Raw genomic sequence first — 51,704 nt, 5'->3', positions numbered from 1 at the left:
TTTGAGGCTGGATTCTTGTCCTTTATTTCTTTTTCTCCAAGCTTTTTCACACCTAAATTTCCTCCCCACCTGCATCTCTGCTGCCTCAGCACCTTCCCATCCCACTGAGGCTTTGGGAATGATCCTTGCCCTCAGCACTACCACATTCCTGTCTGCCTGCAGATTTTCCAATCAGGCATATTCAGGAATCAAATGGATGTGCGCTCCCCTCCTTCCCAGGGAATGCCTGAAAAGCCAAGGGATAACAGGGGGAAGAGCCTCCCTGCCCATCCCACACTGCCTAAACAGGGCAGGCTGGGGAGGAAGGGCAGGGCCAAAGAAAAGGCTGGATCAAGCAGCAAATTACCAGCAAGAAAATAGGTTCAAAACCAAGGAAATCAATCCACAAGTCCAGTTTAGGGTCAGTCTGTCGGTTGGAGTCCAGAGCAGCTGCAGCTGACCCAGAGACCAGTCCTGACATAGCTGAGACTAGGACTGAGACCCCTGGGTTGAGCTTAAAAAGAGCTCCTGGGCCATGGGTGGGGGGAATTGGGGTCCCAGGTGGGGTTGGTGAGGAGCATTCAGGTTTATTAATGCCCTCAGGGTCGTTACAACATCCCTCTGCTTATATGCTGGAGCTCTGCAAAGGGATTTGTCTTATGAAAGGGATTTTTCCCTTTTCTTTTACTGTCAGGCTATTCAAAATGAGGATTATCTTGAGCTCTGTAATTTTCTGCTTACGGTAGGGATAAGACCTCAGCAGTGAGCTGGTGCTACCCCAGGATGCTCCAAGGGTTCCTCTGGTATCTTGGCACAGCCCCTGCACCCTGGGCTGCATCCTCAGGGGGCTGCTCCTGAGAAGTAGCAGCTCCAGGACTGTGATTGGGATGGTTCAGGGGATCCCTGCAGCTGTGGCATCTTGGAGGTCCCTCTGCACCCCTTTTGCCAGGGTGACAATCCATGCTGGCATCAGCCTGCTGCTGAGTGCAACGTGATGAGAGGCTGAGACCTGAGCCGCGCCGATGTGACGCAGAGATGGGCGATGGCACCCAGACTTTCCTTGTATCGGATGCTCCCACTTTCCGTCCTGTTCCCAAGCAGGGCCACCTTGCATGAAAGAAAATATGGAGAGGGCAGGTGGAGGACAGGGGCTCAGGTTACTGCTCCTCTCCAGCTGCCCTGATCTCTGTTAGGAATATGTTTCTGGGGTTTTTTCCCCATTTTCCCAGGTTTGTCTGGGCTCCGTGCTGTGTCCAGCAGCCCTCTGCATTCTTGCCACCACCAGCTCTCCTCTTGGCTGCTCTGCCAAGCAGCTCTTCCAAGATCACACCTCCTGTGGGGTTGGGACCAGGCAAGAGGGTCCCACAGGGATTTGGAAGTCCTCTGGCATGGGGTTGGGATGGCACGGGAATGCTCAGAGAGAAACTGTAATGGGAAAGGGGAAGCAGAAACCACTCCCTGGGTGTGGGTCCTGCTGCAACCACAGTGGCTGCTCAAGAAGGACAGACGGACAATACTCAGTGTGTAATTCCCTTACTCTTATTTTTGCATCGCTCCTGCCTTTCCCATTTGCTTCTTCTTCATTTTAAAAAGGACTCCTCATTCTCTTTTCCAGCTTTTGTTTCCCTGACCCCCCATGGTTGGAGCTGTCTGTGCCTTTGTCCCCCATCCCTGCTTTTCCTCTCCCACCCCACTGAGCTCATTTCAGCTATTCCTTGGCTTGGAGTAACCCATCCACTCTGTTGTCCTCCAACAAATAAGCTGACAGGCTAATGAATAGCTTCAGATGGTAATTAGCAACGGAGTTGCTAATAATGAATTTCATTTACATTTTAAGCGCTGCAGAGGGAAAATAAGCCCCTGTCATTAATGCTCTCCCTGCTCCCAGCACAGCCTTGGCCTTGGGGGGAATGCACCCTCTGGAAGCCTTTCTGTGATTGCACCTCTCCAGCCTCCATTTCGGAGGCTGTGATAGGCAGAGTTCATTAAGCAGCAATTAGTGATGGAAGGGGAGAGAAGCTGCTGCTGCTTCCATCATTCGATGGTGGGAAAGCACCACGATGCCATGGAAAATGGGCCACAGGAGGCAGGAGCTGGTTCTGGGCCAGGAAAGAAGGGCTGGATGCTTCAGCCAGCACCAGGGACTCACGTGGCTTGCCCAGAGCCCTGGAGCTGTCAGCCCTCCGTGTCCATGTAACCCTCCCAGGCTACCTAGAAAACGACCCTGAGGGGTTTCTCAGTCCCTAAAATCCTTCCCCATTATTTCCTCAGGGGTTTAGCACATTTTGAAGGCAGGGCTTTCCCAGGGTTTAATTCTTCCCTGCCTGCCCAAGGAAGGAACCAAGTGCCATCTGCATAGATTCCATGAATTGTTGTCAAATGGAAAGATGGAGAAATGTCATTGTTTTGTCTCATAGCAGTGAGGAATTCATGGTGGGAGCACAGGGAATAGGTTTGCTCACTACTGCAGAGCACCAGAAGGGAGTTGGGAATGCTCAAAGCCTGGATCTGGTGCTGGGGGTGAGCCTGGGAGCGTTGCCTGCCCTGCCTCAGTTTCCCTCTGTGTGCCCAAGGAGCCTCAGGGAGGGTTAGATGGATTGGGAATCAATGCTCTGCATCTACAGGGGTTTTCAGAACACTGCTTGTGCATGGAGGATCCCATCCCATCCCTTCCCATCCCATCCCACAGACCCACCCAGACCCCAATCCAGTGTTTGGATTGGGGGGGTGTCCAAAATCCACCCCCATTTAGGCAGTGTGATCCACAGAAAGCTGCTTTGGGGACCACAGGGATGTAGCATCCTCCCTGGATAGGAGGTGACAGCCACATCCTGCCTTCACCTCTAAGGACATGGGAGATAGATTTATTTATTTATTTATTTATTTATGTATTTTTTCAAGCCCTGCTAGGAGTGAAACCAATCCAGGGGCCTCCAGAGGCCGATAAGATTTGACTGCAAGTCAATACTCACATGTCTTTCCACTGTGCAATGATCCCCCGGCCAGCGGGGCGGGAGGGGACAGGCAGGTGTCAGGGGCAGGCAGAGGGCCAGCCTGGGGCAGGGACATCGCCTCTGCTCCGGGAAGGGATTGGGGGCAGGAAGGGGACATCTCCTGGCATGCAACAGGGATTTTCGGGATTTGTTACCAGTACATGTAATGGTGAGCCCAGAGTGGGCAGCTCCACATTGGGAGGTGAATGAGGGACAGGGATGGGGAAGGAGGAGGAGCAGCGGAGAGGGAGAGAAATTGCCCGTGAAAACCAGCTCTGCCACGACATCTGCTCCTCAGAGCTTTGGGAATTGAGAGGTTTCCCTGCCGGCAGAGCTGGGGCTGAGGCTGCAGGGTGCTGGGGGGAGCAGAGCCCTGGCACACTCGATTCACACTCAATGCCATCTGCCAGGCTTTCTCCTGGCTGTGGGTTCCAGTGGCTTCTCTCATGGCTAATAAGGGTCAAGCTCAGACTCCAAAGTACTTCCCAAAGTACCTGCTGCATCTTTGTGCCATCCCTGGACACAGCGTGGCTGGGATTCCGCATCCCTCTGGGAATGCTGCAGGGCAGGCTGGCAGAGTGACATTTGCAGTTAGCAGAGGGTGTCCTTGAGAGGAGCGAGCGCCGAGAGAAGGGACCAGGTTCTCTTTAAGGGGGCAGGACTTTGGGAACATTATGAAGGCAAGAGTGAGCTTCTCCCTCTGCCTTCCACCCTCCCCTCCTTCCCTTCTCTGTTCCGGGACAGAGAGCCAGGTTCCCTGCCCTTCCCTTTGCCTGGCAGGGATGAAGGCAGGAGCTGGGTGCTGGGATGGGCGGCTGAGCAGGGGAGGAGGAGGAGGAGGAGGAGGGGAGGAAGGGGAGGGAGAGGGGGAGGATCTGCTAATTACACAGAACAGCTCTGGGGGCTGCTGAAGTCCAGAATGAAGCAAAGAGCAGCAGAAGCGAGTGCTGCAGTGGGAGCGGAGGAGCCCAAGCATCACCGAGAGCTGGAGCCGGCTGTTTTCCCTGCTGGGAACAACTGGGAGCACCCAGGGGATCCTGCAGCCCTGTCTCCCGCAGGAAACAGCCTCTGGCACTGCCACCGAGCCCACTGCCAGCCCCTGGAGAGCCGAGGAGAAGGGGCTGGTGGTTGCAGCACGCAGGGCTGGGCTGGAGGGCAGCGAGGTCAGCCCTGCTATGGTCGTGGGGGGCTAGGAGCCTGTGTGCATCCACCGGGAAGAGGTGAAGGATGGCTGCCGAAGGAGGGAGAGCCAAGCCCCTTGCCCAGTCCAGGATGGAGAACTTCCGAAAGGTGAGGACCTCGGAGGAGGAGATGCCATTACCCTTCCCAGACCTGCCCCCGGACGTGGTGGAGATGAAAGTGAAGGAGGGCAGCAAGATCAGGAACCTGATGAACTTCGCCATGGCCCAGATGGAGCTGAAGGGCAGGCGGCAGATCGTGTTCAGCGGCTGCGGCAGGGCGGTCACCAAGACCATCACCTGCGTGGAGATCATGAAGCGCAAGCTGGGAGGGCTCCACCAGGTCACCAAGGTACGCTACAAAACCGTGCTGGAGGTCTGGGAGAGCCAGGACCCGCCACCCCACGGCCCCGCACAGAACCTGACTGTCCACAAGAACGTCCCCTCCATCTGCATCCTGCTCTCCCGGGACCCCCTGGATCCCAACCAGACGGGATATCAGCCCCCCGAGCCCCGGCACGAGGCAGGAGAAGACACATTGGGGTCCTCCAGCAAGGGGCTGAAGCGGCCGCTGCCGCCTCCCTGCGAGGAGCTGCTGCCCAAGAAGCTGCAGGTACAGGTGTCTGACAGCCCCAGGGGCACGGGGACCACTGCTGGCCAGCAGGACCCCTGACCCCAGTGCCTCCCACCCCACCTGCCAGGTATGGAGGCAGGAATATCCACTCATTCCGGGGTCACTGGTGGGCTGCAGGCTCCCCCTGACCTGTCCCCACTTGCTGCTCCTTGACCCCTGTGGATGGGGGTCCCCAGATTTAGCATGAGGGTTGAACCCACCATGTCTTGGTTATGGATTGAAGCAGGTGAACATGTGGGGGGGAGCTGGTGACCTCTAATTCAGCCACCCAGGGACACTGTGACCACCAGCCACATCCTGCAGTGACTCCCAGGGAGCCAGAGCAGCCGAAGGGTGCCTGGACCACCACCACCACCGCTCCCCACTGCAAAGCCTCATCCATCAGGAGACATGGGTTTGCCCCAAGCTTGTTGGAATAAAACCTTCATTATCAAACCTGCTGCTGAGGAGCTGTTGGAGTTATTAAGGCCAGGCTCAGCATCCTGTGAGACTGTGATTCATCCCAAAAAAAACCAAGCACAGGGGTGCTCCCTCCCTGCACCCTCAGAGCCAAGCACTGCACTGCACTGTGCTGCCTGCCTGTGGGACAGCACAAGGAAATAAAACAACCCACATCAGATACTCTGGTCTGGAGTGGGGGGAAACCACGCTGTGGGGAGCTGGGGGCAGTGGAAGTGTTGGGTGGGGGGTTATTGTGAGTGGATGCAGTGCCCAGCACAGGATGAGGAGGTTTTGGGGTCATGCCTTGGCTGCCGAAGGCTTTGGCGCAAAATCCCTGCTACTTCCAGGGGGTAAAGAGAAATGAATTGAAAATAAAAGCTCTTTAGAAATAGTTGAGATATGTCTATGGGAAAATGGGGGGATCATCTTGGCTGCTGGCTGTGGCATGGATCAGCACAGTGAAGGCTGCTGCCAGCTCACAACAAGGGGATCCCAGCCAAACTCTGTCCCTTGGAAGAATGGGACTGGGGTCTCCTGTGCTGGCATAGCAGCACCTGGCAAAGCCCCAATTTCAGTGGGGACAGGGGAGATTTGGGGGACAGGTTATGGGATGCCAAGCCCTGATCCACCTGGTTCCCTCTGCCCAGTGCCCAGCAGCACTGCAGGATGAATTAATCGGTATTAAGAGCAAACCCTTCCCAAAATCCACGTGTGAGGGATTCTCTGGCTGCAGCTGCCTTATCTCCCTGCCTCACTCCTGCTCTACAGGGACAGCCAGCGTTCTCTCTTTGTCAAGGGCTTGCTTGGCTGGGAGCGGGAATGAAAGGAGAGGAGGAGGAAGAGGAGGAAGCAGGGTCTGTTTTGTGAGGCAGTGACCTTGTTATCTCCCTCAGCAGGCAGCTGCTCCTCGGGCCAGAGGCTCGTGCTTATCTGTCCTTCTGCAGATTGATTCCCTTCACTCAAACATTAATTTCCAACGGTTTTTTAATGTTAATGAACATTTTTTGGTGGGTTTGGGGATGGTAAAGCTTTGGGCTCTGTACCAGCCAGTTCTTCCCAGTTCCTTTCTCCAGTACAGACCCCATTCAAGATCAACCCTCCACCCCACACAGTAGCACCGGGTACAGGCACCTACCCCAAATGAATCCAAAATCACTAATAAAATTAATTTTAAACCCTGTAATTAATAAATCCCTCTGTAAACACCCTGATCAGAGCCTGAAGACTGTGAGAGCCACACAGTTAAACACTAACAGCCCTTCACCTCCATTGCTGCCACCTCACATTTCTCTGAGCAAGGGAAAAAAAGAATAAAACCCACTTATTTCTCCTTATTTTGTTAATTCGCAAGATGTTTTTAATGGATTTCAGAGGCAGTTAGTTTCCAATCACAGAGACAGCACTGGGGATATTACCCTCATTGCTTTGCTGGCTGATGGCTTCCAGCATAAGAAAATAATAAAAAATTACTGAAAAAAAAATAAAACCGGGGGACATGGTGAGTAGAATAATCACAATGGTTTTGTGCAGCACTGCTAAGGCACAGCCCAAGGGCCGAGTTTTGGTGCGATTTCGTGCCCAGGCCGGCGCGATGGTGGCTGAGGGGAGCAGCCCACGGTGAGGGGACAGGACACTCTCAGAGAACTGGAGCTGGCAGATGAGCCGGTCTGAGCTCATTTCCCTCACAGGGATCGAGTGCGGCGGCTGTCCATTGACAGGGACGGGGATGCTACGCGGGCTCGGCTAAATGGGGACAGCAGCAGCCCGAACCCCTCATAAACGAGCTCAAACACTCTCGAAAACTGCCTCGGCGACCTGAGAGAGACCCCCCATGGCCGCTCCCCTCACGCACAAAATGGCGGCCGGCCCCGCCCCAAGATGGCGGCGGCCCCGCCCCACCGCGCCTCCTGCCCGTCCCCGCCGCGCCCCCAGCCCGTCCCCGCGGCCTCCCGCCCTTCCACGCTCCCGCTCCGTCCCCGCCGCGCCGCCGTACCCGCCTCAGCGGCCCCCCCCGGCCCTCACCTCCGTCCCTCCTTCCCGGTGGGGTGCGGGAGCCAGCGGCGCGCGCTCCCGGTTGCCGGTGCTGTCTCCTCCCTTCACAGCCCGCCGCCATGCTGGCCGCCAGCGCCTCTCTCCTCCGCCGCTGCGCCGTCTCCGGCCTCCGCGCCGCCGTCCGCCGGCCCGCTGGCCCAGCAGGTGAGCGGCCGCGCTCGTCTCCGTCCTTCCCGCCGCGGTTGGCGGCCGGGTTCCCGGTGTGGCGGGGAGCGAGGCCGCGCGGCCCGGCGCGTCCTTGCGGTGACCCCGCGGCCTAGCACGGGCCGCCCCCGCTGCTCCGGCCGCCGCCACCGGGATCCCCCCGCCGGCACCGCCTCAGCGGGCACCGGGCACCGCCCGGGGGCTGCAGCGAGGGGCGGCGGCGCTTTCCCTGCGCCCCCCGCCAAGGTGACATTGATGGAGGGCGGCGGTGACCTCCGCAGCACCGGGGCACCGGCCAGTCCCGGCTCCGCTGCAGCTCCGCGCCGGCCCTCACCCTCCTAATTAACACCGCAGTTAATTTTATTTGTTATATTAACGCCCCAGTTAATCGAGAGAGTAGGAGGACCGGCCCCAGGCAATGGTCTGTGATGGTGGCCAGGGTGGCAGGGCTGGAAGAAGGAGGCTGCAGAGAATGCACTGCCTGTGCATCGCAATTAATAGCTAATTAACTTCTTCATCGCAATTAATACCTAATTAGCAGACACTAATAATGCTCGGAGACCTGTGTGTGCCTCTGCTGCGGCACGTGTGAGTTAAACAACTGCCTTAGGGAGCCTGTCACTGCGTCTTTTTAAATAATAAGCACAGGATTTCTTAGATGCTGCTCAGCACCTTTGATCTTTTGTTATTTTGAATCCACTAAAATCTTTGCTCGCTGTTCCTTTGAGCTGCTGAACCCCGGCTGCTCCTGGGCCTTGTTTCCAGGAGGCTCCGTGTTCTTTTTTTCCAAGCTCTTGTGTTTCAAACACCCCGCTTAACACTGCTGCCACCCTTTTGCAGGGGGGTTCTGTTGCTGCAGAACTTCCCCTGGGCTCCTCGTTCTCAGATTTTCAGTAAATTAATGTTTTATCTTCACACGTGCTTCTGTGCTCATTACTGGAGAAAACTGCCCAATTTTGGCCCTCACAGAGAAGCTTCAACATGGTTTTGTGTCATATTAGGTGATTTTATGCTTAATTCCTGTTAAGTTCACTTTAAAGCAAAGGTGCTTGCCCTTTGGTTCTTCCTTGAGCTGGGAATCTCTGCCTGGATAGGCTGGCTGTCACACACACGTCATGTGTGTGACAGTGACCTTGATGCACCCTGCTGAAACTCAGGCCAGAGGGACTCTGCAGACACACATAGAAACATGAATGTGGAAAAGAAACATAGCAGCAATTGAGAAACACACTCTGGAAAGCCAGAGCTTTAATTCTTACGGTCTGTATTTGCCTCCTGGATCCAGGAAATGATTTTGTTGAGGAAAAGACTTCAGATTTTGACTTAAAGATGGTATTTGAGCGCTTCAGTTTAGGCTTTTCTCCAGCTGAGATTTGCTGGTTTTCGGCAGGATTTTTTTTTTCTGTGTAAGAAAAATAAGAATTCTCCTTCAGCCAGCTGAAACCTGGAGGGTTTTCAGCAGTGTCCTGGGAGCAGGAGCATTTCCAGAGCCCTGCTCTTGCTCTGAGCTCAGCTCTGCAGGTGATTTGTTGCAAAGAGCAGGGTCAAAGGTCTACTCTGGAGCTGGGGAAAGGAGGGGGAATTTCCCTGCAAGGAACCAAAAGAGCATTTTAATTCTGTCTTGGCCTGTTGTTTACTTTTCCATAGCTAAACTAAATAAAGCTATTTTCATGCTTCCACTGCATAAACCAGTATTGCAGCTGAAATGTTGGACAAGGTTAAATTTTGTTAAAAAAGCAAATTGCCTGCTAATTAGGCTACCATTAATGAAACCAAAGAGAAGTATATCAGCAAAAATACAGCCCAGTTGTGGTGTTGGGTTTTTTTGTTTTGGTTTTAAATAAAACCCTGTAGTTGATCACTGTGAGTGATTCATGCTGGGTTAAGAAAGAAAAAGTCAGGAGCTAAATTTGACTTGTGTGAAGCAGAGCTTTGAGCTCCAAGGTCGTATCTGGTGTGGGACCTCTCTGCAAATATTAGTGGAGTGAGATTAGCAGTGGGGAAAGGAAGCACCAGGCTTGTGGTCCTTCAGTTTAGTTCCCTTAGAAAACTGTTCCAACCTTTGTGGGGTAAAAAAAGACAGGTTCATCCAAAAAACCAAAATTTGTGATAGTGCTGAGTGAAGAAACACTGATCCTATCAGACTAATTTGTGTGTTAGCATACAATCTGCTTTTGTGATTAGTTATCAAATATTAATGCAATTGCAATCTTGAGATCCAGGAGTTTTTCTCTTGGATAGATACCTTGTGATCGTTTTTTTCCTCCTCCAGCCCTTCTGTTGGAAGGAGTATCTCTCATCCCTTTGCTTTTGAGAGCCTCTCTAGGAATCGCATGGAATTTTGTTGGTGAGGAACGTGCATGTTAAAGCTTCTCAGTCTCACTTGGCTGTGGGAAGAGGAAGAATTCCTGTATTTTACAGAAAAAGGAATGCCAGAAAACCTCTTCAGAGTAGGTTTTTGTGTGTCTTTGCCATGCTCTGACCAATGCTCTGGGAACACTTTGGAAGTCTGATATGGAAAAAAGCAGACACTTTGCTACAACATAAACCACGATATTTAATAAGTTACATCCACCCAGGGCTCATCCAGGACTGACTATAACAAGGCAATCCATATTTTATGGAGGCTTCTGGCCTCTTGGTCAGGACTGAAGCAGTTATGTTCCTTTTGCTCCAAGTTTGTTCCTTTTTTTCCTGCACTCAGCTGTGCTTCCTGCTCGCTGCTACTCTCACGGGTCACAAGAGTCAGATGAAGAATTCGATGCTCGCTGGGTGACATATTTCAACAAGCCAGATATCGATGCCTGGGAGCTCAGGAAAGGTAAGTTGGAGACCAGGGAAGCATAACCTGGAGTAAATAGAAGTTTTCTGACCAGAAGTAACAACTTTAGTTGGTGTTTTGTGGACTCCTCATCCCTGGAAGTGTCCAAGGCCAGGGCTTGGAATAACCTGGTCTAGTGGAAGGTGTCCCTGCCTGTGTTGGTGTTTGTAGGGGTCTTAGGATGAGGAAAGAGGTGAGAATCTTGACTTTATGTTTCAGAAGGTTGATTTATTATTTTATGATATATATTATATTAAAAGAAAATGATATACTAAAACTATACTAAAAGAATAGAAGAAAGGATTTCATCAGAAAGCTAGCAAGGAAAAGGAAAGGAATGATAATAAAATCTTGTGACTGACCAGAGAGTCTGAGACAGCTGGACTGTGATTGGCCATTAATTAAAAACAACCACGTGAGACCAATCAAAGATGCACCTGTTGCATTCCACAGCAGCAGATAATTATTGTTTACATTTTGTTTCTGAGGCCTCCCAGCTTCTCAGGAGAAAAATACTAGCAAAAGGTTTTTCATAAAATATGTCCGTAACACATGCCCATGATAGAATGGTGGACTAGATGATCTCTGAGGTCCTTCCAACCCAAACCATTTCATGATTCCATGATTTTAACATCTGGATGGGAGGGACAGTAGCATTTGCTCCAATGACAGTGTTTTTGAGCTCTGCTATGCTCATTTTTCTTCGGACTTTGGCTAATGGCTTGGCCATAACTCCCTACAGACTTTTTGTGTGGCTGTCTTCAGGTTTTTGCTTTGGAGTTGCCAAGTTTTATTAAACTTACCCCATTTTTTGGGGTGGTATAGGGCTGGGGGAATCTGTAGGGCACTGTGGGGTGTGAGCACGGGGGTTATGCAGCTGGGGGTATCTGTAGGGCAGTGTGGGGTGTGTGCACAGGGGTTATGGGGCTGGGGGTATCTGTAGGGCAGTGTGGGGTGTGTGCACAGGGGTTATGGGGCTGGGGGTATCTGTAGGGCAGTGTGGGGTGTGTGCACAGGGGTTATGGGGCTGGGGGTATCTGTAGGGCAGTGTGGGGTGTGTGCACAGGGGTTATGGGGCTGGGGTATGTCCATGGGGCATTGTGGGGTAGGTGTGTGTCCCCCCAATACAATGGGACAGTTCATCTTTTAAGGCCCATTATGCCTTCAAAATGTGATTTCATAAGCAGATAATTGCAGCCAGAGGGATCCTTCCAGCAGCACTTGCCTGATGAGGTGCTGAGTATTTCTGTCAGAGAGGAAGGGAGCAGACAGCAAGGGGCTCCTTTTGGGATCATGACAAGCTGGTTCCCAGTTCCCCTTGGTGTTCCCTTGTCTCCACAGGCATCAACACACTGGTGGGCTACGACCTGGTCCCGGAGCCCAAGATCATCGACGCGGCTCTGAGGGCCTGCAGACGGTTAAATGACTTTGCCAGTGCTGTCCGCATCCTAGAGGTTGTAAAGGTGGGTGGAACTGCCCTGTTGCCATTGCCAGAGCCTGCCAGCAGGGCAGTTTTCCCTGCTGCAAAGGGAAACCACCATCAGTGGTTCCATGATGAGCACAAAGCTTGCTGGTTTCTTGGGAGACTGAGAGAAGTAACTCAGAAAGCTCTCTTGGGGAACACCTGAAACCAACTCCTTGAAACCTGAATCCAGCCTGGCCAGGGAGTTCAGAGAAGCCAGGACTTTTATTTCAGCCTTAGAGGCCAGGAGCTCTGCTCTGCCACAGGCAGAAGTGGGAGGCTTTGGAAATGTGTATTTTGAAGTAACTCCATTCTTTGTTTTTTTGGGATTTTTTTTTTTTTTTCAGGACAAGGCAGGACCCCACAAGGAAATCTATCCTTATGTTATCCAGGAGCTTAGACCAACTTTGAGTGAACTTGGAATCTCCACTCCAGAGGAACTGGGCCTGGACAAAGCATAAACCTTGTTGGTAAGATTTGGTGTTGCTTCCCAGACTCTTGGCATGGGAGTCCTGTACACCAAACCCCCTGGCAAAGACAGCATAGGCAAGACCTAATGTGCCCTAATCCCAGACTAAAATAAAGCCCTAAATAAAAATCCTCATGGAAGTGAAACCTCTTAACTCAGTTTCCTCAGATGACCAATGTCATATTCTTTTTTTAAATATTATGCCTGGAATAGAGATACTGTGTGTCAGACTGCTGCAAATAGTACTTGATTATGGATATTTTAAGTCCTTTTCCTCCTCCTTGCCCTGGGATACAATGTCTTGGTGCCAGGGGTCCTGAATCAGCTGTGCTGGGAATGCAGTACCTGCATTTTTGAGCTGAGCATGATTAAATAAGGCTTTGAAGGTAAAAGGGTTGGAAATAACTCATTTGGGACCTCATGGAAACTTTGTGGAGCTTCTAGTCTGCTTCTTTAATGTTTTTTTTTTTATTTTTCCCCTGTTATTTTCTATGCCAGGTGGATCACTCAAGCGTTCTGCCGATGCTACCAGATTGTACACCGTCACTTGGAGAGCCAAACTTTAAATCTTACTTGACATAACTTCTTCCTTTATTGAGTCACAGTGGAAGTGCTGTGGAGTTGGGCCTAATAAAGGAAAACCTGGTTTGACTCATGTGGTACCAGTGCCTCGTGTGGTCATTTCCTGTTGCTTTTGTAGGGAAAAACAAGGAACAAATCATAAATGAGCTTGTAGGAGCTTCTAAATTGTTGCTTTCTCTGCAAAGCTCGTGCCCAGAGCCTTCTCAAGCACATGGCTCTGGGAGGGGAAGAGCAGGAGCTGTGTGAAGAGCATGGTTCCTTGTAATGCACAGCTTTGGGGAGGAGGCATTTCCCTGAAATCATGTCCAAAGCCTCAGATGTGGGCTGGGAGCTCCTGTTTGCAAGGGTCGTGTCCTCACCAGGAAGGGGGTCTGTTCTGGGATATTGTCCCTGTTTTCCACTCAGCTCTGGCCCAGGCAAGGGTTTGGGAAATAAAATAAACCAACAGAGGTGGGTGGGAGGAGAAGGGAAATATCTTCATTCTGTTATTTTCCTCCTAGAAGAGGGGAATTTTTTGGGAAAACAGGAATTTGTTTCTGTACAGTGGGCTCAGGGCAAGAGCCCGTGTTGTGTCCCACAGTCCCATCCCATCCCACTGTTTCATCCATTGTAAGACTTTTTCAGTTCCTGTTCATTTCTCCTCCTTCTTTTTAGATGTATAGAAAGGGTGAGATACGGGAATGTGCCCCCTGTTGACGGAGTGACAAAACTATCCTCTGTCCCCTTAAAAAGGAAAGAAGCTCAGAAGTTCCTGTCCTCGATTAGGTGAAAAATGCATCTCATAGGCCTGGGAACTTCACCTCAAACTTAAGGATAGCCAATGGGACAGGAGCCAAAAAGTCCTGCCTGAGCAATTTACTAGAAAAAGAAGAGAACAAACAAACAATTGGCTTCTTTGAGGTGTTTTACCAAGAGCAAGAACCTCTCCCACCTGGCTCGATTTTTCTCTGTAAAGAGTTTATTATTTTGCCTTTTATTGAAACATTTTTGTTTCTAACACTGCAACAGAAGCCATCCTGGTGCTGATTTTAGACCTCCAAAAGTGGCTGGAGCTATCTTGAGTGTGAAATAGACCTCCAAGAGCTTATGGGACCTGTCTCGAAAAGACTCCTATTTCAATCCATGGTCCTGTCCCGCAGTCCCTGTGTCCCGTCCCACTCTCCCGCCCCGCTGGCCCGTCCCACCACGCATGCGCGGCAGAGGGGCGCGCCCTTTCCCCGCCTCCCATTGGCTGAGCCCCGCCGGCCCCGCGCTGCCATTGGCGGGAGGGCCATGGGGCGGGGCCAGGGGCGGCCATGGCGACGGGCGGCGGCGGAGCCGGGCCAGGTCCCGGTGCCGGTCCTGGTGCCGCTGCCAGCGGAGCCGCCGGCCGGCGGGGCCCGGGGGTACGTACGGTGTACGGGTGTGCTGGGGCTGCGGGGCTGGGAGGCGAGCGTGGGGCTGGGAGGGGTATGTGCATTGTGGGTGTGGGGATGTGTGGGGTATCTGTATGGGGCTATGGGGCTGTGTGGGATATTGCATGGAGCTGTGTAGGATATCTGCCCGGGGCTATGGGGCTGTGTGGGATATCTACATGGGGGTATGGGGCCATGTAGGATATCTGCGTGGGGCTGTGTGGCTGAGGAGAGTGTGGGGCAGTGTGGGGTACGTGAACAGGGGTGGTGTAGGGCTGGGGTATGTCCATGGGGCAGTGTGGGGTGTGTGCACAGGGGTTATGGGGCTGGGGGTATCTGTAGGGCACTGTGGGGTGTGTGCACAGGGGTTGTGGGGCTGGGGTATGTCCATGGGGCATTGTGGGGTAGGTGTGTGGGGCAGTATAGGAGCAATACAGTGGGACAGTTCATCTTTCCGAGTTGCAGACAGAGAAGCACAGTAGTGTATACAGTGTATAAATATAAATATAAAAATAATTATATATATATGTACACACACACAGCATCAGCTGGCTAGGAAGGGGTATGGCACATCCAGAGGGATCTGGGGGGGCACTGCCTGCCTGGTCATTCCCACTATAAAGCTCTGTCCTGCTAATTCCAGCTTAAGACACTGAGGCTTATCCTGGCTGTGCTCTGCAATCACCATCCTCAGTCCTCTGCCGTGTTCCTTTAATTCCATGTCCCTCCTGTGCCAACTCTCTCTGATTTTCCCTCTATTTTATTCATTACTTCTTGTGTTTGTGGAGGTTTTTTCCTCCCCCTTGCCCTTAGGAGCATTGGTTCTCCTTGACAATAACTGGATAAAAGGAGAAGCTTGGAAACCTCAAATTAAAAATACACAATCCTTACATTTGTGTTTGATTAACCTCTCAGGAAATCTCCTCTACCACCTTTTCCCAAGTATTACTGCAGCCAGGCTTGCACAGGAACTGTGATGGTGACTACCTGTGCTTTTAATTAGCACCACCATTCCCAAATAATCCTCTCATCTGCTATCAGATCTGCTTATTCCTCTTCCTCTCCCTCCCCTAGGCTGGGGAGGAGGAGCTGTCCCTGGGGACACATTTCCCTGGGGACAGATTTCCCTGCTGACCTTGAGCTCCCAGGAAGGATCAGATGCTCTGAGATGACTCTGCTTTACTTCATCCCCGTGGAGAGGTGCTAAATGCTTCTTCCATTCTTTTTTTAGCTGATTTGGGCTGAAAAGAAGAGGCTGAACAAAGGGACAGATGTGGTGGAGAAAAGAGGTCCATACATCATGAGCAAACCTCCCTCCATCCAGGCCAAGCTGAGTAAGTGATGCTTGGTGCACTCTGCTGGGATTTTGGGTGTCATTCCCACCTCTCTCCCAGAGCTGGGGTTACCAAAAGCCCTTTTATTCCTTGGTGGGATAAAACCTTTATAAAACCCCATTAAAACCCCATTGGGAAAGCACTGCACTGCACCCAGGCTCACCTGCACCACCCTCCTCACCCATTCCCCAGAAGAAGAACCCCTTTGGGAACATTTGGGGATTTTTCCTCTGTGTCCCTGTTCTTGGCTTGCAGAGAGGCAGCGGGAGCTGGCAAAGGCAGCGCTGCGAAGGCAGGGGCTGCTGGGGGCACCCACTGCCCTGAAACCAACTCCTAAAAGGTCTGATCTCCTCCTCCTCTTTTCAAAATGCCTTTTTCACTTTTCTTGGGGAGACTGGGAAACTCAGAGGATTAAAAAGAAGAGTTTGGGACCTTATTCTGCTGGCTCTGTTTGGCCAGGAACACCCAGTATAATAAAATATACTGATTTTCTCTCCGTTTTGGGGATGATTTAGTGGTATGGATTTATTTGGGTATCCTGGGGTTTAGCTGGTGGTGGGAAGGAGTGGGATCCCTGCCCTGGCTCCTCAGCCTGTCAGCTCTGTGGATGTGTTTGCACATAAAACATCTGTGCTGGTCTCCCTCCTGCATTTCCTGGCAGGTCTGTGAAGTTCAACAAGGGCTACACGGCGCTCAGCCAGACAGCTGATGAAAACCTGGTCTCCCTCGACTCAGACAGGTGAATAGCCCAAGATTTTCAGTAAATATCCCACGATTTTGAGGGTGGGGGTTCTCCCAGATGGCTTTTTGGGGGGGTTGATTTTCCTTGTCAGTTGTAGAGCATCCTTGGTGGCACTGGGCACCTCAGGGCAGCGAAACGCTCCTGCTGTCCCAGATTTCAAATACTCCTTGGGGTTGCACTGCCAGCTCCTTTTTTTCCCCCAAATTCCCCTTATCTGCACCCTAAAGCCCCCATTTCCTGGCCAGCTCTGTTTCTTTTTCCCCTCAGTGATGGGGAGCCAGGATCCAGGTGTTCCTCGGGATACTCCTCTGCTGAGGCAAGTGCGGGGCTCTGACTGTGACACCATGGGGTCCCCAGGGGCTCCCTCGTCCCCCTGACCCCTCGAGGCTCTGGCTGGGGCTGGAAGCATCACCCCCAGGGCGTGGATGTGTGTCCATCCTGCAGAGCTCTGCTTTGTCCCCTGCAGCAGGTGACCCAGGACCTGAGCCGGCAGCTGCTGCAGGATGGGTACCACCTCGACGAGGTCCCCGATGATGAAGACCTGGATCTCATCCCCCCAAAACCTGCTGCCTCCTCTTCTTGCCCCTGTTGTTTTGGAGAAAATCTCTCCTGTGTGATCCAGTAGCTGCACAAGAACAGGTCAAAATCCAGCACTTTCTTTGTCCCGTGGGATGGCTGGTGGGTGTCCGGGTCCCGTGCCAGGACGGTGACACAAGGACTGAACTGAACGATGCTGCTCGTGGCAGAGACCAACTGACTCCAAAAGACTTCTCCTTACACTCAGCAATACCAGGGGGCGGTGGCACAGTGACATTTTGGTGACCTGCATGGGACCTCGCACTTGGCTGGGGTGGGAAGAGAGGACAGGCAGGGCCTGGCACCTTCACGGGGGTATTAAGGGAAGGATTTGGGAGTTTCTGGGGTTGGAGCTAATGGCTTATTCCCATTCTCCTCAACGCTGCTTTGATGCAGGTGAGGCACAGCCCAGGCCCCCATCCCAGCTCTGCACAGGGCTTGGATTTGGGGGGCTGGAGAGCTTCCCTGCTGCAAACCATAAACGCTGCCTTAAACCATGGTCCTGCTCTATGACATAGAGGACAATCAGCTTCTTATACAGAAACCTTATTTAAATATTTCATGTCAAGAGACATGAATGGGTTGGGTGGGGGGCATGTTTGTTTGTTTTTGTATCTTACTTGTAAAAGGGAGCACTTAATAAACTGGATCTCATTACTCAGAAGGGGTGCTGGTGCTGTGAGGGGGACTCCTGTCTTCTCTCATCACATTTTACTCTTTTCCTGTGCCTGAGGAGCAAGGGGGGGAATCACAGCCAGCTCTGGGGGGATGCTGGAGCTGCTCCCAGCCTCTCTGTCCCCCTCCATCCTCCTGCTCCCTCCACCACGCTGCCCTTCACCAAGGACAAAGTCACTTCTTTATTCACAGCAGCAGAGGCTCTCCTGCTCCATCATCCCCCAGGCAGCCCCCTTTTACAGCCAGGGAAGGGGGACACTGGCTGCCATCAGCCAGGCTTGGGAAGAGCCCACCAGAAGCAGCAGAAAGCCTGTGGTCTGCACCACCTCCAAGGAGCTGATCCACAGAACTGCTCTTTCTAGACCTCAGGGCTGCTTCGAGGGTTTAACAGGTGGAGGGAGACCTTTCAAGCGAGAAGACTTTGCCCACAGCAGTTTCTATCTACTCAAACATGGAGTGTTGTGGTGGAAGTGTCCCAGGCGCTGCTCAGAGGAGGCAGCAGGCTCGGAAGAGCAGCATCCCTTCGGGTGAGGAGAGGTGCAGGGAGATGCTCTCGTTGGCCGACACGAAGAGCACGGAGCCACGGCGCAGGGACATCTCTGAGGCTGCCGCTGTGGAGGTGCCCACGGCTGTCCCTTGGATCACCAGCAGAATGCTGGCAGAGTCCATGGCAGAGATGAGGTACAGCTTGATGGAGGCAGGGATCTGCCAAGGGAAATGTCACTGTGTTGGGGTGTCCCTCAGCTTTCCTCCTCTCTGCAGAGCTGGAAGGGGGTTGGCCCCACTCCCACCCCTTTGCTGTGCCTGCAGCAGCCCAAGCCCAGGGAACTCAGCTTGGCTGAGGACACCCAAGGCCTCTTCCTGGTTCTCCCTCTGCCCAGAGCTGCTGGAGAAGGTGAACAAGCTCCAGGGAGGGATAAAGAGACCAGCACCCCATTATGCCCAAACATCCCTCCCACCTTGCCAGGACACTGATAACAAAGGTGTGTGAGCCCCAGCCAGCACTGGTGTGTCCCACCCAGTGTCCCCAGCACGGAGCTGTCACCTCTCACCTCTATCCTCATGATGGTGAAGTCTGGCACAGGTGGGTCGTAGAGGTAGACGTGGGGATCGAGCTGGCTCTGCGTTGCTGGGAGGATCTTGGAGCTGCTGGGTGCTGGTGTGTAGTTGAGCATCTCACACAAAGTGAGCACATCGATGAACTTGGGCGTGAGCCCGGCGCGCACAGTGTTGTCCGAGCACGCCATCACCTCCACGCAGTCTGTGGGGACGGGGCAGCGCCGTCAGCCCAGCCCAGCCCTCAGCCCAGCCCAGCCCAGCCTTCAGCCCAGCCTTCAGCCCAGCCTTCAGCCCAGCCTTCAGCCCAGCCTTCAGCCCAGCCTTCAGCCCAGCCTTCAGCCCAGCCCAGCCTTCAGCCCAGCCCTCAGCCCAGCCCAGCCCTCAGCCCAGCCCAGCCCTCAGCCCAGCCCAGCCTTCAGCTCAGCCCAGCCTTCAGCTCAGCCCAGCCTTCAGCTCAGCCCAGCCCAGGCCTCAGCCCAGCCCCTCCTCTCGTCCCCACGGCCAGGCCTTGCAGGATGCCTGGCTTAGGAGAGCCCCCGTGACGCTCACCTCCGTGCAGGTAGGCGTGGGGCTCGTTGGCTCCCAGGAACATGGCCTCCCCTGGCTCCAGCCTCACCAGGTTCAGGAAATAAATGGTGAAGCAGCCGATGTCCCCCGGATACTGGGAGTGCAGCCGCAGCAGCAGCTCCCCGTTGCTCCCTGACGTGTCCTTCCCTTCCGCTGCTGCGCAGGACAGACCCAGACCAGTGTGGGGAGAGCCTCAGCCTCTCCCCAAACACAGCCCCCCAAACTGGTTTGGGGTGTCACAGCCAGCACCCACCTTCCTGGGAGATCCTCTTCACCAGCATGTTCAGCTGGTCCACGAAGAACTTCTTCTCGCTCTTCATGAGGCGGGTGAAGCACACGCGGAGCGCGGCCGAGACCCCGCGGGGGTCGTCGCTGCCGCTGCGCTCCAGCTGCTCTGCGGCCACCTCCCCGATCAGGGCCCGCAGCTCGGGGACATCTGCGGGGCCAGCGCCACTCAGAGCCAGCCCCAGGCCAGGGGAGAACAGCCCCGGCCGGGAACAGCACCCCCATCCCAGGAGAGCACAGTCACCGTCCCCACGGCGAATCCCATCCCTGGGAGCGCTGCCCGCACCCTGAACTCCATCCCAAGGGAGCAGGGCCCCCATTCCCACCCCAAACCCCATCCCAAGGGAGCATGGCCACCATTCCCACCCCAAAGCCCATCCTAAGGGAGAATGGCCACCATCCCCACCCCAGACCTCATCCCAAGGGAGCAGGACCCTCATCCCCACCCCAAAGCCCATTGCACGGGAGCAGGACCACCATCCCCACACCAAAGCCCATCCCAAGAGTGTAACAATCCTCATCCCAAACCTCATCCCAAGGGAGCAGGGCCTCATCCCCACCCCAAACTCCATCCCAAGGGAGCATGGCCACCATCCCCATCCCAGAGCCCATCCCAAGGGAGCAGGGCCATCATCCCCACCCCATGGCCACCATCCCCACTTCGGAGTCTGACCATGCACCCTCCTCCACCCTTACTCTGGAGGAAGGAGACAATCTCCTCCACAGGCCGGAAGCCACACATGCCCTCGAAGGGGGTGAGAGCGATGGCCATTTCGGGCTTGTGGTTGGCATCAGGATAGTGCTCAGGGAACTGGGCATGGAGCTTCGCTGCCAGTTCCTGCAGAGAGGGGACAGGAGCTGCCTGAGCTCCCCAGGACACAGGATCTGCCTGGGCTGCCCACGCTGGACTCTCCCTACCTTGTTGGGGTGTGCCTGGACAGACAGGGCGGTGTTGACCGACAGCACCTTGAACAGGAAGGGCAGGTGTCCCTGGAAGGCATCCTTCACCTTGGCCCCCAGGCAGGCGGGGTTGTCGGCGATCCACTGGCCCAGGGTCTTTTGGGGGATGCGGTTATCCCGGATGAGGGCATCGCCCCGGGGGTGTGTGCCCATCCAGAGCTGCCAGACACCAACACACACAGCTGGCACCCCGAGCCGAGCCGGGCAGCCAGCACGGATGACTTGGGCTTTTCCAAGGAGGTGATCCCTGGCAGCTCCCTCGGGGGCTGAGTCATGCCGGGCTGCCCTCCAAGCCAGGGGGACACGGGACAGCTGAGGGGCAGCATCGTGTCCCGGTAGGACACAGGATGGTGAGAGCCACCACGGCCGCGGGGTGGGATGAACACACGGATGGACACACGGATGGGACGGACACACGGACAGAATGGACACAGAGACACACTCACCTCAGCGTAGGGCTGGTCAGGCTGGATCTGGACCAGGGGGTCAGCGCTGGCCACCAGCTTGGCCACCTCGCTCTCCAGGCCCACCTTCCCCCAGGAATAGTTCTGCACCACGCAGGACAGGGGGAACACTGCGGGAGGGAATTCAAGTGTTAGCGGGGCACAGAAAGAACCCCCGGAAATCCTCCCGCACACGCACAGAGCCCGCGGGGCAGGGTGACAGGATGGCAGGGAGGGAGAACACCACGGCCTTGGCAGGGGACACTCTGTGGGGACGATTTTCAACCATCACACGGCGATCTGGGGGTGCCCGGGCTGGGGGCACGACTCACGGGCCCTCCTCCTCATCGCCCGGGGGGTCCCGGAGGGGGTCCCCGGTGTCCCATCGCGGAGCCCATCCCCGGGCGGGCGGGCGGTGGTGCCCGGTGCCCGTGCCCCGCTCACCGCGGATCTCCGCCATGGCTCGGCCGGGCAGGACCTGCCCCCCTCCCTCACCGCCCCCCGCCGCCGCCGCCGCCGCCGCGCCTGACGTCACGCGGCCACGCCCACCGGGTTAACCCCGCGCGAGCTGTGCGCGCCGCCCTGACGTCACGCGGCTCCCGGTCACGCGGGTGCCCCGGAAGCGCCAGGAGCAGCGGCGGGCGGGAGCGGAGCAGGAGCGGACCGCGCCCATGTCGGGCTTCGACACCAACCCGTTCGCCGACCCGGTGGACATCAACCCCTTCCAGGTGGGCGCGGGTTGCGGGCGGCCTCCCCCTACGCGGCCCAGCCCGGCCGGGGCCCCGTGCCCCGCACGCCGGGACGTGGCACTGAGTGAAGCGCCGCCGGCCAATGGCAGAGCCGCTCCTCCGCGCTTCGGCCAATCAGAGAGAGGGGGCGGGACCAGGGGGGCGTGAGGCGGCCGCGACCCCCGGCCCTGAGGGCGGCCTGGAGCCGAGCCCGGGGTCCCGCTCCCCGTCCCCGGTTGCCCGCGGGTCACGGTCCCATCTCCTCCCCTCTCTGCAGCCCCTTCCCCAGCCCCCTGTGCCGCCACGGCCGGGGGTCCCGAACCCCTTCCACAGCGCTGTGACCCCCCCCCGGTCCCTCCTGCTGTGACCCCCCCCGGTCCCTCCTGCTGTGTCCCCGCACCCGGCTGCTCTCACCTCGAGGGGGGCTCTCCCACCCAGCTGGGAATGCCTGCTCCGAGGGTTTATTAAAAATAATCCATCGCTGGAGCTCTCTCGGCCGTGCTGCACGGTGGGCTGGTTGTCCGCTGTGTCTCTCTGGGTTTGTTTTTAAGGCGCTTCAGCTTTAAAATGAGTTCCCGTGGCACAGCTGTGGATTTCATGGCTCAAAGCAGAGGATTGCTGTTAAGGTCACTGAGGACTTTGTGTGTGCTCGCTGGGTTTCTCCTCTCTGGGATTAACCTCTGGAAATTGGGGTCACTGATGCAGGGAGATGGCCTGGCACGGCCTCTGTGTGACAGCCAGGGTCTGGAGCCCAGCCTCACCTCTGCTGCCTGCCTGGGATGTGAGCCATGGGAAGGAGTGCTTTCCTGACCTTGGATCTCAGGGCTGAGCCAAACAGAAGTTGTTTGTTGATAGAGCTGAGTCTTTTGAGGAATCAGAGTGAAAAAATTCTTTCTCTTCTTCCTCACTTTCATTTTGACATGGTCCTGTGACTCTCAGGAATGGGGAGAGTTGGGATGATCGTGTTCCTCTGATGTTCATTCTGGGGGATGGAATATATTGCTGTTCATGGACATGGGATTTCTCACTTTGGCTTTGAGGAAGTAAATATTCCTAGAATCACAGAGTGGTTTGGGTTAGAAGGGAAATTAAAGCTCATCCAGTCCCACCCTCTGCCATGGGCAGGGACACTTCCACTGTCCCAGGCTGCTCCATACCCCGTCCAACCTGGCCTGGAACATTTCCAGGGATCCAGGGATAGCCAAAGCTTCTCTGGGCACCCTGTACCAGGGCCTCCCCACCTTCACAGGGAAGAATTTCCTAATATCCAATCTAATCTCTGTCAGTTTGAAGCCATTCTCTGTTCTCCTGTCACTTCAGGCCCTTGTAAAAAGTCTGTCTCCATCTTTCTTGTCATCTCCCTTCAGCTGCTTTGTGCACGTTAAAGCTCTCCTGGTATCTGGCAGAACAGGGCCGTGCTCACTCTTTATTCACTGATCAAACAAAAAAAGGTTGAAGGTGATTTCCAGGCAGTAACTCCCATGTCAGGCTCACTTAACAAGGATTGACACATGTCCCACTGTGGATTCCCCTGTGAGAGCTCTTTGCAGCTCATCTGATCCTTGTGGAAGGTTCTGTACCCTCCTCTCGGGACTGCAAGTTTTTGTCTTACCTTTTTTTTTTTTTCCCAAGAAAAATTCCCCAGTCCCCAGCTGCTGGTTGAGAGCAATTTCTGACTGCTGCTTCCTGGAGCCTCGTTGGTCAGGTTTGAAATGGAATCCCAGCCTGTGGGACAGCCTGTTCCCTGCCAGGGGCTGGATCCAGGTGCTGGCTCTGTGCTGGGGTGACAGTGTCCCACTGACAGCCCCTGCCATGCTCTGGAAGGAGCAGAAGCCTCCTCACCCTCCCAGCCCGTGGATCCCTCCTGCCACAGCACCAGGATTGTCCCTCCTTGCTGCAGCTCCCAGTTCAGTGCTTCATCCTCCTCAAATCTTGATGTGACCAGGGTTTCTGCCTTTTCAGGAGACTTTGTTCATGATGTCCTTCAAGCTTTGTGTGAAATAAGCTGCTTTGGTCCTGTTAAAAATATCTCTGGCTGCTCTGTTACTTATTGTAACCAGTTAATGAGAGATGATTAACTTCCTTCCTTTATCTAGTAACCTGCTGGAAGTGGCAGCTGCCTCCAGAACTTTGATTCCAGCTTCAGACAGAGCTGGAAAGTTCCATCCTTTCCAGAGATACCAAAAACAAAATCCTCAAGGTTTCTCTCAGTGCATCTCCCAGGCAGTGGCAGCACCCTTAGTCTGCAGGACTGGTTATATTTGGGGCAATACTGTGATATTTTGACAAATGTGTTCAGTTCCAGGTGATTCTAGGTTGAGCTCTTTTTCCTTGATCTCATCTCGAGAGACCTCTCATTTTGTTTCTTTAATCTGTGGGAAGAGAAAGAAAAGAAAAAAATAGAATTCCTTGCACAAACCTGTTGTACCCAAACCTTTCAGCAGCATGACAGCAACTTTGTATTTGCATTAAAGCTGCATTTGAAAATAATTTTAATATTCCTGGCAGTGCAGTTTGGTCCAGATGTGGAGTTATTCTGTGCTGGGGGCATCTGAAGCCATGAAAAACAGCACCACACATCCCTGGCACTCGAGGAAGTGATGGTTGGAAGGGCAGCAAATGGGATCTGCTGATGGCACCCTGCAGGTTGAGCCAATTGTTGATCTGTGAGCACGAGCTTTGTGGCTGGACACCTTTATTGTGGCTCCAAGAGGTTCTGAATTAAATCCCTGTCCCCTGATCCTTTCTAAGGCTTGTTTCAAGAGGGTCAGCTGCCTTTTCCTGCCTAGCTGGCAGAAAATAGCTGTAGAACATGAAGTTTGTGGGCAACTCCTCGCTGATCTCTGCGTTCCTGGGGCTCGCTCATCCCTCACTGCCTGCTCCAGGCTCACAGGAGCTGCTGCCCGTGCATCACCCTCTGCTTTCCTTCCTGCCCTCCCCAGGCACGTGTCCAAACACTTCAGCTTTGTTGCAAATTCTCTGCTCTTTGGGTTCCTATTTTAGACACGCTTGCACAATAGCAGGCAAGTTCAGGCCAGCTGCTGGACCTTGGCCTTACAGCCTAATTAAGTGATTTTTTTTAGAGCTGTGCAGTAAGATGAGAGCTTGTCTACCTTGGGAGTGAAACTGTGGTGCAGCTGAAGACGTGGTGCTGCTCTCCCTGCCCTTGGAGAGCCTCCAGCTTTCTTTTGGGTGCGGATGAGCCAAGGGAAGTAAAATGTGTGTTTTCCAGTGGTACTGTAGCATTTTTCCTTGTTCCCAGCCTGCCCACCCAGGCTCTCTGGAGGGTTATGCAGCTCTCGCTTTCCACGTCCCACATCTTAAAGGGAGTTTCTCTTCCTTGTGCAGTTGTTTTCTGCTGGACTTTAATGTGGACTAAAGGGTTTGTGCTGATGTGCAGTGCTGCTGTGCATGAGGGGAAGGGTAAACTTGTGCTGACAGCCCTTATCTCTGCACAGCTGAAGCTTTTAGAGGAGTCAGGAGTGAAATAAAAGCACTTTTTATCTCCAGCCTGGCAGTCCTTCTGCTTCTTCCCACTTGTTGCAGCCCTTCCTCGCTGGGGAGCTGAACTTACCTGAGCAGTATCGGAGAATGAGAGGTGATTCACAAACGAGTGTGACCTGTTGGTGGGGAGTGCCTGCCCTGCAGGAGCTCTGCAGTTACTCATTAACTGCTCCCTGTGCCTCCTGCTCAGCGCCAGGCTGCGCTAGAGCCCCGTGTGAAAAACGCCAATCGCTTCTTTTTAAAATTTTCAAAGTTTAATAGTAATAAAATGGTTATAAAAATAGCGATATAATTAGAGTAATAAACATTTTGGACAGTTTGAATTAGGACAATATCAGACGATGGAAACAAAGAGTTATGGATGTCTGGGTACCTTTTTCTGGGCAGCATAAGCCCGAAAAAGGACACACATTAACAGGATTAACCCTTAAAAACAATAACCTGTTGCATATTCATACACCTCATACATGATGCATAAATTCCATTCAAACACAGGATTCTGTCAGGTCAGTGTCAGCTTCTTCTGAATCCTGACAGCATCTCAGGGCTGAGCAAGGCAGGAAGAAGTTTGTTTCTTCTGATAACAGGGCAATAAATTCTCTTTCTCTGAAAGATTGAGGTGTCCTGTGGCTGATATCTTGCTGGGAGTTCTTTTTTTAAAAACAGTATCTTACATAGCATAGTTTCCATTTTAACATTATGTTATAACCTAAAACTATATTTAACACACTGCTTAAGAAAATTAATACAGCATCACTTTCTAACACAACACGTATAATATTCATTTGAATATTTGCAAAAAACCAATCATAAAATAGGCATTTTTCACACCTGGGAATGGCTCCAGAGAGATTTTCCTCCGTTCCCCGGCTCCATCAGCCCCACACACCCCGGGGCAGCCTCGGTTCCTTCTCCCCGCCATGGAGCACCAAATTAGAAGGGCTGGTCTGGACACACGAGGTGCTGAGGGAGGGAGGAGAAGCCACTTTTTAATTTTCTGAGCCACGCCCAGCTCTCGGGTTGCCAGGCCAGGAGGATTTCCGAGTTCCAAAAGGGCCTCGTTTCTGGGATAAGTGAGAGAGGAGTGCTCCAGAGGGCAGCACCTGGCTGCCCAAGAGGAACCTCTGCATGCAAAGGAGTAGGTGTGGAAAAGAGGAGATAAAAACAGCTGTGTAAAAACCCTGTAGGTGAGGGGAGGGAGGTGTTCTGAGGTGCACAGAGCCTGTTTTTAAACATCAGAGGATGTTTAAAAGACGAGTGGGAGGTGCTGTGAGTGGAAGTGAGAGCTGTTATGCCAGCAGCATTAAAACCTCCTAAAATAATTGGTGTCACACCTCCAGCTCAATTTTCCTGAGTGTTTCACTCATCCAGAGCAATCATTGGCATTTTAGCTTGCCAGCATCTCTCAGCCAGGATCAGCTGCATCTGAAACCTCGTTTTATGTGGCTCTATGCTTGCTTTGTGAGGCCCAGCAGCATCCTGACCTTAGGTGGATGAATCCAAATCCCTGGAAATTAGGAATAACTCGCTGTAGGTGAGCAGAAGTAACCTGCACAAAGTATTCTTGTGCCAAAAGCACGTTGTGGTTGTTCAGACATCCCTCTTGGCTGAACAGGAGATCATTTCTGCTGACAAGTCTTGCCTTGCTGGTAGTCATCTCCTTGGATATTTAAACTCCATGCCAGCCAGGGCCATCTCCCTGGGGCAGGGATGTGTTTCACCCCCTCAAATTCCCAGCTAACAAGCAGATGGAAACCAGGCAGCATGGATAAGATGGACTTGATGTTCTTAAAGGCCTTTTCCAAACTGAACAATTCAGTGCTATCAGTGGTGATAGCCCATATCCAGTGCTGATTTCTCCTTGTGCTCTCTCCCTGCAGGACCCCTCGGTGACACAGCTCACAAACACCAGCCAAAGTGGCTTGGATGAATTCAACCCCTTTTCTGAGAGCTCCCAGCGGGTATGTGCCATGTGTCCTTGTGCTCTGTGTGCTTGGTGGTGTTTTTAGTGGTGTAGAAGGTCCCTTGATAGGTGCAGCTTAAAAAAAAGAGGAACTCACAGCTGATTTCTGTAGCCCCACATTTCTATTCACAGACAAAAGCAAGGCACAATTCTTCCCAAGAATATTTCTGGGGTTCACATTCTCTGAACCTCAGAGAAAAAAACCACAATTCTTATCATTTGCTGTGCCTGTGTTTGTGCAAAAGTAGAATACAACATAGAGATTTTTTACTCAAAGTCATGGTGTTTTGTTTCCTTGGCCTGTCAGGGCCAAGAGTGTGTGTGTGTCGGGACTGTTGAGTGACAGTCACGAGGTTCAGGGCAAGGTAAGCAGTGTGTGCAGAGCTGAGTACTTGGCAGATTCAGTTTTAGATGTATAGAATAATATAGTATAATAAAGTAATTAATTAACCTTCTAATATCAATGGAGTCAGGTGCATCATTCCCTCCCCTCATCAGGGCCATCACAGCACAACTCTAGATTTCCCTGTGGATGTGGCTCATGGTGTGCAGGAGTGGGAAATTGCTTCTGCACTGGAGCAGTAATGAGCTCCCAGCTGGAGCTCTCCACTGGCATGGAACAGCTCCTCTCCAGCTGGCTGCTGGCTCCCAGGGAAGCCCCATGAAGTGTGAAGGGGAAGATGGTTTGTGGCAGGGCACAGCAGCATTTATTTGCTCCCTGGGCTGGGAGATGTGCTGGCCCTGCCACTGAGGGATGGCTGGGAGAGCCTCATCCTTATTCCCTGGCTGCTGCCATGAGCCAGGTGGGAGAAGGAGGGCAGGAAGGCGAGATTTGTTTGATTTTTTTTTTTTTTTTTTGCTTTAAACAATTCACCAAGAGCCCTTTGTGTTTCTCCTGCCCTGTTTTTCCTGGCCCTTGTCTCTTGCAGACAAATGCGGCGCGGACGACGCCGGCAGCGCAGCCCTCGGGCCACTCACAGCCAGCTGTGCTGCAGACATCTGTGGAGCCCACACCACAGGTACAGCCCCTCTGTGCTGCCCTCCCAGCCTCCTCCAGCTCCCAGGGCCTCTGGGAGCACAGCATTCCCTGGGCTGGGCACTGGGAAGCTGCAGGTGGGATTTTCAACTTGTATTTCCAAGGCAGATCTTTGTAGGGAATACACACATAGAGTTCTTCTTATATCTCCTTCCCTGTCCCTCTGGTGGCAGAGCTTGCTTGGCCTTGTGTCCTGTTGGCTCTGGCTTCCCCCTGGAAATCCTGGAATGAATCCTGCTAATGCTTTTAGCTTAGTTCTGGTGTCTGGTCAGACACGCTCAGTGCCAGGAGAATAAATGCAAGTACCCAGCTGCCAGCACCACCTCATCCAAAGAACTGGGAGAAAGAATCATTTCTCAGAATACAAAACAGGTAGAAGAGATCCTTAAGAGGTGTGGTAGGCAGCTTGGAAGGGAATTGTCCTGGGAAGCCAGGGAGCCCTGCTCACCATTCTGTAATGATGAGCTCAGAGCAGTGAGATGAAGTGTGAGATAGAAGAAGCTGTGGATAAGCTCCTGCTTCCAGCCCTAACTTCCTGTAGGATAACTTGATTTTGTCCTCCAGTGGCAGAATCAAGATGTCAGAGGCTGAGCTTTCACGTCACCCTGTGCCCAAGGTGTCAGAGGCTGAGCTTTCACGTCACCCTGTGCCCAAGGTGTCAGAGGCTGAGCTTTCACGTCACCCTGTGCCCAAGCTGTCAGGAGCTGAGCTTTCATGTCACCCTGTGCCCAAGCTGTCAGGGGCTGAGCTTTCATGTCACCCTGTGCCCTGCTTCCTTCCCAGCCTGGCACCCGGTGGTGCCACCACAGCCCAGGGCAGGGCTGACCTCTCTGATGTTTGTCCCCTCCCCAGGCCGTGGCTGCAGCAGCACAGGCAGGGCTGCTCCAGCAGCAGGCAGAGCTAGAGAGGAAGGCAGCTGAGCTGGAGAAGAAGGAAAGGGAACTGCAGAGCCACGCAGCCAGCATCGACCGTGAGTACTGACTCCTGCCCAGGGCAGCCTGGGTCCCTTGGTTTGCCAGGATTTCAGGAAAACTCCCTGTGGGAGCCCTTCTGGGACAGTGCCTGGCATCCACAGCTTCCAAGATGGGAAGGGAGGATGCTGGAGGCTCGCTCTGGTGGGTCCTTGCCCTCAAGCAGCTGCATTTCACCACCAAAAGCTCTCAAGCACTCATCTGTGCCCGTGTCAGAGCTGGTGAGTGACTCTGCCACGCTGAGGCTTCTCACTGAGAGCAGCAAAGCTCTTCTCCTCAGCCTCAATGCTCTCTTAACCACAGGAACCCAGTATTTTTCCCCTAATCTTGGTTTGAAGTGGCTGAATCTGGGCTTGCAGGGCTGGGTGATGGTGGTTGTGATGGCCCTTTGGCCAGTGCAGGGGAATTCTGTTTTCCTCCAGGGAAAACCCCTGCACCCAGCTGCTGTGCCAGCAGTTTATCCCACTCCTGCTGTGCTGCCTGCTCAGATGTAGGAGCTGCCCAACCCCTGGGCTCTGCCAAGGTTTTAATGCATGAATTAAACAATAGCTGAACAACTGCTTGGAAATTCTGGGGTGGGAATTAGCCTTTGAATGAGAGAAGAGCAAGTGAAGAGCTGCTCCTTCCTCCCTCCCACAGCGAGGCAGAACAACTGGCCTCCTCTCCCCAAGAGGTGTCCCATCAAGCCCTGCTTCTATCAGGACTTCTCTGCAGACATCCCAGCTGACTACCAGAGGATATGCAAGATGCTCTATTACTTGTGGATGTGTAAGTAATGGCCTCACCTGCAGTCAGAATTCTTTTGGAGGAGGTTCTGTGTGAAAAGCTGAGCTGTGTCACGCAGTGAATGCTGTTGGTGTTGTCTGCGAGGCTAAAATCAGGTTTCCCTCCTTTCTTATGAAGGTAAATGTGAAGAACCTCGAATTTATGCTTTGGGAATAGCTCATTCATGACAAAATTTTAATTGTTTAATGGAAGCTTGAGCACCTATTTAAGATTTGGCCATGAGGAGCAGCATCAGATGAGCTTCTTAGGTCAAGCTCTGTTTCCCTTCCAAGGGAGGCAGGGAAATTAGATGGCCCAAAGTCACCTTAATTTCTGCAGCTCTCCCTGTGTTCAGTGAGACACTGGGGATGCTTTGGAGTTTCCAAGAGCTTGCTGATGTTGTTTATCTCTCTCTCCCACCCCAAACAGTGCATTCCATCACCCTGCTCCTAAACCTGCTGGCTTGCCTGGCGTGGTTCACAGTGGACAGCAGCAGAGGAGTGGACTTTGGGCTCTCCATTCTGTGGTTAATTTTATTCACCCCTTGTGCCTTTCTCTGTTGGTACCGACCGATTTACAAGGCTTTCAGGCAAGTACTGGGTTGTTTTTTTCTGTAACAGGGATGTATCTCTTAGTGGGAGGAGCTTTGGGTTTATCTGTTCCCATCATGTTTTGCCCTCAGGATTTTTCCAGCTCTTTGCATCATTAGATAAACCCAAACCACTGTGTTGCTAAACATATTAGATCTGTCTGATAGAACTTAATTATGGTGATCCTTTTTCATCCTGAGATCCAAGCCTAGGCAGACAGAGGACACTTTGAATTCATTTTTTATTCACTTTATTAATTCCTAAGACACTGTTTGGTACACTGACGTGGAGCACACTGTGTTTGTTGAGGGAGCTGCCTTTACACCATCTTGCTCTGGGCAGACCAGTGGACACATTTAGGTGCCCAAATTCCTCCCCTCAGCAGCTCTTCCCTGGAGAAAAGAGTTCACTGAAGCTGTTTCTCTCCTCTCAGAGCAGGGACTCAGTGCAGGGATCACAGGTTTCACTCCTGTTCCCATCTCTCCCGCAGGTCTGACAGCTCCTTCAGCTTCTTCGTCTTCTTTTTCATCTTCTTCTGCCAAATAGCAATCTACATCATCCAGGCTGTTGGGATTCCTGGCTGGGGAGACAGGTAAGCTTGGCTTCACTGCCTGCCATGTCACATATCCCTTTTCTCACCAGGGCTGTGACTGGCAGGAGCTTTGGGGCCTGCTTCTGACAGCTGCCTGTTCTTTCTGCTGTGGTTTTCCTCTCTCAGCTCATGGCAGGTCCCAGCTGCCTCCCTTCTCTGCTCTTCCTGTCCTAATCCCAGTATGTGAAGGAGTATGAGAATGTGAATTACTGGATATTGGGCAGGAATCCTTCCCTCACAGGGTGCCCAGAGCAGCTGTGGCTGCCCCTGGATCCCTGGCAGTGTCCAAGGCTGGGTTGGATGGGACTTGGAGCACCCTGGGATAGTGGGAATTGTCCCTGCCCATGGCAGGAAGGTGGAATGTGATGAATTTTGAGGCCCCTTCTGACCCAAACTGTTCTGTGATTCTGTGAGAACTCTTCTGTGCCTCTTCTCCCTCACTCAGTACAGATCATATTTGCTCCTCTGGTGTGAACCAGATCTGCCTTGTTCAAACTGGAGCCTTCCCAGACAGCATTGTGGGGCTGAGGGATTTCTGACCTGAAATCTGGCTACTGCTCAGCCTGATACTGCTGCTACCACCCTGACTCTGTCCCCAAACTCTCCCTGAATCCCTCTGGAGCATGTGCTTGGTGGGCTGAGATAAGCAGAGAGGCTTTTAGCCTCTCCCTTTCTCAGTGACATTGTCCAGAAGGGTGAGCCTGAGCTTTTGGAGCAGGTCCAGCAGCCTCATGTCAGCAGCTGTGCCCTGCAGGGAGAGCACAGCCTTTCCTTTCACCTTGCTGCCCCTGCTGCAACTCCTGTTCTGGAGTCAGGGAGCTCAGGGAAGGTCAGCAGCCTGTCCTGGAGCTCAGGGGAAGGTCACCAACCTGTTCTGGAGCTCAGGGAAGGTCAGCAGCCTGTTCTGGAGTCAGGGAGCTCAGGGAAGGTCACCAACCTGTTCTGGAGCTCAGGGAAGGTTAGCAGCCTGTTCTGGAGTCAGGGAGCTCAGGGAAGGTCAGCAGCCTGTTCTGGAGCTCAGGGGAAGGTTAGCAGCCCTTTCTGGAGTCAGGGAGCTCAGGGAAGGCCAGCAGCTCCTATTCTGGATTTAGGGAACTCAGGGGAAGGTCAGCAGCCTGCTCTGGAGTCAGGGAGCTCAGGGAGCTCAGGGGAAGGTTAGCAGTCTGTTCTGGAGTCAGGAAGCTCAGGGAAGGTTAGCAGCCCGTGGTGCCTGTCCCAGGGCAGCCTCCAGGCAGGAGCTGCTGTCTGTTTCTGCCCTGTGCCTGCAGAGGGGCCCGTGGGCAGCGCTGTCCCCGCCTCCCCCTGCCTGAGTCACGGGGGATGGGGAGGGGGTTCGGTCTGGCCGGGAGAGGCTGCCTGCAGCTCTCTGCTCCGTTTCCTGCTGCCAGCCAGCGTGGGTTATTTTTGGCTGCAGTGTGTGGTGTGCCTTTCTGCTTCCCTGTGCTGCCAGGAGCGGTGCCACACATGGGATGAGACCCATCCCTCCTCCTGCTGCTGGCACACGGTGTGCTGGTGGAGCACTTGGAAAGGTTCCTTTCTCCATCACCCAGGAAGGTGTTCTGTGTGAGGTGTCTTGGTATTTTCAGCCACAGCCAAGTGCTGATAACTCTGTGAATTCTCCCTGCCCCTTCTCTTCAACACCTCCCAGTGTCTGGAACTTGGAATGATGGAATCACAGAATGCTTTGGGTTGAAAGGGACCTTAAGGCTCATCTCATCCATGAGCAGGGACACCTTCCACTATGCCAGGTAGCTCCAATCCCCATCCAGCCTGGCCTGGGACACTTCCAGGGATGGAACAGCCATTCCTGGAAGGCTCTGGGCAGCCTGTGCCAGGGTTTCACCACTTCCATCCCTTCCTGCCTCTCCCTTCTGCTCCTGACCCTTTCATCCCTGTCAGGGTGACACCCAGGTCCAGGCTCCAGACCTGCCAGCTGATCTCTCCCAATTCAGCTGTTCCAGCCTATCTTTACCCCACTTGGCTGAATTTTGAGAAGGTGCCCATGGAAGTCACTGTTGGCGCCAAGGGTATTGATTTTGCTGCCTGAGGGGAGGGCACAGGGCTGGAATGTGGGTGGGATGAGCACAATCCTCCTCTAAAAATGCTAATGGAAACTCTATCCCCAAAACAAAGGCCTGGACGAGCTCCAGGCTCCCGTTTTCACAGCTGCTTGGTTTTGTGCTGCCCTGTAACCTTCCCCTGCAGCACGGCTGTGCTCCCTGCTGTGCTCCAGCTGTGCTGCAATGCTGCCCATGCCCAGCCCCTCTCTCTCCTGTCCCTGGCAGCGGCTGGATCGCGGCGCTGTCGGAGGTGCACGGCAACGTGGCCGTGGTGGTGATCATGATGGTGGTGGCAGCCTTCTTCACGCTCTGCGCCGTGCTCTCCCTCTTCCTCCTCAAGCAGGTGAGTGCCTCGGCGGCCAGCAGAGCTCAGGCTGCCCCCAGGGCTCCTGGGTTTGATGCCTCCCTTCACTCACCTGGGAATGACGATGGGATGGGGGCACTGGTGGGTCAGGAGGTTTTAATTAAAATGGTTTTGCTTGTGCTTCCTGTGGCGATGACAAATTTTTTGGACAGTCTTGAAGTGGGAAGTAGCCTCCCCTTGGAGTCATAGAATCATGAAATGATTTGGGAAGGGACCTTAGAGCTCATCTTACCTCCTGCCAAGGGCAGGGACACTTTCCCCTCTCCCAGGGTGCTCCAAGCCCTGTCCAACCTGGCCTGGAACATTTCCAGGGATCCTGGGGCAGCCACAGCTTCTCTGGGCAACCTGTGCCAGGGCCTCCCCACCCTCACAGAGAAGGATTTTTTTCCTGATATCCCATCTAATCCTGCCCTCTGGCAGTTTAAAACCATTGCCCCTTGTCATGCCTGGAGCTGGCAGAGCAGAGGTGGCCATGGCTCTGTTCAGCACTCAAGGATTTTCAGTCACTGCTCCCACAGCGTTGTGGGGCCTTTCAAACCCTGGTGGGGTCCCAGTGAGTGCCTTCCCACTGGTTCCAGCCCTCCTCCCTCCTCCTGCCTGCCCACAGCTGGGCTGGATTTCTGCAGGAACAGCAGAAATGGAGCTTGGGGGAAGCCAAGGACAGGCTGGACTGATCCTCTTTCTGTTGGTACTTCCTTCTTTTCTCCTGCCTTTATCTTGAAGGAAATACCTGATGGCACCTTCAGGTCCTGCCCTGCAGTAAATACTGGGTTAAGCCTGAGCCATCACAGTGTGTGGAGTTTTGGGTCTGAAGCCACTAATTTTGCTGAGAGCTCCACATTTTTCAGCAAATGAAGCTCTCCTGAAATCTGCCATGGAGCCACTGGCTGCAGCCCATGCTCTGCAGCTGTCCAGGGAGCTCTTAGCCAAGGACCAGCTGGGTGTGTGCAGCAATCCCACAGCCATGGGCTGATTTCAATCCCTCTTTCCCTCCCCTCTCTTCCCCAGGTGCATTCCCTGTATCGGCGCACAGGAGCCAGCTTCCAGAGGGCCCAGGAGGAGTTTTCCCAAGGCATCCTCACCAACAGGAGCTTCCAGAACGCAGCAGCTGGGGCAGCCTCCTCAGCTGCACAGAGTGCTTTCAGAGGAAACTAACCCTGCCCAGCAAATCCAGCCCTTCCTTCTTCCTGGGAAATCCAGCCCTTCTTCCTGGGCTGCCTCCCTCTTGCTTCCTCTGCCCTCATCTCCCCAACCTTCTATTTTTATTTTTGGTTTTGTTTTTTTTTTTGTTTTTTTCTGAAAATGCACTTTTTTGGGGGTACCATGTGAGCTCTGTGATGCCGACACTCCTGATGAGAAGAGGTTTTTTTTCTTGGCTTCAGCTGAGCTACGGTTTGGATGATTCCTTTTCCCTGTCTTGTTTTAGGGTGTGGGGAGATGGGGGAAGACATTCTCTGAGGCAAATATTCCTCTCTCCAGGACCTTCCAGGTGTTTGTCTCTTCCTCCCCTCACCCTGTCTGTAGCAGGAAGATGAGGGGAAGCAGGTTTTTGATTTTACTCTCTCTTCTCTTGGCCTTTGCTATGAAGAATTTGATTATCTGCTGTTTTGGGAGGGTTTTGTAACATGCATGTAGTTGATGTCGTTAATTTTAAGAACAGAAACTGTACTTTTGGTTTATTACACTCACACAATGCTGTATTTTGACCTCATAACTGCTGGGCTTCCTGAGAGCCACCAAGGAAAATCTGGGAGCAGGGGGGAATGTGGGAGGGGATGTATTTCCCCTGGTCCCCCCAGGGCACATCCCTTGCTTCCAGGAGGATCCTGCAGGTGCCAGCCCTGAGCATGGAGAGGGGGAGAAGGGATCAGTGGGGGCTGAGTCTTCTCAGTGACTTGAGACCAGGAGAGGGAGGGGAAAAGGGATTTTGGTTTGGCTCCAGCTCCAGCTTGGGGCAGCTGAGGACGCCGGGTCACACAGTGCCTGTGACGCCCTTCTCCAGCTAACCTTGAATGAGTCTTTCTCCAGGGAAGGCTCCTCCCTGCCTTCCTCCTGACGAGTTTAATTGGGTTTTTTTAGCTGGGAAGGAACTGTTTCCATGTGTGTGTGTTCAGCTGCATCCCAAGATGGGCTGTCCCTTGGGACTCGGAGGGGCGGATGGGGGCAGGTTCCCACCTCTCCCTCCCTCAGCCCCGTGGTTTAGGTGTCGGGGGGGGTTTAATGCAGATTTGGCTTTGCGGTGCCCCTTTGCCGAGGTGGGGTTGTATCAGACCCCCCTCATGTGCCGGTGAGGGGCGGCGGGGGGCGCTGGGATACAGAAATCGGTATTTTTACACCCTTTTCCTTCTATATTATTGGATTTTTTTTCCCTCGCGTCTGATCTTTTAATGTTTAAAAAATTATTAATAAAATATTGTTCATGTGGTCCAGACGCGGTGCCCGGGCGGCGGCGGCGGCGGGGGGGCGTGGCCTGTTGTGATTGGCGGGTTGGGGGCGTGACCAATATGACGGGGTGGGACCGGGGGCGTGACTTGCTACGGAGATAAAATATCTGGGCGTGGTCATGACTGCTGGGGGCGTGGCCTGCGCCGTGGTGCGCCGGGAAGGCGGAAGCAGCTCCCGGGCCCCGAGTGCCGGGAGCGGGGCTCCGGAGGGGCCATGGCCGGGCCCGGCTGGGCCCCGCCGCGCCTCGACGAGTTCATCCTCACCGAGCCCCTCGGCTCCGGCACCTACGCCACCGTCTACAAGGCCTACAGGAAGGTAGGACCGAGCCCGCCGCGGGGGTCGCCTTTTTGCTCCGGAATCTGTCCCCATCACTCGCGTGGCACCCCCGTTTTCCAGCCCTCCGCACGGGGTACCACCCCCGATTTCCAACCCTCCGCATGGGGTACCACCTCCGATTTCCAGCCCTTTACATGGGGTACCACCCCCGATTTCCAGCCCTCCGCATGGGGTACCACCCCCGTTTTCCAGCCCTTTACATGGGGTACCACCTTCGTTTTCCAGCCCTCCACACAGGGTACCAGCTCCGTTTTCCAGCCCTCCACACAGGGTACCAGCTCCGTTTTCCAGCCCTCCGCACGGGGTACCACCCCCGTTTTCCATCCCTCCACATCGGGTACCACCCCCCTAGCCCTCGCCTGGCACCTGCCGCCCCCTTGCAGAGGTTCCTTCCCTCCCCTCCCCACCCGCGGTGGCTGTTTGGGTGGGGGTCCAGCGTTGCCCCCCCCTCCTGACAGAGGGACACGCGTGAGGTGGTGGCCATCAAATGCGTCAACAAGAGGAGCCTGAACCGGGCATCGGTGGAGAACCTGCTGACAGAGATCGAGATCCTCAAGACCATCCGCCATCCCAACATTGTGGAGCTCAAGGACTTCCAGGTGGGCTGGGGGCTTCCCGGGGGGACTCTGAGCCAGAGCTACTCTGGCTTGGATCCATCCTCACTTCCCACGGGTGTGTCCGTGGGGTTTGGTGCCAGCAACTGGGCAAACTGGTCCAGGTGAAGCTGTGTGGGTGGGACTGGCTGGGGTGGCACGGCGGGGTCTCATTGCCTCGCAGTGGGACAGTGACCACATCTACCTGATCATGGAGTTCTGTGCTGGGGGGGACCTGTCCCGCTTCATCCGGACACGCCGGATGCTCCCTGAGAAGGTGGCACGCGTCTTCCTGCAGCAGCTCGGTGAGGACACCCCGCCTGGCTCCCACCCTGCCTCTGCTGGGGACCCTCCCCAGGGTTTTGGGGTGCAGGGCTGTGCTCTCACATGCCCATCCATCCGCCCAGCCTGTGCCCTGAAGTTCCTCCACGACCACAACATCTCCCACCTGGACCTGAAGCCTCAGAACATCCTCCTGAGCGCGCCAGAGAACCCCCAGCTGAAGCTGGCAGGTCAGGACAGCCCCTAGCAGGGGCTGGCAGGGGGCAAATCCCTTCTCCCTGTGCCCCCACGAGCTCTCTGCCCGGCAGATTTCGGCTTTGCTCAGTACATGTCCCCGTGGGACGAGAAGCACGTGCTGCGCGGCTCCCCGCTCTACATGGCCCCCGAGATGGTGTGTCGGCAGCACTACGACGCCCGCGCGGACCTCTGGTCTGTGGGCGTCATCCTTTATGGTGGGTTTGGCTTTTATTGCCCCAAGGGGCTCTACTCAGGGCTGGTTCCCCCCTCTCCATATCTCCCTACCTCTCCTTTTCCCCCCACAGAAGCACTTTTTGGGAAGCCGCCCTTCGCTTCCCGCTCCTTTGCCGAGCTGGAGGAGAAGATCCGCAGTGATCGGGCTGTGGAGGTAACGTGAGGTTGGGTGGGATGGGGCTGGGGGGATCTCACAGCGCTCTGTGGGCTCAGCCCCTTCCCTCCCCAGCTTCCCAGCCGGCCCCAGCTCTCTCTGGAATGCCGGGATCTCTTGGCACAGCTGCTGGAGAGGGACCCTCGGAAGCGCATCTCCTTCGAGTGCTTCTTTGCCCACCCCTTCGTGGACATGGAGCACGTGCCCGGCCCCGAGAGCCTGGGCAAGGCGGTGAGCGGGGCTGGGGGCTGCTGCCTGCCAACAGGGCCATTCCAAGCCCTGAGACCCCCCCTGTGTCCCCCAGACTGACCTGGTGGTGGAGGCGGTGAGAAAGGATCAGGAGGGAGACGCCGCTGCCGCCTTCTCCCTCTACCGCAAAGCCCTGGAGTATTTCGTGCCAGCACTGCACTGTGAGTCCCCCCTGGGGGCTTTGTGGGGTCTGGGTGTATTTCTGGGGGGCAGCACCCCGAGGGAGGCCAGTTTTTAGCCCACCCACCCCTGTGTTTGGTTGTTCTCCCCCTTAGATGAGAGCGACGTGCGGCGCAAAGAAGCCATCCGGGCCAAGGTGAGCCAAAACCTCTGGGGGGGGGGAAAGCACCCCCATCCTCTGCACCCCATATCGGGGGTCTCCTCACCCCCAAACTGTGCACAGGTGAGGCAGTACATCTCCCGAGCAGAGGAGCTGAAGGTGTTGGTCACCTCCAGCAACAAGAACCTCCTGGAGAAAGGAAACCCGGCCAGAGAGCTCCTTAAAGGTAGTGAGTGATTTTTGCCCATCCCCTGGTGTCAGAGCTGGCAGGGGCTGTGGTGGGGTTTTGGGCTGAAGGGTGAAGGTTTTGGGCAATCCCTGTGTCTCCTTGCAGAGATGGCCAAGGACAAACCTCGGCTCTGCGCGGCGCTGGAAGTGGCCTCAGCTGCCATTGCCAAGGTGAGGGGAGGCCCTGGGGGTCCCCTCACCCCTCAAGGGAAGGGGAAAGTGCAGACCTGGTGGGGAGGGGGCTGCTGAACCCCACCAACCACAGCCAGCCCGTGGGGCCTCTTGCAGGAGGAGGAGGGCAGGGATGACAGTGACGCCCTGGAGCTGTACCAGCAGAGCCTGGGGGAGCTGCTGCTGCTCCTGGCCGGTGAGTTGGGACTGAGGCCGGGCTTTTAGGGCAGGGATGGGTCCTGCTCCCATCCCTCATGCCCTGGCACGTTTTCCCTGCAGCGGAGCCGGCGGGGCGGCGGCGGGAGCTGCTCCACGCAGAGGTGAGTGCCAGCCCTGGGACACTGCTGTCCCCGCTGGCCTGGCCCCGAGGGACTGTGTCCTTTCTATCTCTCCTCACCAGATCCAGACCCTAATGGCCCGAGCCGAGTATCTGAAGGATCAGATCAAGGTATGCTGACTGGGGGGGTGGCTCTGGAGCGTGCTGGGGGAGGATGAAGGCTGGAAAATCCCCCTGTCCCCTGGCAGATGCGGGAGGCACAATCCATGGGCAAAGAGGCGCTGGCAGAGTCCGTCCGGAGCGGTGAGTCGCCCTTTGCCACGGGGATTGGGGAATATTCCCCAGCCCGAGGCTGATCCCAGCCCCACCCAGCACGGGCCCTGTGTCCCCGGGAGCCCTCCTGGGGGGTGGCAGGGGCGGGGACAGCCCGGTGAGTGTCCCCGTGTGCCCCGGCACAGCCTGTACCTTGCAGTGACCCCCGGAGCTGCCCTGTGGGACACTGCTCGCTGCCCTGCCAGGAGACACCGGCACCAAGGGAAGGCTTTGGCTTCCGTCCCCCCCACCCCCAGGGGTGACACCTGGGGGGTCACCCTCGGGCTGCCAGCCCCGGGGGGGTCAGCAGGGCCATCTGCCCCTCTCCCAGGCGCTGGCTCATTTCCCTGCCAGCCCTGCCTTGGCCGTCTGCTGCTGCAGCCTCCCCTGGCACAGCGGGCGGGTTATTCCACTCTAATTCCCTCCACTGGCTCCACAGGAAGGGTATTTTTATCCTGGCACTGGGCTCTGGCAGGACATCCCCCCTGCTTTTTCAGCTGGGTGGTTCTTCCACCTCCCAAATTCTGGGGGAGCCCACAAATCCAGCTGGGAGCTGAGGGTGGGCAGGGATGCTCCGCTGTGCCTTCCTCGCCCAGCATCTACCTCTGCATCCACTGCTGCTCGTCCAGCCTCCATCCAGCAGCCACTGCACTGGCCCAGGCTGGCCATACCTCCCTGCCTCTCACTGCTGGAGCACTGGGAATGAGGCTTTTCCTTCCTAAACCTGGAGCCTGACAGGTACTGGCTGCATCATCAGTGTCACGACCGTGAGCAGTGCTCAGTGGGGACCGATTGAGTCGGGCACGAGCAGCAGTCAGTCACCTTCAGGGAGACACTCTCAGCATCCTGCCTGCCCTGCTCCACTCCTCAGGGCCCTGGCATCCCCAACATCCAAATTATGCTCACAGGAGTCATTGTTATGGGGTGCTGATATTGCCTGTCCTGCAAAACAAGGTACTTGTCTCAAAAATCTACTGTATCTCAAGGGAATGTAATTTATTGTCTTCAATAAATTTTAATTTTGATTTCTCCACCTTCTCTGTGCTCAGGTTTGTGATTTAAGGCTAGCAGGGGTCCCCAGGCAAGCCCAGGACCCAGAGGCAGCCTGGGGTCCTGGAGCCATTGAGGTGGGCTGGGGACCCTGGTCCCTGTTCCCCCAGGAGCAGAGCTGGGGTGTCCCCTCCTCTGCTCCAGCAGTGCTCTCCCTTCCTGTGCTCCCCAGGGACACGAGGCAGCCAAAGCAAGGTTTGACCTTGTTTTCACTTCCCATCTTTTTATTTTTTGTGTGTGTGTGTGTGTGTGTAAAACATGGGGCAGAACAACACGAACCATTACGTAAATTCCTGTTTTTTGTGGCAGGTGAGGAAGGGCCAGGCTGGGCCATGAGGGAAAGCAGAAGGGCTGAGGCGAGCAACAGGGGGATTTTTGGGGTGTCCCACGGATATTCTGAGCCATGACCTCTTCCCAAGACAGCCTCCCCCCACATCCTACCCCAGTGCTGGCTGCTCCGTGCTCAAACCGGCGCGGAGCTTCCCGGGCAGATGCGACGAGGCACTTGTGTATCTTTTTTTACTCTTTTTTTATCTCTTTTTACTCTTATTATCATTATTATTCAGAGCAGAGATTATACCCTGAGGCTTTAAAGTGCTTTCCCAGCCCGTGTCCTCCCCCGGCCCGTGGCGGCTGCAGCAGCCGGTGCGGATAATCGCATCTGCCTTCACGCTCGGCCGCCAGCACAGCACGGCCCAGCCCCAGCCCAGCCCCAGCCCTGGGAGCAGGACCAGCCTCTGGGTGCTCCCCTGGGGCTGATGGAGTCGGGGTGGATGTCAGTGTCACCTGCACGGGGGTTTTTGGCTGCCCAAATGTCACCAAGGGAAGGTGAGCGATGTGTCTGAGCAGTGACAGGGTGCGCCGGTTACTCTGCTTGTAACTGCTCTTAGCAGGATTTTCTCAGGGCTCTCTAGAATTCATCAATGTTACTAAGATATAAACTGTGCTAAAATAAGAAAGAAGAAAAGAAACTGAATTCCAAGACTGCAAGAAAGAGGTAACAGAGAGCTGTGAGCCACCTGGACCGTCACCAATCACATATTCCAGGACACGTGGACAAGCAGAGACACCAATAAGAAATGTGTGATCAGGTGATCAGTAGACTTAAAATGTATAAATAAATACATAATATAAACAATAAATGGATTCTCATTAATGATATTGATTAGTTGTCCAAGAGTCCTGGATTTCCCACAGGAAGATGGCACAAAGGGAGCAGTGCCCGGCCTGGCAGCGTGGCCTCTGTCACTGTGCTGCTCAGGGAAGAGCTGCTCCCCTCCAGTCCCATCCATGCCACCACCCAGCCCTTCCAAAGGGCTCTCCCAGCCCTCAAGGGTGGCTCTTGGGGCCCAATCATCACCCAGAGAGGTGGGGAGTGGCAGCTGGGCTGTCACCCTGGCGGTGGCAGCGCGTGGGGTGGCACGAGGTCAGGCACGATGTGCTGGGGACAGCTGGGTCAGTGTGTGGAGCCAGCCTTGGGCTTCCCCAGGGCTCTTTAATCTGGATTAATCCTGGTTGTTGGACCAGCAGTGGGTGGATGGATGGGCCATCCCTTCCCACAGCCACTCTCAGGGAAGTTTAATTGCCTGCAAAAAGGAGAAGGGAGATTCCCCAGCCTTCCGTGGCAGCTCATTTGTTTCAGCACTTTAACAATTGCTCATTTAATGCTTTATCCATTGGGGAAGCCACTCACTCGTCCCACACTCACCACTGGGAAGGAAGAAGATCCTGCAGCCAGCTGAGCAATGGGCTGGTGCAGGAGGGCAGGAGTTTTGTCAATAAAATTTATGTTATTTGATCAATAAAGGTTATTTTATTGACAAAATTTGTTACTGCCAGTGTCTTCCAGCAACCAGCAAGGGCTTGCTTGGACAAACCTATCCCAATCCCAGCCCCAAAGGTGAGGGGATGATATAAGACCTGTAAAAGAGAGAGAGAAAAACAACATTTTCTGCTTTAATCCACACTTATTCTTTGCTTTATGATTTTCAGTCTGCGTGTTGATGCCCGGAGCAGTCGTATGGCATGGAGGCTGCAGGGATGCTCAGGATACAGGAGCAGCGACTGCTGGAAACTGGGATGCATCCCTTGGTGGGCAGGGAAAAGGCAGGAGGGGCTGCCTGCCCCTGCTGCCCCCATTCTGACCTCATCCCTCCATCCCAGCTTCTTACTCCCATCCCAGCCTCTCCTCCCTCCATCCCAGCCTCTCCTCCCTCCATCCCAGCTTCTCATCCCCCATCCCAGCTTCTCATCCCCCATCCCAGCTTCTCATCCCAGCCTCTCCTCCTTCCATCCCAGCTTCTCATCCCCCAATCCCAGACTCATCCCCCCATCCCAGCCTCTCCTCCCTCCATCCTGACTTCTCATCCCTCCATACCAGCCTCTCATCCCCCAATCCCAGACTCATGCCTCCATCCCGACCTCTCTTCCTTCCATCCCGGTCTCTCCTCCCTCCATCCCAGTCCCTCCTCCGTCCATGCCAGCCTCTCCTCCCCAGTGCAGGCTGTGGCCCAGCGGTGGCAGCAGGGACAGCAGGGACAGCAGCATCCTCGGCGCTGCCGCCGCTCGGCTTTGCCGGGAACGCTCTGCTGAGGCTTAACACGTCTCGGGAGCCGGGCGGGGGCAGCGGGGGCTGCCTGCCTGCCTTTTCACATGCCTGGGGGTCATGGTGCCTCCTAAAATAAACCCGCCGAGCTTCACGCGGCCTTTGCGCGGCTCACGTGGGCCGGGAGAGCGCCGAGCACAGCCCAGGGGTCGGGCACGGGGGGCAGGGCAAGGGGAGGGGGCAGGGAAAGGTGCGGGAGAGGATCCTGGCTGGTTCTGGGGGGATGAACCGCGGGGCTGCATCCCCTGCTCTGCTTGGGATCCTGCTCTCCCGTGGGGTGAGCGTGGATGCATCCCTTGGTGGGCAGCGAAAAGGCAGGAGGGGAAGCCTGCCCCTGCTGCCCTTTCCCAGCCCATCCTCCCTCCATCCCGGCCTCTCACCCCCATCCCAGCCTCTCCTCCCTCCATCCCAGCCTCTCACCCCCATCCCAGCCTCTCCTCCCTCCATCCCAGCCTCTCACCCCCATCCCAGCCTCTTCTCCCTCCATCCCAGCCTCTCCCCCTCCATCCCAGCCCCGTGGTTCCCCGCCCCGGTGCGGATCCCGCTCTCTCCCACCGGCTGAGCCTTGGGGCTGGGATTTAAGCAGCGAGGGCTGGGCTGGGGCCGTGCCTGCTCGCTGCTATCCCTTTCCTGGTGGGGGATTAGATCAGCTCGGGCTGATCCTCATCAGGTATGATCTCCTTGCAGAGCTGAAGCTGCTCCTGCCAATCTCCCCTCTCGCTGCTCCCGGCTCCCAGCGCTGGGTTGGGGATCTGATGGGAGCACACATCCCTGGAGCTGCTGGAGTCCCCTGGTCCCGGGGGCTGGAGGGTTGGGAGGATGTGTGTCCACGCCTGAGCTGCCTCTGTCTGTCTGTCTGTCCTCTCGAGAATGGACATCAGGAGTTTCCCAGAACTACCTGGCCCTGGCACAGGATTATCAGGGGGCTGGGGGCAGAAAGGAATCTCTTGGTGCAGCAGCCCTAGGCATGGCTTGATCCAAACCTAATAATAATAATAATAATAATAATAATAATAATAATAATAATAATAATAATAATAATAATAATAATAATAATAATAATAATAATAATAATAATAATAATAATAATAAATTAATGAGAATAAGAATAATATCAGTTTCCCAGCACCCTCTCCTGTGTTTTCCTGGATGACCCATCCTTCCTTGCAAAACCAAACTGCAGCTCATCAGCTCCCATGGGATTTGGAGCGATAATTTCCCAGCCCATGCCAAGTTTTTCCAGGAAGCCTCACCACAGGAGCCCCCTGCCTGCCGGGATGCCACCAGGGCTGGGTCACACCTGCACGAGCTCGGGCTCATCTCTGCAGAGTGTCCTTCCTTGGAGCAGTGCACTGGGCATCCTGCAGTGCCCCTGAGACTGAGAGTTCTGAAGGTTTTGTATTAAAATAGACCTAAAAAACTGCAGAAAAATGGGAATTTTGTTTGCTTTGAACCTGACTGCTGCCAATGAGCTGCTTGTAGCATCCCCTTAGTCCCAAATATGAGTGCAGCCAGGAGAGGAGCTTTCTTTGGGATTCTGCTGCCAGGAAAATATGAACATTTTTTTCCCCAAAACCAGGAAAATAGGAAAGTTTGCCCAGGAAAACAGAGCTGGGGGAGAAAAGTAAATGCATAGACATCTCCTGGTATTTATTCCACCGGTTATAACAGTACCATGGCACGGGGACAGCACAGGAGGGGAGGGACACTCAACCGAGCACGGCACGACTACAGCACGATGAGCGGGAGGACAGGGAGATATTCCCTCATGGCTTTGTTCTTCTCCTGGAAGGAACAAGGACAGGATCCCATCCCAGGAGAGGGACGCCACTGCTCCGGGGAAGGGCTGCTGCGGGCTCAGCTCAGCACCAGGGAGGGCTTTTGTTCCTCTCTGTTGTCAATTCAGGCTTCAGCACCCCCCTTCCCACAGGGATCGTATGGCAGGTCCTTCCCGGCTGGCTCCTTCAGAGGGGCCCTCAAGGGCACGGGGTTGGTGTTCCTGGCAGGGATGGGATGCTGTTTCTCGGGTGATGGGGATGGGATGCAGGGAGGGGGGTGCTCCACACCCTGCCTCGTCCTTGCGAGGCAAATCCGAGCCTCCCGCTTGTTCCTGGGAGGCTGAGTGGGAACGTGGAGGCAGAGCCACAGCGTGGGGCCACCACTGCAAGGTCAGTCACACTGCAAGGTCAGTCACACCCCAAGGACAGTCACACTGCAAGGTCAGTCACACCCCAAGGACAGTCACACCCCAAGGACAGTCACACTGCAAGGGCAGTCACACCCCAAGGACAGTCACGCTGCAAGGTCAGTCACACTGCAAGGTCAGTCACACCCCAAGGACAGTCACACCCCAAGGACAGTCACACTGCAAGGGCAGTCACACTGCAAGGTCTGTCACACCCCAAGGTCAGTGTGGGTTAGGGTTAGTCTGGGGTGAAGGTGGTTTTCCCTCACCTAGCAGGATTTAGGGGGCAAAAGCGAGGGAGAGGGGGATGAAGCAAGGCTGGGAGTCCCAATGTCACACCCCAAGGTCAGTCACACCCCGAGGTCAGTCACACTGCAAGGCCAGTCACTCTCCAAGGTCTGTCACTCTCCAATCACATTCCAAGTCAATCACACCCCAAGGTCACTCTCCTTCCTGCCACCTCCCCAGCTCTGGCTGCAGACACCCCTGCCTGGGCACGGGGGCAGGCTGTGGGGTACGGGGGGGACATGCTGGCTCCTGGCTCTAACCTCAGCCCGGAGAACGAAACGAAAGCCACACATCAGGGACACCTGGGTCAGGGGCTCAAGGGGCCATGTGGCTCAGGAGGAGCCGAGTGACACACGGCAAGGGTGACAACGTGGCTGGGGTCCCCGCTGCAGGCAGCAGCCCCCGCCAGAGCCTGCGCTGCGTCCCCTCCCTGCTCAGCCCCATCACATCACGGAGCACTTCTCCGCCGATTGCTTCAGGTCCTCTAGCGTGGCCGAGGCTTTGTCCTTCAAGGAATCAAGGTCCAGGTTCTGGATGTTACTGAGCTGGCCGATCACTGAGTTCTTCTCCTCCTCCTCCTCGTTGTCCTGCTCGATCATCTTGGCCAGCTCCTTGGGCAGCTCCACGTCGCCTCCCACCAGCTGGATCTGGTTGTCATCCGTCTCGTTCTGGAAGGGGCCGGGAGAGAGAGTCAGAAGAGGGGATGGCACAGCGGGAAGGGGGCTCCTGGAAGCACCACAGGAGGGGCTTTGGGCTGCCTTCCCACTTACAGGACCATGTGGGAAGGTCCCTGGGGGTGGGGGTGGGATGCTGATGCCGCCTGAGGAGAGCCTGGGCACCCACAGCGAGAGGCAAGATGGAAACCCACGCGCAGCACCAGTACAGACTGGTTTCCAGCGCGCACTGCGGGGGTTTAGGCACCTAATTAAGCTGGGCTTATGCTTAACGACTGCTCCCAGCGGCGGTCGGGATCAGCTCCGAGCCCGGAGCCATGGGGAGACTCGGGATGAGGCAGCCCGGCTGCCAAGTGGGATCAGTAATGAGCAGAAGAAACTTGTCAAAAGATGAGAAGGGACATCTCAAGCACAAGAAGGCAGTGAAAGGACCCAGGATCGCTGGGGCCAGATCCAAACAAATCCCAGTTTCCCTTGGAGAACAAAAAAAATCTCCATCTCTTCTTTTTCTGCCTTTTCTGGCTTTTGGCAGAGGGTAAAAGAAATTCTCCAGCTGTTTATTTCCTGGATATAAAAGGGGGGTGGGGAGCAGGGGGGTGAATCCAGGCTGCCTGAACAACACCAAACAATCAGAGCAATCTCACTTGGCTTAGCTGACCCTTCGGAACTAATATTAGCCCAGCTCCAATTTGGGGTATTCACCACTGAGCGACTCTCCCTGAATACAGGGTGGGTTTGGAGGGAGAGGAGCTTGTGACAATTCCAAGAAAGGCTGAATTATCCCTTGATTAAATTGTGTTCAGTGAATGGTTCATCGTGCGGAAATTCCAAAATCGGAGTTTAGGTGGGAGACGTTCGCCAAATAATCCAGGGAGAGGAGCTGAGCTGGCTAATCCAGCCAGGAAGGTGCAACCCTGGCTGCACTCCTGGCTCCAGGGAGTCTGGGGTGAAGGTGGTTTTCCCTCACCCAGCTGGATTTAGGGGGCAAAAGCCAGGGAGAGGGGGATCAAGCAAGGCTGGGAGTCCCATTGTCTCAGGCTGGTGGGCTGTGGTGCTCAGGGACAAGGAAAATGGCCAAAGTTTGGGAAGAAGGATGGTTTTGAGGGGAATTTATTTGTGTTTGGGCTTTGAGGCTCAAACCCTAGCCAGCCAAGGGAGTCCTTGTCCCTTCCCGTCCCTCCAGAGCTCCATCTGGAGCTTGGCTCTCCTCGTGGCCCCGTTCCAGCACAGCCGTACCTTGGGCAGCCTGTACTTGTCTCGGAAGTGGGACCTGACCGTGGCTCTCTCCGCCTTGCGCTGGGCAAACTGAGCATCTCTCTCCATCCTGCCAAGCACACGGGGCAATCACCAACAGCCCGTGCCCCCCGTCCCGGAGTTTGCGCTTCCCCCCAACCTCTGCACCCCCCATTTTCTCTGAAAAGTCCCGTTTTCCCACAATTTCCTCCCTCCCAGGGCAGCCTGGAAGGAGAAAACAATCCCATCTCCCGGGCGAGGAAGCGGATTAAGGGATTAGGGGACTCATCAAACCCCCTCACGGTCCTGCTGTCCCCAGCGCCGGCTCCCCCCATCTCCCATGCACGGGATGTGGGACCGAAGCGGGAGCACCCCCTTCCCGCAGGAACCCCGGGGCTCAGCCCGTGCCGGTGCCGGTGCCGGTGCCGGTGCCGGTGCCGGTGCCGCCCGCACTCACTTCTCCTCCACCAGCTGCCGCTGGTACTCCTCATACTCCTCGCGGGTCATGCCCTGCGCCTCGGCCGGAGACTTCTCGCCCTCGCTCTTCTCCTCGCCGCCCAGGCCGCCCGTGAGGTTCTTCAGCTGCCCCCCCACCATGCTCTTCACCATGAACGCCATGGCTGCACCTCCGGGGGGCCCGGGGGCCGGGGGGCAGCGCGGATCTGCAGCCGGGACAGCCGCGGTCACCGGGGGGCTCCGGCCGGGATGGGGGCTGGGATGTGGGGACCCCCCGAGGAACGGGGCTAAGGGTGAGCTGGAGCGCCAGGGAGCCCAGATATGGTCGGTGCTGTGATACCGGGATAGGGAATCAGCGGGATGCTGTGGATGGGAGCTCCTGGAGAGCCGAAGCGCCGGGTTAGGGAGCAGCTGGGGACACCGGGATGAGCTCCGGGGCAGCTGGAGCACTGAGAGACCAGGAGCTGGGACACCGGGATGAGCTCCTGGGCAGCTGGAGCACAGAGCGCCCGGGGAGCTGGGGCACCGGGCGGTGGAAGAGCCGGGATAAGCGGAGCTGGGCTCCTGGGGAGCGGGGGCACCGGGTCAGGAGGAGGTGGGGACAGGGGACATGAGATCCCGGGGAGGAGCCGCGGGTTCGCGGGGAGCGGGGATAGGGGGTTATGGAGGATGAGGGATCAGCAGAGCCAAGCTCACACAGTACCGGATTCCCGAGGAGCCGGGATCAGCAGAGCTGAATTTCCCGGGAGGCGGAATACCGAGCGATGAGGAGCCGGGGTCAGCAGAGCTGAGTCCTCGGGGTCACGGAGGAGAGGGATTCGGCGGGGATGAATTCCCGGGATGGCGGAGAGGGAGTGCCCGGGGTGGTGGGTACCGGGCGGTGGAGGAGCCAGGGAGGGGGAGATGGGTTCCCGGGGAGCTGGGGCACGGGGTTATGGAGGAGATGGGGTCAGCGGAGATGAATTCCCGGGATGACAGAGTACCGAATTCCCGAGGAGCCGGGACCAGCAGTCAGCGCAGCGGAGTTCCTGGCACGGTGGAGCACGGAGTTCCCGGGATATCGGAGTGCTGAGAGATGGAGGAACCGGGCTCAACGGAGTAGAGGTCCCGGGACGGCGGAGTCCGGAGCTCCAGGAGAGCCGGGGTCAGCAGAGCGGAGTTGCCGGGATGCTGGAGTGCCGAAGTGCCGGGATGCCGGGGGTACCGGGATGTCAGAGTCCGGGATGCCGGGGGTGCCGGGATGTCAGAGTCCGGGATGCCGGGATGTCGGAGTGTGCGAGGTCAGCGGGGCCGCGCTGCCCGGCCGCCCATGGCGGAGCGGTCCCGGCCGGGAGCGGAGCGGGCGCTGCAGCACCGGGGCTCGCACAGCTCCGGTGTGTGTGTCCCTGCACGGCGGCGGCGGCACCGCCTCCCGCCCGGCCCCGCCGCCTCCCCCGGCCCCGCCGCCTCCCCCGGTCCCGCCGCCCTCCGCCGGGCGGAGCGGTCGCCGTCCCGACCCGCCCCGGGGCACCGCGAGTGACGCCACCCCCGCGGGAAGAAGAAGGAGCCCCAGAGCTCCCCGGGGACACCGGGGTGGATGGAGGCACGGTGAGGGCTGCGGGGAGCCCCCCGAACACCCTTCCCTCCGTGATTCCCGGCTGCTCCATCCCAGCGAGGAGCAAACCCACCCCAGCGCCCTTTCTCCCACTCTGTTCCCCATCCTTGGGGTCTGACAGGAGGGGAAGCCGGGCTTGACACTAGGAACAAGCCATATGTACCAGCACCAGTCACAACTGTTGTTTGCTCATCCATCCAAGGGCTGGTGCCCAAAAGTTCCCTCCCCTTTATCCTATTAATGATATCCCTGGAAGTATTCCCATCTCTGGAAGTGTCTGAGGCCAGGCTGGACAGGGCTTGGAGCAACCTGGGGTAATGGAAGATGTCCTTGCCCATGGCAGGGCTTGGAGCTTGGAGGAGCTTTATGGTTCCTTCTGGCTCCAGCCATTCTGGGATTCTGTGATCCTGTGATTTTATTATATGAATTAGTATCGAAGCTGCTCTCAGCCCCCAGAACACAGGCACGAGGGCGTTCATTGATCACCTAAATGAGGAGGATGGAGCAGGCATTGATTGTGTTGCATCATCCCCTGGCTCTCTCCAGCCCCACTCCCACTCCTGCTCTTCCCTTTGACTGCAGCCTCATTCCAGGCCTTGGGGGGTGAGCAATTAATGGCATCAGCAATGCACCTCCCTTCCAGATGGCCAGCCTGGCTTTAACAGACATTTCTCCCTTTTTTCTTCTCTGCTCCTGAAAAATGAGCGCGGATCCAAACCTCAATCCCGGCTTGTGGGAAATCATTTCATTCCTGAAATATAAAGACAATCTCTGCAGATTAAAATGATGGAACAGCTGGGAAGCGATAGAACAACGTGACAGAGGGAGGGGGAAATGGCCCATCTCCTCCCATCCCCCCACCCAAGGTAAAATTATGTCTTAAGAGGAAAACAGACTAAAAATAATGCATTTTTCTAGGGTAATAATCTGGCCAGCAGCTTGGTAGTGTGCTGCTCTTAGGGATTGGGACACGCTCTTGGAGGTGACAACAAGGGATTTGTCCTGGTGAGGGCTCTCCTGGCAGAGCAGAGCCCCCTGATCGATGCCAGCAGTTCCCTGGAGTCCACCCAAATGTGCAAACTGATGCTGGGATGAGGGAGGTCCCTCTGTTTGGCACAACTCCAGTGTCACCCTCAGCATCCCCCACCAGGCAGGTGCCCCTGCTCCTGCTGCTCACCCCGAGCTGGCAGCTCAGGAGCCTCAACAGCTTTTTGAAGTGATGATTTTTGCTTTTCACACCAATCTGCAGGCTCTCCTAAGCGCTTTCCCATGGAGAACCCATGGAAAATTAATTTTAACCCACAATGAGCTGGCACAGCCTTGCTGAGAAATAGGCTGGGAGCCCCGGGCGCTCTGCAGATGTCCCATTGCCAGCAGCGTGGTCACGTTCTGGCTGTCAGTCTGGCTGGAAAGAGGGGCAGGGAGAAGGACCAGCACCCCTGGCTGTGTCCTTGGGTGCTGGCCTGAGCCTCGTGTGGGCTCAGAGCAGGTTTCAGATGTGGCTGGTCCTGGGAGCTCTGCTCACTCCGGATTTCGCTGCGAGCATCCATTAACAATAAGAGACTGGAAGTCAGGACCGATTTTTTCCAGCTGGGTTAGATGGGTCAGCTCCCACGGAGCCTCCCTGTCTGAGGAACTAAGAGCAAACAGTTCCTGACGAGCAGAACCGCCGGGCCAAGGCAAGTAGGTGAAAACAAGCCGGGCAGCGCCTCGGATCCTGCCCCTCGTGGCGGGGATCCTCGCTCAGCTCGGGCTCTGCAGCCTCTTGCAGCCCGGGTTTTACAGGGAAGGAGCACAAGGCAAAGGCAAAGACCCCCAGAGAGGTTCTGCAGCTCTCCCATCCCCTCAGCTTTTCCTGGAGAGGCCGGTGGCCCACCTGGAGGCAGAGCCGGGGGGACAATCAGAGGGTGCAGCGAGCTGGGAAATGATGCTCCGAGGTGGTTGATTTCCCCATTTGCCTTTCCTCGGGCAGCTGAACCGTTCCTCATCCCTGAAATATATTCAAGTGAGGATGAGTCATCCTTCCTGCCAGGACTCTAACCTGCCGTAATGAGATGTAAATCCTTGCATGACCTATTATATTAGCTTATGCTATATCACACATCTCCACGGATTAGACGGCAGCGAGATGAGACGTCCCCCCGCCGCAGCCGCAGACAAGACGGTGGAAGTTAAGAGGATCCTCTCTCAGCGTTGACACCTGATTTAAATTGGAAGCAAGCAGCTCCCTCTGCCATGCTGAGAGGGATCATTCCAGCTCTTCTTTCCAGGTAACTGGCTCCAAAGGCACAGTTACCACAGCCCGGGCTCCAGAGGATGCTCCAAATGCCCGGGAGCAGCCGGTCCCGTGGATTGTAGAGGGGAAGGCTCGGTGACCTCGACCTGCGGGGCCATGGCAATAAGGCCATCAGAAGGCCTGATCCTTGTCGGCCTGAAATGCAGGGAACATGGGCGTTTT

The 51,704-nt window shown here is 55.5% G+C and overlaps 7 protein-coding genes across 9 annotated transcripts; 5 read left to right on the top strand and 2 right to left on the bottom strand.

Annotated features, from left to right (window-relative positions):
• Nucleotides 1-3,854: 3,854 nt before the first annotated feature.
• RPP25 (ribonuclease P and MRP subunit p25) lies at nt 3,855-5,403 on the top strand. The gene has a single exon (XM_066558842.1). The coding sequence runs from the start codon at nt 4,200-4,202 to the stop codon at nt 4,821-4,823; it is 624 nt and encodes a 207-aa protein (XP_066414939.1). The 5' UTR covers nt 3,855-4,199; the 3' UTR covers nt 4,824-5,403.
• A 1,743-nt stretch (nt 5,404-7,146) lies between these two features.
• On the top strand, nt 7,147-12,828 carry COX5A (cytochrome c oxidase subunit 5A). The gene is made up of 5 exons (XM_066558733.1): nt 7,147-7,421; nt 10,126-10,242; nt 11,584-11,705; nt 12,052-12,174; nt 12,672-12,828. Exons 1-4 carry the CDS (start codon nt 7,337-7,339, stop codon nt 12,163-12,165), a joined length of 438 nt encoding a protein of 145 aa, XP_066414830.1. The 5' UTR covers nt 7,147-7,336; the 3' UTR covers nt 12,166-12,174; nt 12,672-12,828.
• Nucleotides 12,829-14,043: 1,215 nt separating this feature from the next.
• FAM219B (family with sequence similarity 219 member B) lies at nt 14,044-17,458 on the top strand. The gene is made up of 6 exons (XM_066558558.1): nt 14,044-14,140; nt 15,381-15,483; nt 15,739-15,823; nt 16,145-16,222; nt 16,493-16,541; nt 16,692-17,458. Exons 1-6 carry the CDS (start codon nt 14,051-14,053, stop codon nt 16,848-16,850), a joined length of 564 nt encoding a protein of 187 aa, XP_066414655.1. The 5' UTR covers nt 14,044-14,050; the 3' UTR covers nt 16,851-17,458.
• Nucleotides 17,459-17,634: 176 nt separating this feature from the next.
• MPI (mannose phosphate isomerase) lies at nt 17,635-21,295 on the bottom strand. Its single transcript, XM_066558556.1, has 8 exons — nt 21,235-21,295; nt 20,794-20,921; nt 20,306-20,506; nt 20,084-20,225; nt 19,356-19,538; nt 19,085-19,258; nt 18,529-18,737; nt 17,635-18,181 (listed from the first exon to the last, which is right to left on the bottom strand). The coding sequence occupies exons 1-8, from the start codon at nt 21,248-21,250 to the stop codon at nt 17,963-17,965; spliced, it is 1,272 nt and encodes a 423-aa protein (XP_066414653.1). The 5' UTR covers nt 21,251-21,295; the 3' UTR covers nt 17,635-17,962.
• Nucleotides 21,296-21,374: 79 nt separating this feature from the next.
• SCAMP2 (secretory carrier membrane protein 2) lies at nt 21,375-35,063 on the top strand. The gene is made up of 9 exons (XM_066558557.1): nt 21,375-21,518; nt 26,903-26,983; nt 27,915-28,004; nt 28,874-28,991; nt 29,632-29,760; nt 30,187-30,346; nt 30,838-30,939; nt 33,225-33,342; nt 34,372-35,063. The coding sequence occupies exons 1-9, from the start codon at nt 21,462-21,464 to the stop codon at nt 34,516-34,518; spliced, it is 1,002 nt and encodes a 333-aa protein (XP_066414654.1). The 5' UTR covers nt 21,375-21,461; the 3' UTR covers nt 34,519-35,063.
• An 887-nt stretch (nt 35,064-35,950) lies between these two features.
• Nucleotides 35,951-39,429, top strand: ULK3 (unc-51 like kinase 3). Of its 3 annotated transcripts, none has more exons than XM_066558745.1 (15): nt 35,951-36,123; nt 36,603-36,743; nt 36,922-37,042; nt 37,145-37,249; nt 37,328-37,644; nt 37,720-37,875; nt 37,949-38,054; nt 38,169-38,209; nt 38,297-38,399; nt 38,508-38,572; nt 38,690-38,768; nt 38,852-38,892; nt 38,973-39,020; nt 39,098-39,152; nt 39,308-39,429. In XM_066558745.1, exons 1-15 carry the CDS (start codon nt 36,022-36,024, stop codon nt 39,322-39,324), a joined length of 1,497 nt encoding a protein of 498 aa, XP_066414842.1. In that variant the 5' UTR covers nt 35,951-36,021; the 3' UTR covers nt 39,325-39,429. The 3 variants fall into 3 exon arrangements, with proteins under 3 accessions (XP_066414842.1, XP_066414843.1, XP_066414841.1); XM_066558746.1 differs by lacking the exon at nt 39,308-39,429 and having other exon boundaries at nt 37,328-37,471; nt 37,562-37,644; nt 39,098-39,297; XM_066558744.1 differs by lacking the exon at nt 39,308-39,429 and having other exon boundaries at nt 39,098-39,297.
• A 4,999-nt stretch (nt 39,430-44,428) lies between these two features.
• On the bottom strand, nt 44,429-49,011 carry CPLX3 (complexin 3). Its single transcript, XM_066558818.1, has 4 exons — nt 48,636-49,011; nt 47,654-47,858; nt 47,200-47,287; nt 44,429-45,957 (listed from the first exon to the last, which is right to left on the bottom strand). Exons 2-4 carry the CDS (start codon nt 47,812-47,814, stop codon nt 45,733-45,735), a joined length of 474 nt encoding a protein of 157 aa, XP_066414915.1. The 5' UTR covers nt 47,815-47,858; nt 48,636-49,011; the 3' UTR covers nt 44,429-45,732.
• Between the last annotated feature and the right edge of the window lie 2,693 nt (nt 49,012-51,704).

The sequence above is a fragment of the Molothrus aeneus genome, chromosome 13 (assembly GCF_037042795.1).
Source record: "Molothrus aeneus isolate 106 chromosome 13, BPBGC_Maene_1.0, whole genome shotgun sequence".
NCBI classification, from domain to species: Eukaryota; Metazoa; Chordata; class Aves; order Passeriformes; family Icteridae; genus Molothrus; species Molothrus aeneus.
The sequence above is the reverse complement of the archived record's forward strand: the minus strand, read 5'-3'. Positions and strand labels throughout refer to the sequence as shown.

Bases quoted from the DNA above. Each gene is read 5' to 3' on its own strand.
- COX5A (XM_066558733.1), top strand. From the start codon at position 7,337: ATGCTGGCCGCCAGCGCCTCTCTCCTCCGCCGCTGCGCCGTCTCCGGC. The intron at 7,422-10,125 runs GTGAGCGGCCGC...TCCTGCACTCAG, and splicing joins CCGGCCCGCTGGCCCAGCAG to CTGTGCTTCCTGCTCGCTGC. The intron at 10,243-11,583 runs GTAAGTTGGAGA...TTGTCTCCACAG, and splicing joins TGCCTGGGAGCTCAGGAAAG to GCATCAACACACTGGTGGGC.
- MPI (XM_066558556.1), bottom strand. The intron at 20,226-20,305 runs GTAGGGAGAGTC...CCCTCTCTGCAG, and splicing joins TCCAGGCACACCCCAACAAG to GAACTGGCAGCGAAGCTCCA. The intron at 18,182-18,528 runs GTGAGAGGTGAC...TTCCCTTGGCAG, and splicing joins TCACCATCATGAGGATAGAG to ATCCCTGCCTCCATCAAGCT.
- RPP25 (XM_066558842.1), top strand. From the start codon at position 4,200: ATGGCTGCCGAAGGAGGGAGAGCCAAGCCCCTTGCCCAGTCCAGGATG.
- SCAMP2 (XM_066558557.1), top strand. From the start codon at position 21,462: ATGTCGGGCTTCGACACCAACCCGTTCGCCGACCCGGTGGACATCAAC. The intron at 21,519-26,902 runs GTGGGCGCGGGT...CTCTCCCTGCAG, and splicing joins TGGACATCAACCCCTTCCAG to GACCCCTCGGTGACACAGCT. The intron at 28,005-28,873 runs GTACAGCCCCTC...TCCCCTCCCCAG, and splicing joins CTGTGGAGCCCACACCACAG to GCCGTGGCTGCAGCAGCACA.
- ULK3 (XM_066558744.1), top strand. From the start codon at position 36,022: ATGGCCGGGCCCGGCTGGGCCCCGCCGCGCCTCGACGAGTTCATCCTC. The intron at 38,400-38,507 runs GTAGTGAGTGAT...GTCTCCTTGCAG, and splicing joins GGCCAGAGAGCTCCTTAAAG to AGATGGCCAAGGACAAACCT. The intron at 39,021-39,097 runs GTATGCTGACTG...GTCCCCTGGCAG, and splicing joins ATCTGAAGGATCAGATCAAG to ATGCGGGAGGCACAATCCAT.
- FAM219B (XM_066558558.1), top strand. From the start codon at position 14,051: ATGGCGACGGGCGGCGGCGGAGCCGGGCCAGGTCCCGGTGCCGGTCCT. The intron at 15,484-15,738 runs GTAAGTGATGCT...CTTGGCTTGCAG, and splicing joins CTCCATCCAGGCCAAGCTGA to AGAGGCAGCGGGAGCTGGCA. The intron at 16,542-16,691 runs GCAAGTGCGGGG...TGTCCCCTGCAG, and splicing joins CGGGATACTCCTCTGCTGAG to CAGGTGACCCAGGACCTGAG.
- CPLX3 (XM_066558818.1), bottom strand. From the start codon at position 47,814: ATGGCGTTCATGGTGAAGAGCATGGTGGGGGGGCAGCTGAAGAACCTC. The intron at 47,288-47,653 runs GTGAGTGCGGGC...TGTGCTTGGCAG, and splicing joins CGGCAGCTGGTGGAGGAGAA to GATGGAGAGAGATGCTCAGT. The intron at 45,958-47,199 runs GTACGGCTGTGC...GGCCCCTTCCAG, and splicing joins ACAAGTACAGGCTGCCCAAG to AACGAGACGGATGACAACCA.